The following is a 60,948-nucleotide window of genomic DNA, read 5'->3' as shown; positions in this document are numbered from 1 at the left end:
ACTCCATTAATCCTCCAGACCTTCGTCTTTCTCGGACTCGACAGACTTCCCAGGTTGGCTCGGCTCGTGCTGGATCCACACCTTGCCAGCCGCCGAGCGCCCCCGGCCGTGCACGATCTTTGCTTCGCCCAGGGAGGTCGATCGGCACGAAAACGCCGAGAAATCGAAGCTCTGAAGAACGAACAGCAACGAATTCGTTCCACGGCCCCGGATTGAGCATCGCAATCAGACCAAGCGCGCACGGAAACGAAACAGCGAGAAGAAAATGGGATCGAGACGAACGAAAAATCCTTCGTCAACATCTGCTTCCGTCGAGGTGGCCAAATCATCATCCATCGGGGGGCCTGTAGTATAAGCATCCGAGCTCGACCTCCATCAACAGCGCCTACCACCTGCCAACGCTACTCGTGATATCATCCCCGCACAGAGGTGGGTGCGCTGCCGCTCCGCCGCTGCACAAAACTCGTTCATGGCCAAACCTCTCCCTCTCCTCCAGACCACGCCAAACCACCAAAATTTCCTCACCAAACCTTCACCAAAAAAATCGAACTCCCAAGCACAAATCATCTCGAGTCGCTCGAATCCCAGATCAAACCCAAACGCGCAGCTCAAATCATACACCATAGTCGCCCAAAAATTCGAAACCGAAGCTGCCAGGGCAGATCACCATCTGACCACGATGCCACCAGAATGCCACGCCCAGACTCGTGCCACCCATCACTCCTGCTCCGTCTCCATGGACGCGCACCGCCGCGGCCACCATCAGCGACCACAAAATCGAGACGGCAACCGCACGAGCCCGAGCCCGCTCCCACGACGAAGACGACGACTCCCATCTAACGACCCTCCCTATCCGATCCACTCCCCCGAATCGCACGAGGAAACCTCGGAAAAAACGCATCTCCCACACCACCGAGCCGCGCTCCCTTCCCTATTCCCCCTGGTACTTGGGAAGCCCATTAGAACACACAAAGAACAAGAACCGGAGCGCGGAGAAGAAGAGAGCAAAAAAAAAAAAATCCCCAAAATCCCAGGACGATTCCTCTTCGTCAGCATCTGGCCATCCCATCCAGGGTCGTTTGCGGTTCGCTTTCCGCCGCCTCCGCGAGGGATCGGGAGGGGAGAGGAGCTTCCCAATTCACCGAATTCGCGCGGCAGGCGGGTAGGGTTAGGGTTTGCCGAGGTGGTTCGGGCCCCCACGATTCGGGGGGGCGGTCTAGCGGCCTATCCGGCGGTCCGGGATGATTTTCAAGCGGAACCAGCGGTCGGAGATCCTCGCCCTGCGGCGCTGCAATGCCGCGGGCGGCGGAGGGGAGGACGAAGGGGGAGGCGACCCCCGCCCGAGGAAGAGGCGGAGGGGCGACGAGTTCTTCCCCGTCGAGCTGCTCGGCCACGTCCCGGCCTCCGGCATCCCGTACGCAGCATGTGGGTTCCGGTGGAGCGAGGAGCCCGAGGCACCGGCAGAAGCCGCGCAGCCGGCGGCCGCGGCGAGGCCGCCGGTGGTGCGCACGTCGCGAGGCCGCACCCAGGTATTGCCCTCCAGGTTCAATGACTCTGTTCTTATCGACCCCTGGAAGAAGGAGAAGCCGGCAAAGCCGCCGGCGCCTGTCAAGACAGAGCAGCTGGTGCGCAAAAACGGGGTGCTGCACGATAGAGGTGCAATCTCTTACAGGAGCTATGCATTGTTCGAGCTGGATGATGACGATGATGCTGAGGCCATTGTGGCTCCTTACCAAGCGCGCCGGAATTTCGGTGGCTCCAGGAAGTACTTAGCCTCCCGCAGCACGCTTACCTCGGTACACGATGAACCGTACAGCAATTACCACAGAAAGGAAGTAATGCTTAGGCATTACTACGAGGAAGATGATGAGGAAGATGAGGAGGATGAGGAAGAAGAGGATGAAGAGTATGAGGAAGAAGAGAAGGAAGAGATTTTTCACTGTACAGAAGGGTTTGTGTATGGGGACATTGTCTGGGCAAAGCTTGGCAAGCGGCAACCGATGTGGCCAGGAGTGGTGGTCGACCCAACTCAGGAGGTCGCTGCCGAGGCAATGCCACCACAGCCTCGTGGTGTCTCTGTGCTTTGTGTGATGCTATTTGGCTGGCGCACAGAGTTCAGTGATGATGAGAAGGTACAACTTTATAATGACTGCTGTATTCAAACTGGCTGACTTAACTGCTGCCGCTTTTCTCTTTGGGGATGTTTATTGCTTAATGATGCATTTACTGATATGGTGGATTGCAGAAGTATGTTTGGGTGAGGCAAGGGTTGATATTTCCATTTGTTGACTACATGGACCGGTGAGTAGTAATACAACTATAGAAATTAAATTTAATGACAACAGCTGTTAGAATGCTGCTAGACCCCTGCTCATGTATTTTTGACAATTATGGTTAGAATAATGCCAGCTTGCGTGTTAAGAACTAGCTGTATTGCCATTTCAGATTTCAAGGGCAGACAGAACTAAGCAGTTGCAAACCTGCTGATTTCCAGAGGGCGGTAGAAGAGGCCTTTTTGGCTGATCAGGGATTCGCTGAAGTTTTGATGGATTGCAGCACCAAGGGCCAGCCTGTGGTGTGTCACTCTTTTCCAGATGATTTACATGAAGTGACTGGCTCAAATGAGTTGGAGTACCAACCACAGATTAAGGCAAGTTAATGAATTTTATTTTTGTTGATGCACAGCTAAGGATATGCGTATATGTAACGACAAATCAATTTCGTATGCCTAATCTTCTCTGTTTTGTTTTATTGTGTCTGTTATGTTATTTCATGCGAAACTTTATGATGCCACATGACATTGCCTCAAATTTAAAGTTTAGGTGAAGTCAAAGGGCCATAGAAGAATTTAGTATGACAATGTTAAAATTATGAAAGAAATAAACTCTAGTTGATCGTTTACTAATTACTATGTATAAGCAGAAAAATATTATTCAGGATTTCTCTGTGTGGAACATCAAAGTTTTCCCCTAGCTGGTTCTAGGTTTATGATCTACTGGCTAATGGTAGTATCAGGTTACTTCAGCATAGATGGTACTGTTACATTTTAAGATCTTGTTGAAATTACTGCAGTTATATCATATGTTGCCTCAGTAGACTAATATTTGTTTGATCTTTCACACAGCAATACAGAAGAGCACTGCAGTGTGAGAGTTGTGGAAATTGCTTTCCAAATAAGGATTCAAACAAAATGGTGTATGTGATGGAGCAACTTGCTTGCAGACTTTGTGCCATGGTATGTTTTGGCATACCAACTTGACTACTTTATGGTTATTATGTTGGCAGAACTTGACCAAGTACATGTAGACCTTACTCCTAACACTATTTGTTGCATCTGCAGATCTTGAGATCAAAAAAGTACTGTGGAATTTGTTTGAAAAGTTCGCAACATAAATGTGGTGGAAGATGGGTAAGACAATCTGTACACGTTTGAGTATTATAAGTCTGTCTCATCATCTGCAGCTACAAATGCTCATGTCGATAAGCAATAACCAGGTTTGCTGTCATGGTTGTGAAAGTTGGGTTCATGCAGAATGCGATGAAAACTGCAGCGACCTCAAGGTTCGTGTTTATTTTCTCACAATAACCGAACTGATACATATGCAGTATTTTAGAAAATGGAATTTGTGATATGCTCACAATTAAATGTGATAGGCACTAGGAGACAACAGTTATCGCTGCGCTTACTGTAGAGTTAAACTGAATTCAACTCTCCCTGGGAAGAATACAAAATTTTCTGATCTCAAGTAAGCTAAAATCATTTGTTTTGTGGCACTCATATTTAAAGTGTGTGTTTCGTTGACAAGAACATGTATATATACTGTATAATCTTTTGTTAAGCAGAAAAGATAGTTGGGTGCAGAAAGGAAGCAAGCCTGACAAAGTTGCACTTGTCTGTTTTGACATGGAAGGAACGTACCTACCAGATCTCGAATTGTGAGCACTGCACTGTGTCAATTCTACGTGAAATCGGCAACAACATTTCCCTTTTCTGTCTGAAGCTCATAGTAAAATTTGCTTATGACTACTGGAAAATCTTTTTCTGCAGAATTTCTTGCCATTGTGGCCCTTGCAAGGGACAGAAATTTTTGTTCAATGAATGGGAGAGGCATGCTGGCTGCAGAAGTAAAAATTGGAGGTCCAGTATTAAGCTTAAGGGCTCATTGATGCCGTTTGGAAAATGGGTGTGTACAATGGCCACAGCATACTTTTATCTTTTGGCACTAAATAATACCCAATGAGAATATGTTATCATCCAAACAAGTTTGTATCTTTGTTTTCTGCGCTTTCTGTTTTTGTGTATTAAGATTGCCAAACATTTTGATTTACAGATAGATAAACATCAGCCAGGCGTGTGTCCCACAAATCCTTCAAAACGCTCATATCAGAAAATGAAGAAACAGAAGTTAATTGATTTACTAAATGGTATAAGAGCTTTGATTTTAATCTTAGTAGTTTAGTTATTTGAAGATACTTCCCCCAACAGATTTGAATTTGTGGAACTTGATTTTTTTCCCCATGCAGACCCATATGATCCTGTAAATGTAAAATGGACAACAGAAAGATGTGCGGTCTGTAGATGGGTTGAAGATTGGGATTACAACAAAATTGTGATTTGTAACAGGTAACTGAACTTGTATTATTTGCAAGGTTTTCCTCCAGTGTAAATTTGTTTTGAAATATGGTGCAAACCTCAAACTGCAACTAACAACACTCATGTTCAGATGTCAAATAGCAGTTCATCAAGAATGTTATGGTGTGAGTGGTAAGCAAGACTTTACCTCATGGGTTTGTCGGGCTTGTGAAAAACCGGAACAAAAGAGGGAATGCTGTCTTTGCCCTGTAAGAGGTAATCCTTGTGCATTTGATAACAATTCTGTAATTCTTTCCTTCAGTAACTGGGTCTGTTTATGCCCTTGAGAAATGAAAGTGATAGTACTGGAATGAGAACATTATTAGTACTGCTACAGACGTTCAACCCCAGGTCTGTTAAGCTAATAACTGTAGTGACATGCTTTTTACATGAAGACCTGTTTGAAATTTGCTCCCAATATATGGCTATAACAGTAGCTAAAATTGAACCACAATTGGGTAGAATGAGTTTACCAAATCTGGATTTGAATATTTGGGCCAGTTTTCTTCTTTTTTTAAATAAAGTATTTTGGTAATCATTAACCTGTCTCCTGGTGAACTTTTGTACTTATTGCAGGTGGTGCTTTGAAGCCAACAAATGTTGATAATTTGTGGGTCCATGTGACATGTGCATGGTTTCAGCCACAAGTTGCTTTTGCTAGTGATGAGCTCATGGAACCTGCTATTGGGATATTGAACATTCAACCTTTGCTTTTTATGAAGGTTGTTTATCTTTCATACTATTATTTAAGTTCGTTGATTGGATTGACCAAGTATTACAGTATTTCACATGCTGAACTGTGACAATCTAATTATGCTCCATTCTCATCTATTTCTCCAGATGTGTGTGATCTGTAGGCAAATACATGGTTCATGCACTCAGTGCTACAGGTGCTCTACGTACTACCATGCCATTTGTGCATCAAGGGCAGGCTATCAAATGGAGGTACATCAACACTGACTGATGGCAACAACCTTTATGCTGATTTAAATGTATCAATGATTATTTTTTGTGTCCCCCATTTGTATATAGGTCTAACTTTTAACATTAATTTTCATGTACGCAGCTGCACTGCTTGGAAAAAAATGGCAAACAGTCGACAAAGAAGATTTCTTACTGTGCTAATCATCGGTAAGGTTTCTTTTGACTGGAGGAAATAAAAAAAAAGATCGCAGCTAACGCATTACTACCATATAAGAGGTCTTTGTTCAGTTCAGTGGTTTATTTGGCCTTATTTGCTAGTGAGAGTTTAAAGACTTCTTGTTTCTAAATGCAGGAGCCCTAACCCTGATAATGTTTTAATAATTCAAACTCCTGCTGGAACTTTCTCATCAAAGAAGCTTGTTCAAAATAATGGCAAAGTTGCTGCATCGAGACTGATTAGGAAAGACGTCCCCATGGATTCACCATCGGAAGTTGAAATTTCAGATAACTTATCAGCTGCAAGATGTCGGGTTTATGTCAGGAAAGATTTAAAGGTATTATTATATTATATTCTTACGAGTTATGTCTATTTTCTTGGAGAACTAAGACAAAAGTAGGGAATGCAAATAACTACTAGAGAAGCTATATAATTGGCATTTAACATGGTAACATAAACAGTAATTTGCAATGAAGTTCAAGAAAGTTGGTTGTTGCATCATAGGATGCTAATGTTTTAATTTACAGAAACTGCTACTTAAGTATGCATGGTTCACTAGAAGATAGCAATAGCTATTAACTACTAAGCGTGCGAAGAGGCTACTACCGAATGATTGTTTTAATGGTGGTCTTGGATGCATGGTTTTTACTTAGCTTTGAAATTGGTCATACTATGCCAAAGCTTATAGAAGATGTTCCATATGTACCTGCACCCAACAAGATATGATGAATGCTCTTGCCAATAAGGTTGTTCTGGAACTGGTGACTTGCAGTCTGTGGTAATAGTATGGTTGCTTACAATACTACATACTTTACATGGAAACTTTGTATCTGAAGAAGTATAAGCAACTATTCCACAAAAAGTCAAAAGTCCTAGTAGTTGAAATCTTTTTCTATCTTTCAGAATGCTGCTTTCATCGCTTGTAGGTAACCTATACGCCAAAGAAAGTATGCATGGACCACAGAGATACATTTGATGTTTATAGTTCATGTTTGGGGCCAAGTAGATAGAAATAACTGTGGACTTGTAACCTATCCTCCCTTGGTCAATCATATGCTAGTGAGCCAGGTTCTAGCTTGCCAAAGGGCCTGCCGACCTCAACTCCAAATCCACAAGAATATTAATTATCCCTACATTGATGTTCAGCCATTGGTATGCCACCTATTTGGAAAGCATAACTGTGCTTTATTAACATGCAGCGATCTAGAGAGGGAGCAATTGCACATCGTGTGAGGGGACCTTGTCAACACCGTTGGGATGAAATTGATAATCTGAATCCACCAAGGGTAATTTTTCTGATTTACTGCACAAATTATTCTCTTATTAGTTTTTTTCATCTCTTGTATTTAAGTTCAGTTTCTTATAAAGGGAGCTTTGTATACTCTGCAGGAAGAGAGGGACCCAGAATCCTTTTCTACTTTTAAGGAGCGTCTGCGCTATTTACAGGTTAGTGTGTCTAGTGGTGAAGTTTCCATCGTCCTTTCTATACTAGTATGATATATTGATTTTTTTTCTTCAATATTTCAGAAAACAGAGCATAGTAGAGTATGCTTTGGTAGATCAGGAATTCATAGATGGGGACTTTTTGCTCGTAGAGACATTCAAGAAGGAGAAATGGTACTTTCCCTCCCTCACTATGTGTAGCACATGCCATGAATTTTTTTTCAGAATTGTGGCTATTAGGAACCTAGATTTGCTTCACTGTTATGGCAGTGCTCACTCTCTACTTTCATGTCGTTGTTTTGGCTACAATTTCATATATTCTGCAATAATTGGTGGTGTGCTAACCCTGGAGTAAATTATGAGTTTCTTTTCTGCGTCATTCCTCTCACTGAGCTTGAATCACTAGAGTTGATTTCTGATAAGTGCACTGCCTCCGCTTTGAACAAATTTGCTCACGCAAGCACTTTTTCACTATATCTTTGTAGGTCCTTGAGTATCGTGGTGAGCAGGTAAGACGAAGTGTTGCTGATTTACGGGAAGAAAAATATCGTGTGCAAGGCAAAGATTGCTATGTGAGTTATCTGACATGATTACACCATTATTGCTCCGATGAGCTCATTATGCTAACTTTCTCGTTATGGAAGCAAAGTATAGGGTACTGACTCTGAGTAGTGGTAGAGAAAGATCAAACAGTTTCATCTCTGATAACCCTTTTCTTCTACTTTTGATTTTTGGATGGTTATAGAAGACAAGTTGCATTTTTAATCATGTGGGGGTGTATTCGTACTTGATATTTAGTGATATCATTATTGACCATGTCTTTCGATAGTTTGTCTAGCAAAATGATAATTACATTCTATTGCTATATTTCTTGTGTGTGCACAGCTTTTCAAAATCAGTGAGGAAGTTGTTGTTGATGCCACAGACAAGGGAAATGTGGCACGCCTAATCAATCATTCTGTAAGGATCGCGTGCCCTAGTTTCAAATAAAAATACGCAGCTTTGAAATAGATGCCCATTTGATGTTTCTACTTTTCTATGCAGTGCACACCAAACTGTTATGCAAGGATTATGAGTGTTGGGCATGATGAAAGTCGTATTGTTCTAATAGCCAAGAGAAATGTTTGTGCCGGTGATGAGCTAACGTATGTTGGTTGACATGATTCTCTTTCTCGGTTGTTGAACATCTTAGATCTTAATCCTGAATAACCATGTCATTTGTAGGTATGACTACCTGTTTGATCCTGATGAGGCTGATGATCGCAAAGTGCCTTGCCTCTGCCAGACTACTAACTGCCGGAAATTCATGAATTAGTTTACTGTAGATGTCAACGAACCACTCACATAGTATTTTTTTTTATGTCTGCCCCCCGCCCCTACCTCATAGCTCATTTTTGGTACATGTTGATCTCCCCCCAATTTTTTTACATTAATTGTTAGAATAAGTTAGTTAGAGCTCAAAAGCCTGAGCTTCCATTCCTGTAAATAGCACAGATGTATTCACGGCCAGTTCATTTTTTTCTAATAAAAATTTTGCACCATGTTGAGCTCAAAATTGCATCAGCAGACTTCTGTACGTATTCCATGTTGGAACCTTGTTGGAATCATACGTTTGATGCCTTGCTGCACTCACAATATTATTGCAGTTGCCGCCTTGCCGGTGGTGAGAAGCCTTTTTTGACGTTCATACGATTGCTCCAACATTCCTATTATCCGCCGCAGCTCCCGTGGTCCAAGAGCATCATAACGCCAAGTTTCACACTCAGTGGAGACGGCACTGGTGCGACTCCAACGACAAGCTGGTGTGGCCTATCGATCGGAGTCTCTAGCTACCAGGTTCCATCCTACCACGCCGCCACGCGAGGCGGCCGACGTGCTTCCTGATCTGGCGGCGGGGGTCGTCGTGGCAGCGCGCGCTCGATCCGGCGCGGTTCCCGTGCCGTACTCCCAAGCGCCGCGGCAGCCGGTTCCCAAGCGGGCAGGTCTTCTCTGACATTATTCCGCACACGTTCTGTAAAAATGTCACGGCACGGGGCCCCGTGCGCGCTCGGTAACGCACTCACGCTCACGCCGAGGGGCGCAGCGCGGCGAGGCCGCCGTGGGCTAGAGGCGACGCCACGGCACTCCGCGACCGCACAGTTGCCTCGTGACCAGCAGGCGCTCGTGGGCGTGGCCTGTCGGCGGATTGCACAGGCCGCGTCGCCCGCCGAGGCGCTGCTGTCGCTCCTCTCCTCTACCGTTGTCTGCCGGGTATGCGTGCGGTGTGGTGGGTAACTGGAATATACGAGCCTCAGCCAACCAACCAACGCTATGTTTGAGCGGCCTGTATAGGCAAATTTGGGATCACAATTCACGATCACAGACCCCTCTCGGATTCCCCAAAGCCGTAGCATTTGCTTGAACACAGTATTTCTTCTATTCGACTCGATGATCAGAAGGCTAGCACTAATCTTGTGTTTGCATTCAACAATGAATCTACTCATTTTGTCGCTTTCGAATTCCAAAACCGTACCATTTACTTGCACATTATTTCTTCTATTCGACTCAAACATTGGCTAGCACCAATCTTGTGTTTGCATTCAACAATGAATATACTCTTTTTGTCGCACCTTTTTATTTTGGCAGCGATTATTATTCTCTAGCCTCATGAGCTGCCATAATATTCTGAAAGTTATTCAAGTCTAACCGTACTATTTTTTGGTCAGTAAAAATGTGAGAACCAGGAAATTACTGAAGTAAAATTCATAATTTCTGTCAAATTAATGCTACTTCAATTAAAAATTATATGATTAGCAATAGAATTAAAATGATTGCCGGCCAGAACAGGAAAATATCTCATAAAACTTGAAATTGAGCCACAATGCCCCAGGAGGTGAAGACATGAGTTACGCCCAAAATAGGACCATGAAAAACCAAAGAAATGGCCAATCCCACAAACAAATCAAACCAGAATTTAACCACATATATTTAGAACAAGTTCCGAATGGGCTGCCGTGCCGTTTGCGTTCTAAGGGGGTAATGAGGTATCTAAATGAGCTCACACATGGACGAAACACTAGTGCACTGTTTTGGAACCCTCTTTTTTCTTTTCCCTCTCAGAAAAATGTATCATGCAATGAGTGGCAGAGCTATAGGGGGACACCTAGCAAAAGCTGCAGTGAGACACTCATGCCTATTGGGGCACTAGCAAACAAGGAATGCAGCTGGATGGGCACGGGATGTTTGAGAGGTGCCACCACAGCATGTCCTGCATTCTACAGGCACATCCAAGTTCCCATAACCAGACCTAGTACACTGCGAACATTACACTAAAGGAGAACGCAGATGTAAAGAAAATAACGCAGCTCAAAAGGCTCAGCTGAGGGCACAAGACCCTCAGACAAAAAGGAATTAAAATGGAATAAAAAGGAGTTCAATGTGTACTTTCTGGGGAATTAGGTATCCGAGTTAAATTTACCCTACTTTCCACCAACAAAGCTCCAGAATCCCGATGATCGCTTGCAGCGACATCAAGCTTGGTGGCAAGGATAGAGCTCACCTCACCATCCCCAGGATTATCATCAATAACTTTATCAATCTCATCCTCAATAACTGTCTCCACATCTGTATGCGTGTTGGAGGGTCTCTCTTGACCATTAGGGGGGCTAGCAACAGCACGAGCAACCACCACCTTGCTTAGGCTCGGTTCTGTCACAGCAGGGGGTATAACCTCCACGTTATCACCTGATTCTCCAACAGCTGAAGGTGCAACATCCTCCAGGCCATCAGCAGCGGAATCTTTCGGTAAGTCAGCAACGTGTTCTAGAGGTGCCTGAGGTTCATCCTCCAGGCCATCAGCTGGTACTTCATTTGCTGAAGGTACCACATCCATCATTTCCTTATCAGGGGCTGTGGTAGCTGGTGGTGCCACCACCAACTCCATCTCTTCATCAGGTTGTGTGATTGCTGGAGATGCCTCAACACCGACAGATTCTGTAGTTGCTGCAGTAGCCACCCCTACCATATCGCCAAGTTCCTGTTTTGATGGTGACCCTTCCTCCATGGCATCAGTGTGATGTTGCAAAGCAGGGTTGCTCACCACTGATTCCTTCATGTTGCAGTCAAGCATTTCCATGTCATGACCATCTTCTCGTATGTCCATCTTCTCTTCCATTTTTACAGATGCAAAGGTTGGAATTAAACCCTTGCCAGTCTGGTTCTTGTGAAGGGCCAAAGCTCTCTGTATTGTGGAAAAGGAAAAGGGAGATATTTAACATTCCCATATCTATAAATTGATGGTTAAATTCATAATAGAGCTGATAAACAGATTTCAACTTTCAAATACAGAATCATAGAGAAGAATGGGAAAGCAAAATAAGAACTTGCCTGAAAGATAGTGCTGTTACTCTTAAGGTAAAGTGAACTGAAAGAATTTGTGATTCCACATTTTTTAGTTATCTTTCCAGCATTTCCATCATCCTGCTGCATAAAACATAGTAACAACATAAGAATAGCAAAACTGGATGACAAAACAGATACACAAATTTCAACGAATGTGAATACCTGAGTAAGTTCATTCCTAACAGGGGCTTTTGCTATGCCCAAGTCTCCCAACAAGGATATGCACCTTCTGTACAACTCAGACTCAACTAGATCATGTGACACACTAATTCTGGATAGATAGCTTTTACAAAAGACTGCACCATTCTTTGACAGCATAGAAGTCAGAAGTTGTGCTCCTTGAGGAGCTTCCAAACTTTTTGAAGCACTCCTAGAATCATCCTTTGCCTCAAAGTTTTCAGAACTCAGGTGTTCAATTTCCTTTTGCTCAACCTGAGGTTGAAGATTGTATCCGCTAGAAGACTCAGAAATAGCAGTGGCTGCAGAATCAGGCTCTTTCTTAGCAACTGGAAGTTCAGCATCAGGCATTTCATTTAGTCCCTTAGATGCATCACCAGTCAGCTCCCACCCCCTGCTGCCAGCATGAGGTCTATTCTGATCCCACTCTTGCCTACCGTACAGATATGGTTCCCCTGGAAACACACCACTGCCTCCAGTCCAAACTTGCATGTGAGGTGGGCATGATTCATCCAGAGGATTAGGCCACCCAAATGGGCGCATGTGGGTTGAAAACCTGTCAACAGCATCATGCATGGGATATGAAACTCCTGGTTGGTTCAACTTCATTTGAGGCCTAAGGTTAAACATAGGAGGGCCCGGAAACTGATGAACAGGTGGGTGAAATCCAGGAGCACCATGCTGCATGGGGACGAAACCATTTGACACTGGAGAAGGCCAGTTTGGCTGATTGTTCCAGGCATGTCCATGTCCACGTACAGAATTCATATCATTCCTCTTTTGATGGCCATGGAACCTCCGATCTCCGCTTTGAGGCCTACGGTCATCATCATGTGAACCCAAGAAGGGGTCATCATTTCTGTGCCTGGCAGAGGGTGGCAGAGGATGATTTGGTGAAGTGCCTGAAAAATGACCACCTCTACTTATGGATGAACCAGAAGGTGTTGGCTCTCTGAACGGAACTTTAGCTGGTGTTCTATCTTGATGATGTGATCGTTCTTGGGACAGATCGCCATCTCGATCTCTGTGTTTTGTAAGGTTGTTTCTTTCTCCTTTAGTATCAAGACTACGCCCACCACTAAGGCGACCTGAAAACCTTTGGTCACCTGAAGATGGAGATTTTTCAGATAACTGTTTTGGTGAACTGTGCTTATCTTTCCTAGGTGTGCGATCATACTGGGATGATGTAGAAATTTCCAATGGTACATCACGAGGTTGGTGATCCTCCTTCTGTTTGAGCCTTTCAGAAGACCAGTTTTCTGCATCCCTTTCACGAAGTCTAGAAGCAGGTGTCCTTTCTCTCGTAGAAGATGTTCTCTGACGACTATTCCTCTCATCATGCTGTAATTCTCTCTTTCCATGATCTATCACTTTAGATCCATGCCTGGACATCAATCAATTAACCATTCCAGACATTAGAATAAAGCAAGCATTCAGGAGAATTGCAGATAACTTAAACAATCAAAATCTGTTAATTGGTTGAGAGAAATTATAATATTTGCCATCTAAAACTTGTTTAAAGCAGATATCATGAAGTTCAAGTTTATAAACACCTTCCTTGGTCAACTACCTCTGTAAAAAATAAAATAAGGCAGGTGTATCGGGCTAGGTACGATAAACCTCCATAAGTCAATCCACTGAAACGATATATTCCTTTTCAATATGAGGCCTAGAAACAAAATCAACCTCACAAGGACCTGAACTATTTTAGATGGACTAAATATTAAGCCTCCACCTCATAGATGAACTTACCAATCAACTAGTCTATTCCAGACCATACTAACATCATATAAACTTTTGAGGGTGACAAAGAAAACCAACCACAAGGAGCCACCAACCAAACTATATTTGATAAATAAATTTAACCCTGTACCTCAGAGGAACTTTCCAACCTACAGATCTATTCCAGACCATGATAGATATTGTCTTCACATAATTTCTCACCCAAAATGACTAATTTTAGTCAGCAAACATTACTATAGACGGCCATTCATGAAAGCTATTTTCATGCGGCGCCCTCAGAAACTTAATTCATTATCCTGCAATGCTAGGAGTTATTCACCTCGAAAATTACCCGTTAATAAAAATACAATTCAACTTGAAACGGTTATAAAATTTCTATCAATCTTTCTCTGCCACAGAGAGGAAGCTATTATACACAGAAGTATCACAACAATTTAGAGCACAAACTATGCACCTAAAACATGTGCTTAGTTAGGATGAAACGAATATTCTCATGATAAACATATAACAAACAGTGTGCTGCAAAACTAGGACAAGATACAGCTACAATGCGGCAGCCTTATAGGAGATGAATGCAAAGAGAAAAGTTACCTGCTTTGATCTTTGTCATGATAAGAACTTGGGCTAGGTGAACTTCTTGAATGGATTTTACTTGGACTAGAACTACGATCAGGTCTTGCTCTCTCAATCAGAGAATCCAAGCGCCCACTGCCTGAAGATTTTTCCAAATTTACACGTTGATCACGTGTGCTTGGAGGCTTTAAATCATATTGGTCTTCGTTGTCCTCAGGAGGTCGTTTTTTCCCTCTACTTTCCTTGTACCTGTTGCCATAATCCTCATAATGATCACCATCTTGAACTGCATCCTTTCTATAATGGCTCTCTGAGCTTCTGTGCCCATCTTTAGCACTCTTATAATCACCTCTATCACCTTCATGACGAGTCACACGCTCATCAAGAAACTTGTCATCTTGTTGTCTTTTATCCCTTCCATAATCATCCTTGTACTTTTCCTTAAACTTGTCATCATCAAACCTTTGTTCCTTAGAACTCCGAGATTTACCATGTTCATATCTGGACACCTTTCTGTCATCACTGTCTCTATTATCGGCAGGCCACTTATCTGTATCTTCAGGGTCATCTTTTCTTCGGCTATGTTTATCAGGCTGCATCTCAGGATTATTGTACTTCTCTTTTGCTGAAATTTCTGCTTCCAAAAGAACTAGTTTAGTAAACAATACGCAGCAAAAGAAAAGGAAAAAAACAAAAACATACATGAAGGAACTCAAATGAACAGCAGTCAAGCAAAACAAGTAAATAAGCATACACCATTTGGCACCCAATAAAAAATTCTTATACCATCCAGCAACTTCACTGATACACCATACGATTTCAGATAATGAAAAAAAAAAGACAGTTCAATCACATCAATGTTAACACTACTATCAGTTCTCTCAGGTATAATCCTCATTAAATAAATCTCCAATTAGAAGGCATACTATAATTTCTATGATTGATCAATTGCACACAATAGGCGAGAGGACACACCAATGTACCAAAGGAAAAATGGACATTACATTGTTCCAGTATAGCAGAAAAGAATACAATAGCAAACTGTTAACTCCACAGGTCACAATCACTTTCGCTAAGGCTAGTAAGATAAACTAGGAACTATTAAAACAATGGTACCAACATGCAAACCAAGTCCAAATACAATCTGCATAAGAAAATGTTACACTAAGATTGTATATCCCTATGACCAAACCGTAGTAGCAAGAATATGGCATATGATTGCGCATACAGCAGGAATGCTATCAGCATTGTAGAACATATAGAAAAAGGGTTAATTACCATTGACCTCGGTGTCTCTCCTATATGAGTAGGCCTCCTCTTCTGCCCTACTTGTCTTCGAGCCACTCTTCCTGCTACCCCCATCCTCATACCTCTCATGTTTGGAATCATAGTCTTTCCTGTCCCGCTCCCGCTCCTTCTGCCTCTCCCGTTCCCTGTCCCGTTCACGATCCCTATCTTTCTCCCGCTCCCGTTCTCTCTCCCTCTCCTTCTCCCTCTCTCTTTCCTTCTCGCGCTCTCTGTCTCTACTCCGTTCCCTGTCCCGCTCCTTCTGCCGCTCCCATTCTTTCTCCCTCTCCCTCTCCCTATCCCTCTCCCTATCCCTGTCATCCTTATAATGCCCAGTACTCTCCCTCCTTCCCAAATCCTTCTCCTTCTCTGACCGCCTCTTCCCGGAGTCGCTCTTCGACGCAACCTCCTCAGCTCTATCATCCACAACCACCACCCGTCTGCTTGACCTCTTGGACTCATCCCCTGATCCCCTGGACTTGTCGGGCAGTTTCTCCGTATCAGCATGTCCAAAAGTCTCGCTCTTAGACCTCTTGTCCACCAGGTGATCGTCGCAGACGCCGCTGTTCCACCTGTCGCTGACCACATCCACCACGGCCTCCTCAACCCTCTCCTTCCTCTTCTTCCCGTGCTCCGCGTACCCGTTCCCCGATCTCACGGCCTCCTTCCCCGAGGACGAGCGGCGCCTCTCGGGCTCGGGATCTCGGGAAACCCTAGCCGCCGCCGAGGCCTCCTCCCGCGCGCCGGAGGCCGGCGCCGACTCCTCGCCCTCGGACTCCGACCGGTCCGCGGAGCCTCCCCGCCTGTGGGACCGGTGCGACCTGTGGCGCGAGCTCCGAGGCATGGCGGCCAAACCGAGCGCGAACACCACCACCGAGTCAGATGTGGGCGCGGGCGACGCGGGGCCCTGAAGCCCTAGGGCGCGCGCGGGATCCGGGGGGATCTAGGCGGCCGTGGCGGTGGGGGGGGGAGGGAGCGGGCGGGCGCTGGGGAACGGCGGCTAGGGTTTTGGTGGGGTGGGAGAACGGCGGGAGGGGTGGAAGGGGGTGGAGGCGGCGGCGGGGGATGGGAGACGACGAGTTCGTGGGTGGAGAAAATGGGGAAGAGAAAAGGTTGGTTGTTTTTCCGGCTTTGGATTTGGGGGGACGGGGTTTGTTTGAGATTTGGCCCGGCTGGTGGTTGCTGTGTGCGGTGCGGTGCGGTGCGGTGCGGTGAGTCGAGGCGCGTCGCGCGGAGGTCCTTTGGGCTTGTGCTGTGCACGGTCTGGGGGCGTGTTTGGTTGCTCTGGAGGGATATTATGCTAAAACTTAGAAGCATAGTGTTTACGTGGCTGTTCAGTTTGTGGATGCACTTTCATCGTATCGTATTTGTATAGTTATTATTATAGTTTTTAATTGTAGCAGATCAAAGAGTTGTGACACTTCGGCGACTCACCCACTTAGATAATTATTTAGTTTTGTGGATGTGCTTTCGACGCGTCGTTTTTCATAGTCTTTATCTTTTTAAAATTTTGACAGATAAAGTATCAAAAAATTTGGCACTACACTCGTTTTAAGCCGTTATTTGGTTTGTGATTGTACTTACGGTGTGTCATATAAGCATGATCTTTATCTTCTTCAAAAATTCAAAATTTTGACGAACAAGGGCTCCACCGATAATGCGGCATGCTGAATTGATGATACGAACCAAACACGTTCCGGGATAAAGAGTTGGTCTCTTGGGTGACCACCATTTCACTCCATAGTTTAGGGTAAAAATTTTTTGGCAAAATTTACTTCCACAATTCACATGTTATTTATGGAGTTCAACTTCTCTTAATATGTGCACATATTTAATTACACGCATAAAACAAATCGAATATTTAATAGTTGATGAGAGTAAGTGTTAAATGCATGTGCTACATTTTGAGCCTTGTGTCAATGTGAAGCCTATTTTGGTTGAACACTAGCTTATATTATAATTTCATCTTGTTTGGTCCTCGTAGAATTTGAATTATTGTTCGCCACCTGTTCAAACACATCTTAGATGATGAAGTGGCACTATCATTATTAGTACCTAGGATAAAGATCCCTCAAATAATCTAATGGTGAATATAGACTTCAGTCTAAAGATGAAGATAGACTTTGTGAAATATAAAGTTGAAGTCTAAAAATGAAGATGGATTTTGTGAAATGTAAAGTACTACTCTACACTTAAATATGAAGGAGCTTTTTAACAAAACACATTAAGATCTCATACATATACGGGCATACCCTACCTCTACAAGTATCTTTGAAGATTGGCGCAGTAGATGTTGAGATTGGTAACTAAATATTTATGGACATGCTTTGTCTACTACTGAAAGAATTTACCACTAAAAAATGTATGGTTATTTTCTAAAATAGATCTGGAAAATGCAACCCACACCAATCATAGGAGTTTAAAAGTATTATTCAATACTTACAATCCAATAATCCTTATATGATTATATCACAATGTTTCACAATATGATATACCAAAAGCAAATTTTCTTTATTGAAAGTACAAATTTTTCTTAAGAGAGAACTAGACCTGTGTCATCATTTTGCAAACTTTAATATATTTAGCAAAAATAATTTTACAATACCTGAACTAGATTTGTTCCAGTAAATTTATATCAATATGCAGTAAGATTAAAGCTTGGCAAGGCATTATGTATCTATCAAGTTTCTTTTAATTTAATCAGTTTTGTTTGCATTTAATTATCATAATATGATATCGCTCATTTTCATGAGTTACAATGTTCATAATGATACACCTAATAGAAATTTGCATGGCACTGAATGTAAGATTTGGTTCAAAAGAATGCTTATACCTAATTAAGATGTAGAACTTGTGTGAAGCACTTCTTGTGGGTGATTACACCCAACAAATTGCTTTATGTATTCATAGTTATACTACAACAAAAATGATTACATTCAAAATATGCCTAGAAACGCTATAGTCAAACTGAGTTTCAGGATTTCCGCTAGGATTTGGTACGATATTGATTAGCGTGGCTAAATAAATTCAGAGTCCCTACGTCATTTACCGTACTTTTTATGAGCTACAGGGCTCACAGCTCCATATAGAATAGAAAAGTTAAGTATGATAAGACCACTAAACTTGATGCATAGCATATTGTTAATTGTTATTACTAAAAGTATGTTCCTGTTAGATTCTTCTTGTTTGGGTTCCTCCCAATAGCTGGAAACAGATAAAAACGTACGCAAATCATTCCGGTCAAGGTAGAAATACCGTTTTCATACTCGATTGCTACGCTCAACTGCACAGCGCGACAGTAGCTGCCTAGCTGGACAGTAGACACAGCCCGGTGGACCACTCGACTTCGTCGCTCCACCTCACTGCCCAGACGGCGGAAACGGACAGCTCCGGCTCACGTCCGAGCTGGTGCACCGGGCCTCTAAAAAAATCGTGCCCCCCGCACGGCCGCGCGGTCGCTGGCGCGGCGCGGGGTGAGGCGGACGCGCGCCGGGCTCATGGCAGCTACCGCCCCGCCGCTTCCCTGCACGCAACCGCCTCGCGCCCCGCCTCTTCTTAAGTCAAGCCCCCGCGCCTCCCTCCGCTGCGCCGCGGCGATCTCCTCCCTCTCGCAGTCGCAGACCAACGGCGACGGTACTAGGTACAGTACTAACAAGCGCCGGCCCCACATGCCTCTCGCGGCGGCCGCCGCCGTCGCAGCCTGCCCCTCCCCGGTCGGCCTCGGCCGCCCCTTGTGCCGTGTCTACGCGCATCCGCGCCGCCGGCGGGGGTTCCGGTTGGAGGCTAGCTCATCGGCGTCCGCGCCCGCGCCGGCCGCGGCGGATGCGGGGGCTGGAGCGGGGCCGTGTCCCGTGGTCAAGTTCGACATGGACGACTTCGCCATCGCTGACCGCGTCAGCGTCGGGCTCCACGGACGGGTGGGTGCTGATCGGGATCCGCTGATTCGCTCTCCAGCTCGCTAATTTTGTCGCGCTTCTCCTACCTTTTTGCTAACGGTTTGCGATTTGTTTTGGGTCCGTGATGTAGTCGGATGAGATGATCTTCGAGGCCACGGTGCGCGATCCGAGCAGGTCAGTGTCGTAGGACACTCTAGAGAGTACGAATTCGTTGCATTTGTGGCGATTGTTTCTGATTTTGGTGTTCAGCGAGCTGTATGGGTCAACGGTGGTGCTGCGGCAGCTGAAGAGCTCGCAGGCGAAGCGCAGGGGCCGGCGCGCGCTTGAGGTGGGTTTCCTCTCTGATGAGCTGTTGATTTAATGCGTTGGAGTACGTGTGGAACTCGGTGGTTCAGCTCGAGTTGGCTGTGTGATTTCAGGTACTGAAGAAGCTGGCTCGCCGCCAGATGATGTACCACTCGTACGCACTGCAGGTCCATGGTTACATCGCTCCGGGCAATGCCGTGGAGCAGGAAGATGTCCCTTTCGTATTGGTGCATGGGGTTAGTGCTTTTCTCCTACTTGCTCAAGCTGATCTTAAATGCGTTATGTCACTTTCATGTTTCAATTTTGGGCCTAATTGCAGTTTGCAGTCATTTTCATGTCAGCTCGTGGATTTCAGGGTGTATATAGGTGTACTTAAAACATTAATTTGCATATTCTCCCATCAGAATGTTGGAACTCTAACAGAGTTATTTTTGTGTATATTAACTTAACTCTTCAATAAGGGCTAGGTTTCGCTTCCTTCTGGATCGAGCAATGCACTGGTTGAGGCACTGCTTTTGTTGATTCATCATTTCAGGGTTTATTTATTTTTATGCAGTATCATGGGAGTTATTCCCTGCGTCACTGGTTGCAGCTCTCGGATTGGCTCCCAACCTTAGAAGCAACATTAGCATTGGATGAAGAACAAGTTAGGAGGGTAGGAGATGACTCTGTTGGAGGACCAGCTGTAACTCGACAGCTACGTTTAATTAGGATTTTGATGAGAGACCTTTTGATTGGTGTAAGCTGCAAACACTAGATTTCTTGAAATGCACTCATTACTTGTTCATCTGGAACTGAAGACATATTATTGATGCAGGTAAATTATCTACATAGCCATGGGCTGGCACATACTGAGCTTAGATTAGAGAATGTTCATGTGAGCCCAATAGACAAGCATGTTAAGGTGAGCAGCCTTTCTTTTTGTTTATGTTTATGTAAATGGTTGTCATCTGTCGTAGCAATCATGCTTCATGGTTTATTGTGTACATTAAATTACATTTTAGTGTAATGTAGTCCAACAACTGAAAATTACATTTCTCATTCCACATGATTTTGCATCAACATGTGGTCAGCATTTGCATTGTGCTTGGCTGTGATTTAACAGTTTACTTGTATAAATTATTTACCTTGCAATTTTTAAGCATGTTTTGCAAGTTATGTTATCCTATTCACCGTTTTCTGCTGAATCATACTTATAGAACCTGTTAAAATGCCAAAATCAACAGTTGTCTCTACCTTTTGTATGCCAATAACAAACCCATTTATGTTTGACTCTTTTTCAGTTGAGGAATTAGGCACCATGATATCATAGGCTCTCAAATGTTAACTGTTGTTAATCATGACAGTTATAACTTGGCACACCGATGAGCAACTGAATGATTGTCATGTGGGCTACACATTTCTCTTTGCTCTTCTGGAGCTTTAATTCTTGATAAATGCACAACTAGAAAAAAGATTGAGGTCATTCTCTCTTCTGGCAATAAACTTGCTGCTGAAACAATGAGAGCTACTTGGAAAATTCAACTTCTAACTGGAAAAATATGCCGTAGCAGATATTGATTAGTCTAAGCTATCAGTGTTGTTGAAATGTGATACCAGTATACATCAACAATCTTACATTCTGATCACCGCAATATTTTCTGTGCTTTGCAGATACTGTGTTTCTATTTTTTAAAAAGAATTCTTAATGAGTTGTTAATCCTCTTTTTTGGGGCGGACAACCTTTTCAGATTCATACTGTGGCGAAGAATCCAAATATCACCAACTTGATTTGGTTTATGAAAAGTTCATAGATTTGTGTAAAATCTTCTATTAGGAAGACCTGTGACTATCTCTTGAATGGAAATATTAAGTGCAGTATTGATAGCAATAAACGCCTAGACCCAGATTCTACTGTTTCTTGAATGATATTATGTGAACCAGGCCAGCAAGAATAGCTATTTCTCTTCTTTTGTAATTGAATATGACATTTGAACTGCTATGATCCTTAGCAATCTTAGGTCGTAGCTAATCCTGTCTCTAAGGAAACTAACCCCTAATCATTGCTTGGTGCCAACATGCCATGAGCCCGTTTGGCCCAGCTATGCCCTTGACCCACACCCATGAAAACACTGATCACAGAATGCACTTATACGAATTGCTTATACACAAACGCATGACATTAATCTACGGAATATATAAATTGAACCAAACCATCGAGTTATGTTCAAGGCTCTAGTCCATTCCGTAAACTTTTTTTGATTTTTTTCAACTGTACCTAACTTAACTAGCTTCTTTGATGATTTATTTATTTAGGTTGGTATTCTTGGAAATGCTGCTGATTTTCATGACAATGATCCTAGCAGTAGCACAGTAGCAAGTAACAATGAAAGGCGGAAAATGATGATAGCATTTGACATGAGGTAAGGTTTATATGAAATAAAGAAGCTCTTGTAGGCTTGTAGACATCTGTCTAATTGCTTCTAAACAGTAGGTAGCATGAAGCACGAACCCTTATATGCTTTAATTTAAGGGTCTTTTTGTCTTTGGTCTCTAGATGTGTTGGCTTCATCATGGCAAAGATGGTTTTGAGAGAGCTAATGGATTCTTCAACTTTCTTTAAATTCAAATCATTCCTGACAAAGGTTTGTTTTATGCGCTTCCCTGGAGTTATATCCTATATGTCAGTTTATGGTTCAAGCCTTTCCTCACTAAGATAAGTGGTAGCCATAGTAGCATACAACCTAGCACTTATCTCAGAAGGCCCAATGCTATTTTTATGAGCTTTGCACGGAAGTAAGAATTATGGAAGTGGCATCCTGAGCCAATGAATGGCCTGCCTAATGAAAACATATGCTCCAGAGTTCTCAGCCACATCGTGGTTTTGTTTTATTGCAGGATATTAGATGTTCTTCTGACCTGCATTATTAGACTTTGTTTTGTCTTACTGAAACTACCTGGTTTTAATTTTTAATACCACATGCTGGTGCAGGTGAGTCCAATATTTGATAAATACTAGTACTAGAACTGACTAAACTATCATTTCCTTTCTTGGTTTGCTCTATTTCAGGGAAATGACCCATCCTGTTTGCGTGAGTTCCTTCTACCAATTCTGTGCCAAAATTCTCCATCTGGGAATATTGGTTTGCAGGCATGTATTTATTTCCAGTAATCTATTGGGATATCATTTCTTCAAGCAATCTGATAGCGTTTTTTCTTATTGTTTCTTAGATGCTAGATAGGCAATGGGGTGCTGGTTGGAATCTTTTGGCCTTATTGCTGGCAACAAAACCTGAGAAAAGGATAAAGTAAAATTATTATTCTGTCAACATTCCTAGTGAATCCACAAGCTAAACACTAGAAATTTAAAGATAGGATGTTTTCCGGCATTATAGTTGTAGATTCTTGTTTTGTTGTGCCAAATCTGCAGTTGCCTTGATGCGTTGCGGCACCCCTTCCTCTGTGGACCAAAATGGCGTATAAATCCATCAACTAGTACCATTCGATGGGGCTTGGGATCGACTGCTGTCCGCATGGCTGAAGATTATATCTATGGAAATCATCAGGTACTAATTTCTTCACATGGGTGGATCATGTCTTAAGCTGCATCTCATTCCTAGTCTTGCCAAAAGGCTTGATCTTGCACCTAACTTGCCAAAAGCTGCATCTCATATGAAGGATACATGTTATCCATCCCAACTTTATATCATCAAACAATTCTTGTTTGAAAGAAACTTATAGACTTCTTTTTGCATATTTACAGCGTAGGCGGTTAGCGTATTTCGTTCAATTGATGGAGGTCCTGAACCCTAATTTAAGAACAGAGGTAATGTTTTACTTCTTCAAGCCCTGATAATAATGAACTATGTTACATAAACATTTTCCTGATATAGTTATGCTGGTAGCAACGTTTCACTTTGGAGATTAGTCATTGTTTCTTGCATACAATAATTGCTCAGGTGTATATGCTATGAATTGTTCATACTCTATCATCATGATGAAGAAGGGGATAAATATTTGTTTTCTTTTTTTGGTATTTCCTTCTATTTTATCTATTTATTTATTGTTGCAAGATGGATAGTCTGGTTAAATTTTGGTTTCAGTTTTTTTATTCCTCTCCTTTTTTCCCTTTCATTTCTTATTCTCTGTTTGACGCTATTGTTTTATCTCATTATGCTTTTATTTATTTAGAACTGGCTTCAGCTCCTACATGGTCGTTGGCGTCTCTTGTACTGCACTGGAAGACACATTGGCCTCACGCTTCGTCAGCCTTCCCCTAGAATCCTCATCAGTGATGTGTTCCTCACAGTTAGTTCAGAGTCCGCTGATCCAGTCTTCTCTCTGAGGTCAGATATTGGTTTCAGAATTATGCCAGAATCTAATTGGCCTCATGACAAATCTGGCACTGAAGGAGTTTTGTCTGTCACAACATCAGCAAGGATAACTGCTGGGAGGATTTATATTAATGAACAGGACAGTAAAGAGAGTAGGGCCGCATCTTCCAGATCTTCTAGGAGATATATTCGTGGTAAATGGAGAACAGCTTCAAAGATGAAGGAGCTGCCAGCTAGTCTCCCCAGTGTAAACATTGCCATGGATGAAGTCGACGTATCGATGAGCTGCAATTCGACTTTGAATGTCAACTCTGCACAAAAAGTGCTGCAAGAGATCCGCATGCAGACCCCACCGGAAATGTTCGATTTGTCAAAGATTGTCTGCGGGACATACATCGATGCGAGGTTGATGGTTCTTCGTGGTGTCAACGGGTCGGCTCTGCTTTTCATTAGATCAAATCCAATGACCGATTCCTGAGGAGAATCCGTTCGCCATTCTGTATTCCTAGCTGCGCATTCATTTGTAACAAGTGTAGATAAGATGCTGTAGGCCATAGTTAGACTGTTAGACTGTTATATATTCCTTTGAATGATCCTTTTTAATTTGGTCATGCGCTCAGCCCAGGGCTGAGGCGCTGGCATCGTGAGTCTAAATTTGCCCCCTGTGTAGAACCGCAAGACCTTTCGCCTTTGATAGCTAAACGATGGTCATTTTCTTGGTCATCCACTCAGATTTTGGTGCAGTGACTGTCATGACTGTTTCACAATATTTTCTTTTACTGGATCGTGTTGAATATACCGAGAATCTTCCGCTGCATCTTTTTTCGTCGCTACTATTGGCCCAATTTTCCGCTGCCCATTGGGTTTACCTATTTCTTAAGCCCAGTTAGACGCGAAAGGCCTTATTCAACTTCAAGCCTTGAAGGCCCGCATGGAGTCCAGATCCTCTCTGACGCTCGTTATCGACCTCCCCTAACTCCGTGATTTGCGCTCCCGTTTTCTAATTCTCCCCCACCACATTGATCTTATCGACGGTTCCACCCGCTGCGGCGCCGGCTCAGCCTACACCCGACGAACAGATGGACGAAACCGAGTACCACCAGCTGCCGGCGGCGGCGGCGGACTCCGTCGGTCGCGCTCCTGAAAAGAAGGAAGACAGCTGCCTGGCCATTATTACTGCGGCGCTCCCGTGGCTCGTTGTGCTCTGCGGCATAGCCGCGAACGTGTACTTGTTCATGGTGGGTATGGACACCACCCCAGACCCCCGGCTGTACGTCCGGCTTGTCGCGGTCGAGGGGCTCGGCGCCGCCGACCCGTGCGAGCCCCCGCTGTTCGAGCTGGCCGTGGACGTCGACAGGATGACCCGAGGAGGCCTTTCACCGAGGGCCCCTCCATGCCGGGAGGCGGGGACGCGATGCTGCGGGTGTCGTACCGAGGCGTGATCCTGGCCTGGGGCGGCGTGCCGCGGTTCACCATCGACGTCAGGCCGGCTGGGACGGAGCGCGGCGGGGGTGGCGACCGTGGTGGCCAGGGCGGAAGGATCCGTGGTGCGGCAGGAAATGTGAAACAGAGCAGCGGACTTTTGGAAGGGTAAAGTTTGACGTCGACGGGGAGCTTCCGAGTCTGGGCGGCTACCTCCGCTGCAAGACCTATCTGTTTCGAGGTCAGCCCAGGGAGGCGCTCCCTCCATGCTGATGCTGGGTTCAGAAAAGGTGAAGTATTAGTATGCTTTTCAGCTTGTTGTGATAAGGCAAAAATGCAAAATCAGAACTGTCACCTCGAGAGTGCCCATCAGGAATGCTATAGTGTTCCTCCACAAGCTTATCTCCATTTTGATAGTGGTTCAACTAGATGCTAATCTTCATGCAATACAAGTCATTTTGGAATTCGTGTTGGACCCTCTAAACAGCTCACAATCTCAAGTTTTGAGAACTATGTAAAAAAAATTGCACTCTAGCAGACTTTTTACTGGACCCCAGGCATCCCCATTTAATATTTAGAGGATCTAAGGCTTATTGCTGGAGTTGATCTTACTGAATACCTTTATTTTGATCTACAACGCATGAATGGTTCTTTTGGAAGGAATAGACATAGTATTAGAGGTGTGAGTTTATATAGGGAATTTATATGGGAATCAAAGATGAGAGTTTAAAGGATAATCTCATTATCCGGTAGTTGTCCTTCTTTTGTTTATGGGTTTGTAAGTGAAAAAAATTATATCACAAATTACTAACTAACGGGCTATGATATGATCGTCCACTTGAATCATAGTTTCCATTCAATTATCACCCCTTCCCCTATAAATGATTTTGGACTCATGATCTCTCATCCTCCGTCCTACTAAAACTCTCATTTTCTTCCAACAAACAAGAAACTTATTTGTCCTTATTTCCTTTCACTAATTGCCCCCGCCGAAGAAACCAAATGAACTAGAAACATAATATAAACTAATTAACCAACGTGGGCAAAGGATAAACGCTGAACTACTTTATCTCGAGGGAAAAGACGTGCATCTTGGACGTGCGCGTCGTAGCACCGGACTCAGTTGGACAATGGCACGACATCGGACTAGTTTAGACGTTTAGTTGCCTTGGCCGTAATAAAAATATATTAGGATCCACCAACTAATAATGGGTAAGTAGCTAATTTGAGCTAGGATTGATCCAAACGGAACTAGCTAATAGGCAGCTAAAATTTTTCTAACTAGCCAAATAATAATTATCTAATTAGCTGGTTTAACCTAGCTAATTCCAAATAATCAATAGCTAGATGGATCCAAATATAATCTGAGAAAAAACTAACAAAATCTCGGCATGCATGCAATGCAGATTAGGATCTAGATCTTTTCTACGTACGGGAGTCATCAGTAAGGGCACCCGCAACAGTTATAACAGTTATAGAGAGCAGCTCTCTATAACTTTATCCACGTCAACTATAGATAATCTTATAGACCTATGCCCCAACAGGTTTGCTATGTCATATAAGGCGTGTTTGGTTTGGCGCCTACGGCGCCACACCGTGCCGCACTTTCCACGCCACAGGTGTGGCGGCCGAATCGGCCGCCGCACCTTAGGCACGTCGCGGCGCCGTGGGCGCCAAACCAAACAGGCCCATATTTCTAAATTTCGTGGATCCTACGTATTAGATTTTTTTAATCAATATTCATCTTCACTCTCCTAGCTTTCTTCTTCCTAATCTATTTGCTGAGCGCCTCCTTCCTGGCCCGCCACGCGCGGCCGGAGGCCGTTCCACCCTCCTTCCCTCGCCGCGCGCCGCAGCCGCCTCCCCGTCGCGCACCGGTGGCCGCACCCTGCCCTCCTCTTCTTGCTGCATCGCGCCGGCCTCGCCGGCTGCGGCTACCTCCCCACGGCTGCTTCCACCCTCTCCAGCCGGCCTGGCCGCCGCCTTCCACCCTTGCCACGACTCCGCCCGCACCGGCCCGGCGGTTGCGTCCGGCCGTGCCCGCACTACTCCCCGCGCGGGCGTTGGCGGCCGCCGTTCCTCCCCGCGCGGGCGCCGATGGCCTCGCCCTCCCTTCCCGCGGGCGGCGGTGGATTTTGGCGCCGGCGGCGAAGCAAGGCTCCATGGCGGAGCTCGCGTGGCTCGATGGGTGGTCCGACGCTGGAGCCGCCTTCCCCTGCGCTCAGATCCGCCGGCGGCCAGTGGCGGAGCTCGTACGGCCCGGCGGGTCGGCCAAGGGCTGCGGGCAGCACTTGCTGCCCGATGGCCGTGCCGCCCCGCAGCGTGGGAGCAATGGAGGGTGCAGGAGATGGCCACGCTGCTGCGCTGCGTGGGAGGAAGGGAACGTGGAGGAGGGCGGCGCTGCTGTGTGGGAGGAAGGGAGGGCGGCGAGCGGTGCTTCTCGCCTGCTGCGTGGGAGAACTCTTGAGGGCGGAGATGGGAGAGAGATACGATTCATATGGTAGAGCCCACCTTTGCGCTAAAAGTTGCGTAGCGGCTCTCGCCAGCCGTAGCGACTGTTTCACTCTCTTCATATTTTTTTTATTCCCGAAAGCTGAGGTGGCTCTGTTATAGAGAGCCCGTAGCGACGCGTTGTAGTGCCCTAACACTAATAGCGGTCAGGCATGATGGCTAGTGGGGTGGTGGCAACTTTAATGTATAATAGCGTGGGCAGGTATTCAGCCTTCCGGAATCCCTCAAAATTTAGAAGGGATTTTGTTCTTTTGAGAAATTTGGACTAAAATTTTAAAACTGAACGGATTTTGTCCAAATAAAAACCAAAATTAGCTGTATGAGCATTTATCGGTGGTGACTGGTATGAAATTCGGCGAGGACGGATTTTGGAGAGGGGCAGTAAAGTTAGGTGAGGAGAGAGGGCACGTAGAAGAAAATTGTCATGAGGAAGAAGACGTGATCTCCAAGCTGTAAAGTCTTTGATCTGGTGACCATGGTTGCTTATTGCAACATCTTTCTTTCTTTCTTTTCTACAAAAAGATTACACATGCACTTTAAAGAATGCTCAACGCTTTGAAATTGATTTCCGCGATCTAAGAGAATCTCCAGCAGTCTCCTTTTCTCTAATAACCTAATAATATTGGGAAGAAAATGTACTCGAACAGTTCTCTAAATTCTCTCCCTTTCCCAATAATTATTGGGTTGTTTCAATATTTTATCGCAACTTCCCTAAATGAAGGGAGAATTTTGGCTCTTGATGAGGTTATTGGGGAACTATGAAAGCATCTTTTCCAACAATCTATAAAAATGGTATTGGAACATTCTAATACTATCTTATTATAAGATATTTATTGAGAAACTGCCGAAGATGCTCTAAGTACGAACTTAATTTGGAGAGATGTACAAGTTTGCCTGCAGAAATAAATTGTTTCATGTGAAACTGAACTGGAATCAATCAATCCGTAGAAGTAGAATGTACTAGTGCAGGCACGGCATGCATGCGTAGGACGGTAGCAGCCAGCTGACTTTGTCCTTCCTTGAGCCAATCCCAGTCTTTTCCAGCTGACTTACGTGACCCCTGCACAAAGAGGCCGGCCGGGAAACGCGCGTGCGTTCTCTTATCTTTTCGGGAACCGGCCGTCAACTAAACTCTCCGCATATAGTATTGGCATAGATAGTAGTAGGATCGATCTAATCTACTCCTAATAATAAGCATATAGCAGTCCCATCTTTGCGTTTATTTTCTTCTCTTCGCCGTAATTAACCTAGCGATGTGCCTCCTTGTGCCACAGACCACACGTACGATCCGAGCGCGGATGGATGGAGCTGCCGAGTACCGCCCGCTGGCGGCGCAGGCCGCGGGAGCGGGAGCGGGAGCCTCCCACAGCTCAGCCGAGCTAACCATCATGGAGCATTTCTGCTGCATCCTTCTCTGATTTGCCACGGTATTCATCACCCAAGCCCTCTTCATGGCGGCTGCACGCTCCGACGACCCAGAGCCCCGGCTGTTCATCCGGCTGGTCGAGGCCCAGGGGCTGGATCCACCAGGCGTCGCGCTCGCGGACGTGCGTTCCCCGATCTTCGAGCTGGCCGTGGAGGCCGATCGGATCCCGGAGGGCAAGCGGGGGCCCTGTGCCGGAGGCGGGGACGCCATGCTGCGGGTCTCGTACCCCATGGCGTCATCCTGGCCTGGGGTAGCGTTCCGCAGTTCTGCATCGACAGCGGGAGCGTGGCGAGCGTGGTGGCCACGGCGGAGGGGTCCGTTTTGCGGAAGGAACTGCGGAACCTGGTACGGGGCTGAGCTGCAGGCTTTCGGCAGGGCAGATTTTGATGCGGACGGAGAGATTCCGGGTTTGGGCGGCCACCTCTACTGCAAAACCTACTTGTTTGAGTTTGAAGACGAGCCCACAGATGTGCCACCTCCATGCTGGGTTCAGAAAAGAACAAAGTAGAATAGTTGGTAATTTTTTTTATCGTGGTTCACACCTATATTTTACATGTCTTGAACTTAAATTACAGCTTAATGTAAACAACCTGAATAGTCATTGCGTTTTATTTTCTTTGGTAAATGTAATAAATTAAAAAAATACCAATTGATCCGTGCTTTTTCTTCGATGCCGCCTGTTTGCCTTTCTATTGAATTGCAGCTTCGTTCGTAGAATGTAGTGAAGATGCAGTGGTTGATTTATAAAAATACGCAGTTACGTAGTGTTTGGTTCGTTACAACATATATATTTCCATGCTTGTTTTTCAAACCCTATATGAGGCGTGGAAAATAATTTATAGGCAACTTTTTCCAAAAAACACACACAGCAACTCCAGCCCCGTTTGGAACCTTGAAATTGAATTCCATTCTAATAATCATAATTTAGACATAAAATCTATTAAGCTAATATGATTATATATAAAATATATTTGTATACTATTGTTGGTCATATAAGAAAGATACTTATGCGCTATATTTCTAATATATAAGAATGAGCCAAAGAGCGTGCTATAAGTTACGGAATAGAAACATAGCTTAGTGGTGTATAAAATCAATTTCCATTTTTCATCCTATGAATTTAGGATAGACTTGTATATTCTAAGCCAAATAGCCTAGTTTATTAAGTAGATTTCAATTCCTCTAAAATGGGATGATCTAAACAACCTCTAATAGATTTATGTTTAAATTATGATTATTAGATGGAATTTAATTTTAAGGTTCCAAACGGGGCCAAAGAGAAGATCTGTGATGAAACTATGCAAAAGAGGGCCACTATAACCTTTAAAGCTCGAGCCATGTTGAACTACATCACCACCGAATTTTCACCATTAGATTGTACTGGTTCATTTTCACCTAGCCATTCTTAGCTTCATCTTCCATTGGCTCCAGTTCCTACTTCCTAATTGAAGCAACAGCTGAACAATGTGTACCAGCCTTCAGCGGCTCCTTTGGCTCTGCCTCCCCAAGAGCCTGTTGCTATACAATCATTATAAGTACAAATAAGCTATATCGAATTTGCTCTAAAAGGCAAAACCTAGATGGCTAAATTGTGGATTTCTTTACGACGAGATTGAATTGCAACTTTAACGTACTTTTTTTTTGAAATAGAGCAACTTTCTTTAAGAAAGGAAACGGAACAACTTTGACGTACTAGTGTACAAGGTAAATTGCTTCTCCCAGTTTCGCTTTCTACTTAAGGGTGTGTCTGGTTGGAGAGTGAATCGGAATGGAGCCGCTCCGCTCCTTTTTCTGCGTGTTTGTTTGTAATCGAGAAAGAGAGGAGTGGCTCCGGGAGGCGAAAGATGCGAATATTCCCCTAATATGCGGAACCAGACTGCTGTTCAAACCGACCGGACGCGAGCGCTTCCGTTCCACGCGCGTGATAGGGCATTCCCCTCACACCCTAATGAAGCGTCCCCCATCAGGGAAGACTTAAAAGTGATGTTTTATCAGTCCCAAGAGGCTGATAACACTTTTATTACATCAGATGGTACATCACCGTACAGCTCTGCGCGGTAATGGGCAATGAAGCGCCACTATCGCGAGGATTACAACTAAAACCCACACTACTACACTAGCTACGAAAAGAGGGTCATCAGAGTCTTGCGCCATGCGGAACTTCAACGGTGGCCCGGACCACAGGCAAGACTGGGTGCAGGACGGTACCCTACTCGACGTCTTCGGGGATGTAGTCTGGATCTTCAACTGTAAAGGTAAGAATGGGGTGAGTACAAACGTACTCAGCAAGTCCAATCACACCCACGGAGGGGGTTATAACAGAAATCAATGCACAGGACAGTCCAAGGGTAAGGTTAGGGTTTATTTGCGGAAAACTCGCTTATATGCAAAGGTTCGTTTTTAAAAAATTTCAAAACAAGTTTTCGAGTACCAAGGAGCACGCGATGTTGATCCACACAGGGTCCAAGTATTAAACTGCTACCGGACTTCCCGTCCACCGTAGCACACGGCACGACTGCCGGATATTTTCCAAACAACTCACACCAGCCCAACCATTCCCAGAGAGAAACACTAGTTATGTGACCACACCGTAACTTGCCCAATACCGTGGGCACGGCTATTCGAATAGATTTTTATCTCTGCAGAGGTGTGCAACTTTACCCACAGGTGGGGTACCACAGCACGAACACCTTAGTGCCGGTGCAGATCCCATCAAAGCCCTTACCCATCATAGCTAGGCCTAGCTAGCCACCACGGGATCTATCAAGGGGTCATTCGACCTATTACCGAGGTTTAACCGGGGCATAAGTCACACAGAGCTTATCCCGTCTCCTTGATCACCCGTTGCTCCCAGCTCTCCTGATGGCTATCAGACTAACTAGTGGGGTTAGGCTAAGCCGTTACCCATACAACGGTCAAGTGGTTTGCACGACAGGAAGCTAGGTGAGACGACACATCAACTCGGTCCTTAGGGGTGACAAGATGGATATCTCCCTTCCTCGCTCAACCACACAGGTACGAGCACACCAACGGCAATTCACACAGAAATGCCATCCATCCCGTCTAACTTGTCTTTCAAAACCACATTTTATCCCTTCCCACACGCACACACACTTTCTTTGCAAAACCAGGTGGTCAAGGTATGGTTATCACAAGTAAGGGTGGCTATCCTACCATGTTTTCAGCACGCAAAACTATGCAATTTTATAAAACAGGCCACGGGGTTGTGTTTATAAAAACTAGGACAAAAATATGCATCAAAGGGCGGGATTGAACTTGCCATCGTCAAGTCCTTGCGGGAGGTCCTGATCGAAGCACTGTCCCTCGGGTTCGGGGTCGCAGAACTGGTCCTCGGTTGCTTGGTCGCAGTCGGGAACTTCTTCGTTCACTCCGTGTCCTACGACGCAAACAAACAGGTATACAATCAAGCGAGAGAACTAAAAGCTTTTATTGTTGGGCTCGAATCGGAAATAACTTAGTTACGGAGGTAGGGGTAATATTTTTAGGTGGTTTCTTAATGGTATAGCTAGAACTATACTAGAAAGGGCGTGGTAAAGTTTCGGGTCGATCGGAGATTGTTTGGCGCATAAAATGATAGGTTCTGTAAAAGTCTAGGGGTTAATCAAGGAGTCAGGGACCTGTTCGTAAATGTTTTAGAGGTAGCGGTGCTTGGTTATAACTCCTGGGGGTACTTGGGGTATACTAGAAAGGTGTAGGGACCTAATTAAAATTAAGTTTATGAGACGGGGTTTTAGTTTTTCCTGAATAGTTAAAAACAGGAGGGCCTGCAGTGAAATGTGGCACAAGGGGGTTTCTTTTGGGAACAAGGGGGAGGCCAGGGGGTTTTGTGGTAAATGACCACCTTCTTCCTCCTCCCCCCCCCACGGGAAACAGAGGAGAGGGGATGGGGCGCCGGCGGTGGGAATCCTGGCCGGCCCGGGGCCTGGCGGCAGTCGGGGCGGGGGAGAAAAGAGGAGGGAGGCGAGGGGGTCGTGTTCCCCTACTCACCTCGGCTTGGGACGCAGCGAGGAGGCGGGACCGCGGTGGGGGGGCGGCGGCCGGTGATGGCGTTCGTGGTGGCGGTGGTGGGGGCAAGGAGGTGAGAGGCTAAACGGCGCTGCGGTTTGTGGGGGTGCCGGTGGTGCTCCTCGGCCCCTTTTATAGGTGGCCGAGGCGGTGGGCGGTGGTGGCCGGTGAGGAGGCCGACGAGCGGTGCGGAGCGCCTTAATGGCGCCCGTGTCGCGGAGCGGCGGCGCAGGCGGCAAGGCCGGAGCGACGCGACGGTTCGGCACGCGTGCGGGCGCTGTGCTGCGCGAACGGCGAGAGCGGGCGTCAGCGGCAGGAGGCACAGCGGGCGCGCGCAGGGGGGAGGGGTCGGGGCGGCGCACGCCTCGGCGCGTGCACGTGGGGCAGCAGCTAGGTGCCAGCGGCGGGCGGCGCGACGTCGCGGCCGTCCTGTCGACGAGCGGCGGCGGCAGTTGACGCGGCACGCGGGGCGAGCGCGTGCGCGCGGCCACGGCAAGCGCGCGGCCGAGTGGCAGAGGGAGGAGGGGGAAACAGGGAGGAGGATGAAGGAGGAAAAGAAAAGAAGAGGAGGAGAAAAAGAAAAGGGGAGAGGGGAAATAGGAAAAAGGAAAAAAAAGAATGGAAAGGAAAAGAAAATAGGAAAAGAGAAGAAAGGAAAAGAACGACGCGTGCCAGCGGGATTCGCGGCGTCGACCGTGTCCGGTCGGCCACGAGCGCGACAATTGCACAATGTGCGAGGGGAAAAGGGGCCGCGTCGGCGTTGCTCGCAGGATGGCAGTCGCGCGTGGTCACCAAACCGCCAAGCGGTGCGGGACGGGACAACGGTCAAGTCCGGTGTCGGTCAGAGAGGGTTAGGGCTAGGATTTTGACGACGAATGGCTTTTAAACGAGGCACTCTAGTGCGTGATTTAATTTGGTAAATTTTCAGGGCGTCACACCTAAGCTGGCTCTCCAACCAAACACTGAATAGAATGGTTCTACTCTAGCGCACTCTTCAACCAAATAAAAAATAGAGTGGCTCCGTTGTAGGATCAAGGACACCGGCTAGAGGGGGGTGAATAGACGGTTTTAACTAAAAAACAAAGCACTTAGGGGGAATTTAGTTAAAACAACAATAGAATTAAATTTCTAGTCTAAGTTGAGCTAAGTTGGGTTTGCAATCTAGGATGATCAAGCAAAGCTAGATCTAGGAATGTAAACTTGCACAAGAGTAGATGCGGCAAAGAATTGCAAGGTAAGAAACAATACTCAGGACACAACAATTTATCCCGTGGTGTCGATGACTTGCCGGTCACCTCTAATCCACGTTGAGGTGGATTCAATGAACTCGATTGCTCCTCTACCAAGTCTTCACTTAGTCTTTGAGCCAATCGATCAAAGAACCTCTCCAAATCTCGATTCCACTAAGATGCTCTTCACCGCTCCGGCGAGGCGAGCTCAACCTCTCACAAACTTGGCCACGGCACCTTCACAATCTCCTTTTAATTGTTCGGTGGCCCACACGATCTCCAAGCCGTCTAAGAGGCGGCAACCTCCAAAAGTAACAAGCTAAGGACGCGTGCTTGGAATCCCACTAGTGCCTCAATGATCCACCTCTTTGATGCAATGCACTAAACACTCTCCAACTCACAAGAATACAATCACTAAGCAATGGTGAGTGAGAGATGAGTGAATGAGAGCTCAAAGATGTTCTAGTGTCTTTCTCAAGTGCCAAGAGAGCTCTCGTGCAGCCAAGGGGTGAGTATATATAGCCTACCAACACAAACTAGCCGTTTGGAGGAGTTGGTGGATTTTTTTGCGACATTTGCGGACAGTCCGCCAGCTCCCCCAACAGTCAACTGTTGCAAAAACGGCGTGGTCAGAACTAGCCGTTACAGCCTAACCGGACAGTCCACCATACAGGACTGAACAGTCCGGTTGGACGAAACTTTCTGTCTCAGATGCTAGAGACAAACCGGACTGTCCACTGTAAGCAACCTCGTTATGTATGCCTCTTTTCTCTCATGTGCCATGTTTCTCAAGGTATGCAATGCAAAGACTCGATCATAAACCACTTAGCAAATTTTCGAGCAAACGAACATCGACCCCTCTTAATAGTACGGCTATCTAGCCTAAAAAATCCGGTCGAGTTCTTCTCTACTCTTCTTTGGACCGGCAAAAATAAAATCCCTATGTTATAACTTTGCCTTGAGCTGTTTTTGAGTCTCTTCTTACATCGTTGCGCCATTTGCTCCTTTTCAACTATTCATTCATAGACCATCCTACTCTCATGAATCTCAATGAAGCAGTTAGTCCACTTACGGTTGTCATTAATTAACAAAACACAATTTAGTAGTCTAGATGCTTTCATCCGTTCTGCTTATCAAACGTAGAACGGAGCACTTCCATTCTTAGAAATTGGAATGGAGTCATTTCATTTAAGTTGACTTCCCTGCCAAACACAATCTAAAATTCTCCCGGTTGGTTGCTCAAACAGAAGAGCTCACGACAGCAATGTTTCCCTACCACAAAAATCGCAGCATTCCCATGCGGATGGACGTGTCACGGAACGAGTGACCTCGTTGGCTTGACACGGAAGAAAGTCCAGATCGCTGGTCCAACGCCTAGGTCACCCAACCACACCCACCCGATGCTCCGTTGGCCCATGGCAGGTGGGGCCAGCGTCGCCGCCGTCCTCGAATTCTCCTCCACTCCCAGCGGCCTTTCCTTTTTAACCCCCCGGCTGTGCTGGCGTCTCGCAATTCAATCCCTCCCCCACCCCCCACTCGCTGCGACTGCGAACGAAGTCCAAGGCAGACGCTGCCGCGAATTCACGAGCGGCGGCGAGGAGAGGAGAACAGGAGATGCAGAACGTGGTGGAGGTCGAGCCGGGGCGCCCGGCCGCCGATGGCCGCCCCTCCGTGGGGCCCACCTACCGGAGCGCCTTCGCCCGTGACGGGTTCCCGCCCCCCGTCCCCGGGCTGGACAGCTGCTACGACATCTTCCGGTGAGCTCTCTCTCGCGCGTGCTGCGAGCAGGGTTTATGGAGCTTGCTGTTCCGCTAGCGAGCCATGAGGCGAGAGGTGGCGGGAGATTGCTTGCTTGGATTTTTCTTCTTCTTTTAGCTTCGTGTGGTAGATGTGTGTGTGCTGCTCGTGCTCTTGCATAGGAAGATTCGGAAGCTGTGACGAATGCCCCTTTCTGTTATTTGCTTCTGTTCCCTTTTAGGAGGACTGGGATTTCGACATGATCAATTTTCTCGGTTAGTTGCTTGTTTATGCCAGCATGGGGATTAGTCTGATTTTTTGAAAACCCCCGAATTAAATAGAGCAGTGGATTAGTTGATTTTTATCTGCTGCCTTTGCTTTTCAACCCCCCGAAAAAACAAAGTAATCCAATTCTGTATGAGATTTATTACCGTGCTCACCTACTATACTACCTTTTGTTGTGAACGCTTTGAGATCCTAGTTAGTTATAGTTCAGATTCGCTTGGCCGTTGTCGGAGCAATCACTCTCTTAGGCTTTCAGTTGTTCGGATCCGGTCCTACTTTGTTCCATAGTAGGATAACGAATCATGGACGCTTCATTTTTCTGCCCGTTTTTACTGCCAGATTTGCCACTTTGGCCTGGTTGCAACGTTTTACTGATCTTCACAGCTGTTCCTGATGGGTAAGATCTCCTAGATGTTGATCGGTAGGCATCGCTATTGTTTCGTTCAGTCTCGTGATCTCATCTATCGTCCTGCAAAAATGTTAATCAAGTTTGGAAATATATCCGAACAAACTTCTCTGAATCAGGAGAACTGGCGGACAATACAATCATGTCATACACTTTGACGAAGCAATTTTAAGTGTAATACGAATCTGTATTTTCATGTAGCGTCGCTAAACATTCGGGTAGTAATGTTGATGTCAGATGGGTGATGGGTCAGTGCATCAAATGGTCTCTTGTTTGGTTTGTGCTGTACTGTTGGCCTTTATATTCTAGCCTGCGGACTTGCTTCTGACAGCTATTACAAATAATAAATTAGCCCAGGGAATTGACAGGATAGGTCAGCCCTTTGCATATTAGGCTTCTGACTTCCTTCCGTACAACTCTTAAATTTGGTGGTGAATTTTTCTTTATTCCAATGAATCCAGTGGTCTCTTTGTCTCCAAATACTAAATTTCTTCAATCTGTGGGTCTCACACTGTCTCTCCTTACATAGAATGGCAGTGGAAAAGTATCCAGACAACAGAATGCTTGGCCACCGTGAGATTGCTGATGGAAAGGTAACTGCATTACTCTGTGAACAACTTCTGTTGCCCTTGAAGACTCCAGCAATATGGTGCTGGCTCAAAGATGGTTTGTCTCGTATAATAGGCTGGCGCATACGTCTGGAAGACATACAGGGAGGTTTTTGACATTGCAAGCAAAATTGGTAACTCTATTAGGAGCTGTGGACTTGCAAAGGTTTGGTCACTGTTCTTAGTGTTCTGCTAGTTTATTCACTAAAATACTAATTTACCTGAGAATTAGATGTTGATTTTTTACCTCACCTTGCAAAACCAGTAGAATTAAACACTGGGAACTTTTGGTCATCTAAGGCACTTCAATTTGATGCACTGTTGATTAAAGAATCATGCCATCTTTTGCTGACTAAAAATTTCGATTTGGTGATTTTGCAGGGTAGTCGTTGCGGTATCTATGGTGTTAATTGTCCTGAGTGGATTATCACGATGGAGGTAAAATATTTTCTGTTGGCAGCTTTTGATTCAGTGCATTCTCATCTTTTGGTTATAACCGGGAAAAGTTGGATCCACTAAGTTTGTATTTTGAACTTCCAAAATGCTGTGTTTGTAAGTTTCCCTTGTCAACTTATTCACCTTAAAATCTTTATCGTTTGCAGGCTTGCAATGCCCATGGAATCTACTGTGTCCCATTATATGACACACTCGGTATATATTCTGCAATTTTCATAGCTTCAGCATTGGCTATTCATGAATGAGGCCACCATGCTCTGTTTGTAATACATCTTGCTAGGCATTTTTGTTGTGCATCGGTGGACCATATTCTTCTTTCCTTTCTTTTTGAGAACAAGCATTGATATACTTATGTGTGTATATTCTTATTTCTTTATAAAGAACTAAGCCTTGCAACACCTCCGGAATATTTTTTAACAAGTTTTTTGGTGTCCTTGTTAGTTTATATGTGAAACAATAATGTATGGAATTAACTAGGAAAGTGAATAGTATCATATAAATACTAATATGTCCCCCTTACCACCACTTGTGCATCTACTAGCATTAGAGAACATATGAGCATACAGCTAGTCTTCTATTAAACACAATCTTTTTGTAGGAGCTGGTGCTGTAGAGTTTATTCTATGCCATGCAGAAGTCGAGATTGCTTTTGCTGAGGAAAAGAAAATTGAGCTGGTATGGTTCTTTACCTTTCATGCAGAATTAATATGCTTGCAATGTCTCATGTTATCTGTGTCCTGTCATGGAATTTCTCGTAATTTGGTATTCTTGTCTTTGATGGGTGATGAATACATGAAGTTGGCCCCAATTTGTTAGTGTCTCTGTAAACATATTTAGATAAGTTCATTAGTCTACAAGAGCTATATCAGTTGTCTTTATCCCTGAGGAAGGTCTATTGTCATTTATCTCTCAATAGTTCTGTCACTTGTCTGGATCAATAGAATCAAAATCATCTATACACAGTGAAAAAAAATTGCCCAAAAAATTCTTATCTGATGAGTTTTCTATAGCCTAGCTATTATCTTGGTGGCATTGTGGAAGTGGATGAGCTTATGGAGAGGAGGGGGAACTAGGCTTAGAGTTTCCATGGCTCTTGATACAATGTTAGATTGTTAGGAATGTTCCTTATCCAATCCACGAGTCAAGATTTATGCATGTACAAGGTAAAGCAAAATGGCAGAAAAGCCCCTAGCTAACCATACCTATAATACATATAAGAGTAACAGACTCAACCTATTCAACGTGACCTTTTTATTGTTACATTATGGGACAAGATTTTGAGATAAGTGTTTCAGATATGATTATGTGTCTTATATTTCGATACATATGTTTAATGTCTCTAATGGCATGCTGAATATTTTCAATTTGGGCAGCTCTTAAAGACCTTACCCAAGTCAAATGAGTTCTTGAAAAGTAAGTTCAATATATCCTAGATAGATCCCATCATCAAGAACTAAAATGTTTCTACCATGGAACTAAATATATAATTTTATTGCAGCGATTGTGAGTTTTGGCAAGGTAACTCAAGAACAAAAGGAAGAAGCTTCCAAATATGGGCTGTCAATCTACTCATGGGATGAATTTCTGTCCCTGGTAAGATGCTCCAGCTCTTTGTGAGATTCATTTTAATATTATTGATCTACAGCTTTGCTAATATTTGTATTTCCACACATGCGAGTGAATAACTGCATAAGCAAATACATATAGTCATTCATGGAACATCAAAATGAAGACTTTGATCATTGCAAATTAGTTTAATCTGCTTTTGTTGTGCATGATCATATAATACTCCATTAAATTTTTGTATGGTGCACGAGCATTCCGAGATTTAAAGTTTTTGTAAGGTGCACGAGCATTCCGAGATTTAAAGTTTTTAATCCTTGACCGAAGTTTATCTTTGGTGACCACATTGGTCAAACCATGCCCTACATTTGAAATGGAGGGAGTACATTATTGCTGACAAAATATCTGAAGTTAAATGTTGCTCTTACTGTTTAGTTGATATGACCTTGCACTGACCTATCTGTGGCAGACACAAAAGTGTTAACTGTACAATTCATATAAAATATTTAACTAGGCTGATCTTTCTATTGTTGCCATTAATTACTATTCACTTTTATGTGTGGTGCTCTATCTGCAGGCGGCTGACCAAGAATTTGATCTTCCAGACAAGGAGAAGACAGATATATGCACTATAATGTATACTAGTGGAACTACTGGTGACCCAAAAGGAGTATTGATATCCAATGAAAGCATTATTTGTCTCATCGCAGGTGTGGATCGGCTACTTAACTGTGTAAACGAGGAGGTGAGATACTCTGGAAGCTCTTGCATTATGTAACCTTACCTCACACACTGGCTAACCTTTAAGATCTTCAACAAATATTTGAATTTCAGCTGGCAGAAAGCGATGTTTACATGTCTTACCTTCCTCTTGCGCACATCTTTGATCGTGTTGTGGAGGAGCTGTTTATTTTCCATGGTGCCTCTATTGGATTCTGGCGTGGGGTAAGCATCACAGTGTGTTCACCTGGATACCTTTTTGTCATTTTACTTTTGGGCCTGTACTGACTGTTAACTTCTTTGTCACAGGATGTTAAGCTGCTAGTTGAAGATATTGGTGTGCTGAAACCAACAATCTTGTGTGCTGTCCCACGTGTTCTTGATCGGATATTTTCTGGTAAGGAGCTACTTGAAACATATGTATCTCAGTCTCATAAATAATTTTCGTGGATGTGATATCTAATTTGGTTATGAGCAGTAGAATAGTACATATGTATCACATAATTATAATCAGATCATTTGGGCATTGATTATGATAGGTCAATTTTTTCACTACCACAAATCCACTATAATGTTCCTTTGCTATAGTACCCGTTCTGTGCTAATGTTCTTATTAATAGATGCTTATGGTGTAATTTTCACCTTTTTTTTGTTAGAATATTTTTTCAACTTTATCTGCCCCATCAATAATCTTGAGATTTGGCCAGATGGCCTGACCTACTATTCACCTCAGTAGATTGTATGTCTATCACTCGATTAAGGTTTGCCCCATCAGTCTGTTCCATTTATGCATGTGCATTTTTCATTTCTGCTCTTACTTATGAAGAATTGATAGGTGAGGTTGTTTTAGTCTTTGATATAAGCTCACGTGTGAATCTGTGTGAATCCGGTGTATAGTTCATGGTCAATCTATTGGAGCAGTTTGCTTTCACTGTTGAAAAGGCTTTGAAACTGCCACTATGTGTGCAAGTTTGAGTGTTCATGGGTATAATCTTCTCACATTTTCCTGATTTTTCAGGACTACAAGCTAAAATTTCCTCTGGCGGTTTTATAAAGAGTACACTATTCAATCTTGCTTACAAATTGTAAGTTTACTATCCTAAATGTTCCAAAATCAATGTTTCTTCTGAGTGTGCTATATGATGGATTTTTTTTTTCTTTAATTACTAAGTGCCTGTAGCTGCAGTTAACCTTACCTTTTACAAGTTCAAGCGTTAAGTGAACATTGTATTTTGCAGCAAGCAGTTTAGAATGATGAGAGGAGCTAAGCACGATGAAGCTGCCGCCATATGTGACAAAGTAGTTTTTAGTAAGGTAGTTAAAATTTGGCAGCCAATGATTCTTGACTGAATTATTTTGCCATTTTGAATTTAACTTATTGATCTTCAGGTGAAAGAGGGTCTCGGTGGCAATGTTAGAGTTATTTTATCTGGAGCTGCTCCACTTGCTACCCATGTTGAAGAATACTTGCGAGTGGTGACGTGCGCACACGTCATACAAGGATACGGTACATTTCTTTTGTGATGTGAAAACAAGAAATTCCTACTCTTGTGATGGGTTCAAGTTGCATCCTCGCTCCTGACATTTTTCTGATGTAGTTCATCTGGTTCTATAGTGTAGTAGTGCCAGTTAGATCTAGCATTAAAGCATGGAAATTGGTGTAACTGTGTAAATTAAGTTACTATAATTCATAGTTGGCTGCTTAGTTAGCTTCTTGGTAGAATGCCCTGGTTTCTGTTCATAGCATCTCTAATGCTTCAGGCTTGTATTATCTGTGTAGTTGATAACCCCCAATAAATAAGAATCTGCCACGTTTTCCCCCCCTTTTTTTGCATGACATGCACTTAGTTTTGAATGGGTTTTCAACATAAATAGAGAAAAATGGGCTTTCACCACAAACAGGGAAAATTGAGGGTCTAATGTGTCTTTTAGCCTGTTAGGTCATATATGTGCAAGCTGATGCTTTATTGAGGGTGTGAACAGAATTTTGACTTTTCAACCTATGTCTGTACTGGAATATCTTGACTCATCTTCTTTCCTTTTAGGTCTCACGGAAACTTGTGCTGGATCTTTTGTCTCGTTGCCAAATCAGATGTCCATGATAGGAACTGTTGGTCCCCCGGTGCCAAATATTGATGTTCGTCTGGAGTCTGTCCCAGAAATGGATTATGATGCACTTGCGAGCACAGCTCGTGGAGAAATCTGCATCAAGGGTAAAACATTATTCGCAGGATACTACAAGCGTGAAGACCTTACAAAGGAGGTCTTGGTTGATGGGTGGTTCCATACTGGTGCGTTTTGCTCATTAATTGCCCATACTGTTGCCGTGTAAAGTTTTGACATAGTGATCACAATTTTTAAGGTGTGCATTTCTAGTTCAATTTCCACGTAAAATTCACTCAGGGTTCCAGACTTCCAGTGATGTAGCAGATCCAAAATGTTTCTATTTTGTAATTCAATGAAGCTGAGATCTGACACGTTTACCTATTATGCTTGCAGGTGACATTGGTGAGTGGCAACCTGATGGAAGTATGAAAATCATAGATCGCAAAAAGAATATATTCAAACTCTCACAGGGAGAATACGTGGCAGTTGAAAATTTGGAGAATATTTATGGCCTTGTTTCTGCTATAGACTCGGTATGTAGTGCTCAACCTTTTAATTTCTATGGTCTTTGAATTTTTTCTGTGACATTGTTCTGCATATGAAAATGTAACGAGAACTGGATTGGTTTGAACAACTTTTCAGATATGGATATATGGGAACAGCTTTGAATCCTTCCTTGTTGCTGTGGTCAATCCCAACAAGGAGGCTCTTGAGAGTTGGGCTGCAGCAAATGGAATAAGTGGTGATTTTGAGTCCTTGTGCCAGAATCCAAAAGCAAAAGAATACATTTTAGGAGAACTGTCAAGAATAGGAAAAGAGAAGAAGGTGAGGATATGGTTGTTCTCTTGTTTTGCTCTTTCTAGCAATTCTTGTCTGCTCGATCCTGGTGCTCATGCCATAACTCTACTTGTTTCCACAGCTCAAAGGTTTTGAATTCATCAAAGATGTACACCTCGAACCAGTGCCCTTTGATATGGATCGCGACTTGATCACTCCAACATACAAAAAGAAACGGCCGCAGCTGCTCAAGTACTACCAGGTACTGCTCATTGAAATATTGTCAGAATACCTCCAGTTTATTTTGTTTACTTGCATCCGTATGACTTTGTGTCATTTGTGGAACTGTCCTTGAATTAGTTTAAGCTGTATGAACAAGATAGCGCCAATCTTTATGCCTGCAAGCATTATAGTAGATGCTTGGATCCTCCTTGATGCTATTGCTGTTCCATTCTATCAGAATTCTTTTGCTTGTTTATGGGTTGCGATGTCTTGGACTCAAACAAGGCACAGCTTTTCTGAGTTAGTACCCTTCAATTTTTGCAGGGCGTGATTGACAACATGTACAAAAGTGCCAAGTGAGCTCAACATGTCGTATAGAACAACATCCGGAGATGAAGACTCCCAACGCTGAAGGAGCTGATAGAAGTACCAAACGGAGAAATAAATGTTCTCTTTTGATGTGTATATGTTGGTAGGTTGGATGCCAGAATCATGCATCAGCTTTCAGGAATTATAATTTGCCATATATACAGCAAGCGGGCAATGTCACCATCACCAGCATGCAGTGCTACAGACCGTTTCAAAATCGCTTGGACTCTGAAAGCGCCACTTTAGCCAAAATAGTTACATGTCGGGGCGAACTTTCAAGTATTGTATTCTTGAATCGCACCCTTGACTTGTGCCGCCTCTAGAATCTCGACTTCTGTTGAGATCCAGGAATACGTTTTCCGTTTTGAGTGTGACCTGTAAGAATCTTGACATGCCTCTTGTCCTCCGTTAATATATCTGCCGGTCTCTGTTGCAATCAATGAACCGAGTGGTGTCCATGCCTGTTGTAGTGTTCTTTATAAGAAGTGAGGGGTTTGGATCCAGAGATTTAATTTTTAGTTCGGGTTATATTATTTTTAGTTCGGGTTACATTGGATATTTGGATGCTAATTAGAGGTACTAAATATGATGTAAAACTAATTGTATAAACGAAGATTAATACACTAGACAAATCTATTAAGCCTAGTTAATCCAGTACATGTTTGTTGTGGTATAACATCATGGGCTAATTAGGTTTAATTAGGTTTAATGGATTCGTTTTACGAATTAGTCTCCATTTATGTAATGAATTTTGTAATTAGATTATATTTAATATTTTTAATTGGTGTCCAAATATGGATAGTGATGGGAGCGAAGTCTAGTCCTGAGTAATTAAGGCTAATTGCGATGAGGGTTTCATGGCGAGTTTTATGGCATTAATTATCATGATATATCAGTATTTTTGATGATGTGGCACTGATTTAATGAGAGAAGAGAAGAAACCAGTTTCATCCTCATGACACTGCTAACTCGTTTCCAAGATGTTGGAAATGGCGTGAAACGACCACTGTGATCGCCGTTGTTTCATGGGGGATCCCGTGCGCGAATAGATCAACTAGCATTTAATTACACTGGTTAGCTTTGGAAACAGTGAAATAAAACTCTCCATTTAGGCATAGTATTTTATTCATCCTTTAAGCTGATGTAGCGTTTTTAGAAATAGGGATACGAAATCCCCACTGTCATTAGTCTAAAGATGCTTGCTTGCACTGTGCTGTAGTAATGAAACTTGTGGGTGGTGGCCCACCACAGCAACCTCGCTGCTGGTGGTTCGTTTCCGGTTCCGGAGCAGTTGTTCGATGTACCAATATATAGGATTAAATATTCGTTTGACGCTTTATGACAGTACAGTGTAAAACGACATAAACCACGGTCACCAGCTTCCAAATGTACCGACCTCGTTGGCGGTCTTTCAGACCGGGACCGCAGCTCAGTACGGCAGATTAGGCTTAACAGGATGTACTATGAAAAGGCGCAGTTTTTTTTTTGCGAAGGTCAGAAAAGCGCACGTTATGGTCTCGGTTGGGCTGGCAAAGCAGCCGCGGAAGCCGAAAACAGAGGCGGCAGTATAGATGGCAACAGGAACGTGCCCGTTCGGTATACTGCTTGTCCGTACCTTTATCTGCTAGGATAAAATATACCCGCTAAGAAATTCATACCCGCTACCGAGTACAGATTATGTCCCAAACCTGTACCCGCACGGGTGGCGGGTACCCGCGGGCTGCCCGTGCCCGACAATCTGTTAAGTACTCAACCACTTAGATGTATCAGCCAATAGATAATACATAAAACTGAGATAATAATACATGATAAACATCAACCATAAAACTGATAGAGTGTTTCACAAATCATAACACCATTGATCACATCAGACATCACAAGTTTACAGCTAGATGAATATCCAGTTACTGTCCACCATCCCTAGCATGGTACCACTAGTTCACTACATTAGACATCAAAGTTCCAAAACAAAGTTATTGAGCCATAATAAAATATGTATATGATCTGCATTCTTTATATTATGTCGGGTTTAAAAAATCCATGGGTTTGCGGGTTCGGGTGCTACGATCCCATACCCGTGCCCGCATACCCGCTGGGTATAGATTATCACCCATTAAGAAACCCACGGGTATAAATATTAGACCGTACCCGTACACTAATAGAGTAAAAACCCATCAGGTTTTGGATATCGGGTACCCATTGCCATCTCTAGGCGGCAGCTCGTAGTTAAGTCTTCAGCTAATGTCAAAATTTGGGTCGATAACTTTCTCCTCTCACCACGTTCGTTCATTTTAGTGACCCAAATTGGCTAAACACTGAACCGCTAATTTGATGGAAAGCCAAAATTTGTCAGCAAATCTCGCCGGCAGAGACCTCGAAGTGAAGCCAGACGGACGACGGGCGTGCGCGTACGGAAATCCGATTTCGCGGCGCGAAATGCAACGTGCTCGGCGTGAGGGCGACCGGTCCTTTCTCCTTTCGACGGCACAATGCTTCTTCCTTGCCAATCAGACAGAAGACGGCTGCACGTCTGCGCGTGCCACGGCCCGGTCCGTACTGCAAGGCCCGGCCCACCCTGATACAGGCCCGACCTGTCTAATCGCCCGGCGGCGGACGGACGTTCCCGCGTGGACGCGGCTGGTCGAGAGCCCGCCGACCCGCCTTCCATTCTTCTTCTTCCACAAGAATTTTTTCCACAAGAATTTTTTTTTTATCTCGGCTCGCGCGCGCCGGCGGCGTCCGGCGCGTCTCCTCCCTGTGCCAGTGTGTGTGGCCGGTGGCCCTCGTTCAAGCAAGGCTCTCGTCCAAGGGAACCTCCTCCACGTCCGTGTAATGGCCATGCACGTCCTTGCGTGGATGCCTGATGCAACTTGCCCGCTACGCATTGTGTGGCTTAGGATTTGGCGCGATGGATGGCTTGTTCCCAGCAAATTTGACAAGGTCCAAAACACGTGGAACTGAGGCGACGAAGAGCGTATTTCAAGTGTGAAAGAGAGAATACACACTGATACAATCTAGCTTTTCTGTGATATAATCAATAGGTAAATGCACCTCCTTCAAAATAAACTGGAAGTGTTTCATCTTTTCTTTTTTAGATTCAACAGGTAGGGGAAGAGGAAGAGCTACCCCCACCTATTTTTTTTTCTAAAAGACATGATACACACCTTAGTTTTGTAAGCCAAAATGCCCTATATATATTACATTATATATATATATGTATGTACATTGGGTTTTTTCTATGAAATTGAAAATTAGAAAGAGAGTAGACTCGATCTTCTGCAGTACTGCAGAGGAACTATTTATGTAATAAACATGTGAACGGGGGCGGCAGGCGACAGCGTCCATAGCCTTTGCCTCTTTATACTTCGTGAGCTTTTCGATCCGGTGACTTGTGTCATGCTATCAAGATACTCCCTCCATCCATAAAAGAATGCAACTCTCGCATTCCAAGGAGTCAAAAAATTTTAAATTTAACCAAATTTATATAAACCACTACGAACATTTATGTCTTCAAATAGATTTAGTATAAAAATATATCACTACTACAAAAGGGTTTTTAGGGGCGGGGGAAGATGTATTTTTAGAGACGGGTGCGGTACCCGCCTCTAGTTTTCGCAGCTAAAAATACGATTTTTAGGGGCGGGTAACGCGCCCGCCCCTAAAAATAATTTGTCGGGGCGGGTCATGCCCTATAAATTAATTTTCAAAAAATGAAAAAAATTAAAAACAGCAAAATTAAAAATAAAGAAAATATTGCAGCCAATCAGCCACTACCACAAGTCCATGTACTATCGAGTTACAATTTTTTTTAAAAAAATATGCACACTTGCATCACCCTAGGTTCGAACCGAATATCTCAAGCCTCGCGTGTGCCTTCTCTCCACCACAGTACACAGTCACTTGTGACCCATACTACGGGGTACGCTATTCTTTTATATTAACTTTAAAATTAATTTGTAGGTGCGGATGATGCCATCACCTGCTCCTAGAAATCCATTTCTAGGGACGAGTGACGCCACCACCCGGCCCTAAATATATTTTTCAATTTTATTCCGAAAATTTATTTAAATCTTTCCGTATAGCAAAACAAATAAAAAAATAAAATTTCTACACTAGGTTATTGTGAACTATAAATACAAAGAAAAATATGCCAAGTATATTTCAGTTTATATAAAGGCTAAGATTGTTGAAATCTCAAAGTATGACTTAGGTTGTATGAGATACTATAGAGTCATAGCCATATGTAGGTTTATAATAATTTTTTAGACTACTAAATTACCTTAAATAAAAAAGTTATCAACTACAAAGTTTTAGATCTCGTCATTATCTATAATTTTGATATAAAGTTTGACTCCATCCGAAATCATATGAAAAAATTATAATTTTTTATATGGAACCATTTTTAAAGGCGGGTCATGTCATCACTCGCTCCTAGAAATATATTTTTAGGGATGTGTGACTCTTCACCTGCCTCTAGAAATGTCACCATTTCTAGGGACGGGTGATGCCATCACCCATTCCTGAAAATGATGCTCATTTGCAGGGGCAGGTGATGATGGCGTCATCTGCACTAAAAAAATACTTTTTTAGGAGCGGGTCGGATGCTATAGTAACCGCGCTCCATTTGTAGGAATGGGTTACCTTTTAGCCCGCCTCTAAAAATAGGACGTTCCTACAAATTATTTTTTGGTAGTGTATTACATGATTAATCCAATGTTACTTATTCTGTAATATAAATATTATTACTATTTTATATAAATTTGATTAAATTTAAAATTGTTTGGTTTCATTCTTTTTTGAACGAAGGAAGTATTAAAAAAAGAAATCGGCCGGTGGGAGCTAGAGACTAAAAAGCAGACGTGGATAGATCATGTCTTGTACCCTTGTTGAACCTTTGTCCTGCATGGACGGTCGGACAAAACCATTGATAGTTCGGGCCTGCTACTGTCGCTGTGCACGGCCGCTTGCACCGTCACCTGCGCGTGTCTGCGCGCGAGACTCCGTGTAGGCTCCCTCGTGCTGCCCCCACATGTACTTGGGCCTGCGTCGATCTTCGCCGTTGGTAGTTCGTGAAGGATGATGCTACTCCCTCCGTTCGAAAAAAATATAATTCTAATTTTTTAAGAAGTTAAATAAATTTAAGTTTGATTAAATTTATATAAACAATTACTAATATTTATATCACCAAATAGATTTAGTATAAAAATATATTATATAATTAAGCTAATAATATTTATTTTATAATATAAATGTTAATAGTATTTTGTATAAATTTAGTTAAATTTGAAACTATTTGATTCCTCAGAAAGTGGGAGTTGTATTTTTTAGGGAAGGAGGAAGTAGCTGGCATGCAAATTGCCTACGCTGTGAGCCAGCTAGTGTATCTGATCTTTCAAAAAAAAAGTCAGCAAGTGTCTGTCAGTATGTGTACCAGCAGTACTGCATGTACTTTGATCCACCCAGTGAGGACGACCGAAAAGGAAGCTTTTTTTTTTTTGTTGTTCCTTGCAGTGCTATACGAAATGAATATGGAAACGGCAATGGCACCATGCAGCATCGCGTTCACTATACCATCACGTTTCAGAAATAAAGGAATCCTTTTTAATCTTTTTCTGGCCACACCGCCACGCGCCGGAGTGACTCGTCACCAAGGAATCACTTTTACAGTTTAACTAGACAGGCAACGCTCGCAGGAGTCAGGACAGCCACGCCACGTCTTGCTTCTCGGCACACCACAGGCTCTGATCGAGGCCCACACGATCGACTGGCAACCGCGCGGGGCCGGTGACACCTTTGCTGCCTTTACATGTCGGAATCTCTTGGGCGTGTATACGGCTAATCATCGGTAGTTAGCACATAATCTACGTGCGCCGCCTCTACATCGTACCTATTAGTGCCTATACTACGGTCCCTGTCTGGCCAAAAGGAGGAGACGAAAGACACATCACGACCGGTTTGTCAAGTCAAGGGTCAAGCTACTACCTATATTTTTCGTGGACCTTCTGGATCGGATCGTCTGACCATGCATGCTGCAGGCGGCCGGCAGGCCTTGTGTCGATGGTGTTTTGGACTGCGCGGTTAATTGGCGTGCACAGGCGCCACGGAGTCAGGTACGCGTACGCGTACAGTACGTGGAGTGAGGAGCACAGCCAGTATACGCGGACACGTATATGCAAGGAGTGAAGCAAACATGCACAACAGGCAAAAGTATCTTTTCATGCGTAGCGCTACTAGTGTGTCTATAGGCGATGCAGAGACCTTATTAGCTGGCATTATACTATGAGAGCATTTCTTGCTGTAGTAGAATTCTCTAACGTTTAAATGCCCCCACACGCATGTGAAAGCAGCGGATATTTATATTTATATTATTCCGCATGGTACGGTACCCACCATCTCTGTCGAACTGATATGACACTCTCTTACTGGAATTACTTATATATATATATAAATAAAAGTTGAGGTGCATTCCTATTTGGTCAGGTAGGCTATATTATAGTATTATTCAGAATGTTAAGGATCGGAGTAATAAACACATAGACACTTTTATGTGGTGGGTGTGCATAATGTTCGCAAGGGTAGGATTGCGTGCGCGTATTTTATAAGAATAAGTGTGCGAATGTTTGTGAGCGTCTACGTCTGTACTTGCATTTCGAAAAAGATACATAGATACTTTCATGTGGTGTGCTTGAGCACATGCTAGGATGCCACGTGGGCTAGTGTACTGCATGCGCAAGATGGTGATTGTCCGATTCATGATGCTTCTTGCTAAAATGGGAGTATACATGCAATTAGTAAAAAGTGTTGCTTACTACTTCCTCCATCCTAAATTATTAGTAATTTTAGCTAAAAATTTGTAGATTTTCTATGCATATAGACATAATATATACGTAGATGCATAGAAAAATTATGTATGGCAAAACGATTAATAATTTAGGACGGATGGAGTACTTCTTAGGGTCTGTTTGGTTCTGCTTTTGCAGCCTGCTTCTGCTGTGAAAAAGCAGAAGCCAAACCAAACAACCTGCTTTCGCGCTCAACTTCTCCCACCGCAACCTATTTCCGCAGATGGAAATCACGAAGCAGGCGGCGAGCTGCTTCTGCTGCGTTGGAGGCGATCCAAAGTCGGTAAAATTACCCACTGCCACTCGTTACGCATACCGATTCGTTTCTTTTTCCTCCTCCGTTCGTTCTTTTCCCTTCTCCAACCCGACGCCGCCACTGCCCATGCTGCCCTCCCCCCTGCCGCCTCCCTCCCCCCCGGCGCGGCCCCCCGGCTCCCCCCCACGGCGCCGCCCTCCCTCCCGGCGCCGCCCCGCCCCCGGCGCGGCCCCGCCCCCACGCGGTCCCCCCCCGGCGCGGCCCCCTCCGGCGCGGCCCCGCCCCCGCGCGGCTCCCCCCCGGCGCCGCCCTCCCTCCCGGCGCCGCCCCGCCCCCGCGCGGCCCCCCCCCGGCGCGGCCCCGCCCCCGCGCGGCTCCACCCCCGGCGCGGCCCCGCCCCCGCGCGGCTCCCCTCCCGGCGCCGCCCCGCCCCCGCGCGGCCCCCCCCGGCGCGGCTCCCCCCCGGCGCGCCCTCCCGCCCGGCGCGGCCCCCCCCCCGGCGCGGCCCCGCCCCCGCGCGGCCCCCCCCGGCGCCGCCCCGCCCCCGCGCGGCCCCTCCCCGGCGCGGCCCCGCCCCCGCGCGGCTCCCCCCCGGCGCCGCCCTCCCTCCCGGCGCGGCCCCCCCCCGGCGCGGCCCCCGCCCCCGACGCGCCCCCCCCCCAAGGCGGCGCCCTCTCCCCCGCGCCCCCCCCGGCGCGTTCCCCGCCCCCGGCGCCGCCACTGCCCCTGCTGCCCTCCCCCGGCAAGGTATATGTTTTTATGAATTATTCTTTTGATCTTGGTACTTGTCAAGAGAAATTGGTGATCCTTGATATATGAGATGAGATCTTTGTCTGCTGGGTACCCGTTTTGCCAATTCCCATAGAAAATCGTAGCCTGGAGTGCATGTGTTTTAGATGTGAAATTGGTGATCATCGAATGCATGTGTTTTAGATGTGAACTCTTCAGTAGAAGTGCAGCCAATTCATAATTGCACTACGTTGCAATGAAGGAATTCAGTAATCTGATTTGTGGAGGCTGTCCTCTGTGTTAGATCATTGTAGTAGATGATTTTCCTTTATCTGTTCGTGAACGATGAGTAGTTGCACTGGTCATTTTGACATCCCACTTTGGGCTCTGTCCTCCATTAGATTCCCATAGTTCTCCATGCCTCGAGCGGCACATGCAGCAGCAGCAGCAGCACAACAAGGTGACGAGGTAGAGGGGCATAACGAGGTTACCATGAACAGTATCCGTGAGATGATAGCTGATGGTTTGGTTAGTCAATAGTAGCATAGAGATATGTCTTATATTTTAGTTATTTTATTTGAACTTTAAATTAGTCACTGACAAGTCATGTAAACCGAACAATCTATGTACTGCGATTATTTTGAGTATAAATTTGTATATCAGGGTTTCAGAGCTATTACAGCAGCTTTCTCAAAGCAGGGCGAACCAAACGACTTTCAGCTTTTTCACAGCTATCAGCTCACAGCAGCTTTTATACAGCAGAAAGTTCACAGCAGCTTTTTCACAGCTCACAGCTAAACCAAACACACCCTTACACGGATATAATTCTCTAGCTAGCTGTCCACGTCATCGTCTGAGTTCAGACCGATCCTCTTCGCGTCTGGGAAGAAAGAAAGAAGCTTTTGCAAAACTGGGTTTGTTTGTACTTCAATAAAAGAGGTCATGTGTACTTCATGCCGTTTTTGTTGGTGTTGGCATTGTAGATTTATTAATCATGTTAATTACCATTGCAATATCATGTTGGACATATCCTACAAGTTTATAACGACGAAAATCGAGGTAGGACATCCTATTAGCAATCGGAGCAGCATTGCACTACTACTTTTGGAGCCACTCTGAAGAAATCTAGCATCAACAGTGCTCGCAGTACATTTGGCGCTCTCCGACGATGCCACGACCAAACACCCCTTAACCCCATCTCTACAGATCAGATCGACCTCGTAGACCGTGCACGGCACCCCAGTTCCTTCCACCGCTTCCTTCGCATCCTTCCGCTCCACCGCTTAATCCACGACGGAAACACATCATCGCTCGAGCTCAACAACCTTCCAAAACGCACCTGTCGCTACAGCCGCCGAGCCCCGGAACCAGCTAGCCCTGCTCGCTCCCTCAACGGCGCTACGCGACAGAGCGTCCCTCCCTCGGCCGGCGTAGCGTACGCCACTCCAGCTGGAGCCTTCGAAGCGTCAAGCGGCAGGGCTGCCGCCGCGACACTGTACGCGTACGAGGACCGACGCGTCCGTCCGCGCCGATCACCGAAACCAGCGGAACTGGAGGCGGGGGTCCCCCCGGTTTGTGGACTTCCCGGCCGGCGGCGCCACACGTGGCGAGCGGCGCAGCGGGCCTGCGGGCGTGCGACGGCGTGGCCCGTCCGCCGTCGTACCCGCACCGAGGGCGACAGGACGGAGGAGAGAGAGGGGGAGAAAAGCCCGGGGCACGCGCCCGTTACAACTGCCGGGGTTCTCCACGTCGCGCGCCGCCCGCAGACCACAGGGCGGCGTGGGGCCCGGAGCACAGGAGTGCGGCCGGGCCCTCCTGGGAGCCGGAGCCGGAGCCGGAGAGAGAGAGCGGCTGCGAGCGAGACGTGGGGCGGGGGGCGCAGGCCGCGCGCTGCACCTGGACCCCGGAATGGCCCCCGCGTCCTCTGCCGTCGACACGCCTCCCGCTCGCCAGGCTCCAAAGCAGCGCAGGCCGCCTGCTATTTCTCCGCTCCACCCAGGCAACCGTCCACGGCCATGCGCCCTGCTTCCGTGGCCGCTGCGGCGCCTGCGCTCCTCGTGCAGCGTGCGTGCCCGGTGGCCGCGCAGGCGTTTGGCTAAACACCTAAACCCAACGTTAACGTTTCCAATCCCCGGTCAACGTGAAGTTGTGACCTGTGACGTATATCCTGGTTTAAATTGACGTCTGGTTGACCGCGCAACATCTTTTAGTGTACAAATGCTCATGTCGCAGCTTTGTGATGGCGCTTTCACGAAGAGTTAACCCCAACCGTTGCCCAAAATAGCATAGATCGACAACCATTCTCTTGATCAAGTGCTCTGCTATCACCATCATACATTTGTAATATGAGTGACCCATACTAGGTCAAAATATTATATAAAATGCGTGTAAGCTACTCACACTATTGTTAAAGTTAAAAGAAAGAAATTTATTCCTAACAATTTCTTTTTACCCATTGCACTTTAAAATGCGCGATAGTTTCGCATATAACAAGTATCGTTGCATATAACAATTTCTCTTTTTCGATATCATTGCATATGTAGCTACAACATAGATAAAATGTATCGTGGGTTTCACAACTCCTATTTCATATTAAAGAATAGTATATATTCCTATGATAGCGGTGTTCCTCCTACCTTCTGTATATGGCAAACATTCCATCTCTAAAGAGAAAAGAGATTGACAACATGCCATTCAAAAGTCGGTCGGGGCATGGCATGGGTCAAGTAGGCATATAACAAGTTTAATCGAAGTTTATGATTAAAGTAAACTTGGGCTCCTTAAGAGTTTCTTTCACGAGCCTACAAACCTATAGCTTATTGCTAAGAAGGGAGGTGCTGGAAAGATGACGGAGAGAGAGGAAAATTTGGTCCGGAATATCTAGTTCCAATTGTGACCGTTGTGGATTGATTCTAGCCTAGCCCTTACCGGGGTATACTCTATGGTATCTGTCGTCAACCTTACCAAGGTATACTCTGTGGTATCTGTCGTCAACCTTTTTATGTGTTTGTCTCCATATGTCTCCTAACGTCCTTATACGACATACTTTCCACCTTGAAATAGAGAAAGCCCTAATGATATGTCGATATATCAATCTAACATGGGTACAGGCCTTTGCAGGCATATGATATTTTCCGACATAGGCCTGTGATTACTTTCTTCTTAAGAGAATGTGACCCTTAGCAACATTTTTGGAATCCTGAGGCACAAATTTTCCGACTATAGGAAATATTACTTGCGGAGCAACTCAAGCTATTTGTGTGTAAATATAAAAAAGAAATTTATCCTCTAATAGTTCATTTTCTACTAGTTGTTCCACTGGCACAATATTTTCTTTCAACTTTGCCAAAATAGTTTGTTGCACTTAGAAACAACATTAATTGACTAATTGACTATAGCTTGTTAGGATACCTAACTCCTGGCGGATGAACTTGCTCTTGGTTCATTCTTCTCCAATACATCCAAGGAGATAGAGATGATTTGAGTATATTTGGTTCTAGTTGCGATGGTAATGGGTTAATAACAAGGTGTGTCTTGTTCATGTCGACTCATCACACCATTGACAATGCACATGAAAAATCTATGGCTCAGTTTTTTCCATGAATAAAACTTTGTTTGAGATGCATTGAAATTATCTATACTCATCAAAACACTAGCATGTCAACATTAGAGATTATTATGTTTTATCACTATAATATCGTGCCTGCTATGTCCATATATGGTAGACGTTCCACCTAGAAAAGGAAAAACTGCTAAACGACGTATCGACATATCGTTCTATCTATACAATTGGGGTGTGGGCCACGTGGGCCGTGCGTGCCTATATGATAGCCTTCGGTAGGAGTTCGTGACTCGCTCTCTCTGAAGAGACATAAAAGCTCTTAAAAACTTCTTTTAAATCTTCAGGCCCATCTTTTCCCGCTTGTCATAGAGTTTTTGAATATCAAGGCCCAAATCTTTCCCGCTCGATCCAAATTTTTGGAATCTCAAAGCCCAATTCTTCCATGCTCAATATGGATCCTTATTGTATGTTAACGTAGAAGATTGCAATCTCATGAATGAGGTAGAGCGTGGTTCGTAATCGTTAATGAGCGTTTTAAACCATGTTTGAACTTTTCATTGGTTGAAACTCACCCTAGCTACATTGGGATTTTTTTTTGGGGGGGGGGGATCCATTAAACTTTACGTAAGATTTCAACCTAAAATCTACTCGAAACCTATGTAGGCATCAAAAGAATATCATTTTGGAAGCCATTATGCTATGCCTAGCAACACTTTAAAGAAATTAATGAAATGCTTAGCTGCTCATTTAATATGCACTGATTTTACCGCAAAAAGTTTTGAGAGACATAACTGAGTGCCTAATTTGAGCATAGACTGTCGAATTCTCAGGCGCAGGCTGTGCTGCGCACTCAACAGCTGGCATCCAAAGGCACCTGAATCTTTTGCACATTGGCAGCCGGAGACGGCGTGCCCCTACCAATTCACTCCTACCAGTCAACACCGCACGACATGCCCCAAGCGGTCGTCTTCTCTCTCTCCTCCATGTAAACCCCTCTGCCCTTGTCGCCGGGGTCCCACGCGTAGTAGCCCGAAAGGAGCCAGACGGTGCCGGGCCGCCGGCTGCGCCTTCTCCGCGCAGGCACGCACGCCCTCGCCGACGGACAGCTGGGCCCACCGCCTCGCTTCCTGATCCCGCCTCGACCGGTCCACGTGAGCCGCGCGCACCACCGGCTTCCTCGGCACACGAGATCGAAAGCCGCCCATCGCGAGCGCCACGCGACGGGGCGCCGGCTGATCGCCGCCGTCCACGTCCAGCCCCCGCGAGATCCACGTCAGGATACCCATCCCGCCGGGCCGTCCTCCTGTCGCGCATCCGCGCCATGCAGCGCCGATCCGACGGCTGCCCGCCGCGGCCGGGGGCTATTTAAAGCGGACCCGACCCCACCCGTTCCTCACTTGTCTTGCGCTCCTTCCGCTACCGGTAGTATAGAAGAGGAGGATGAGAAGCAGTGAGGCCAGCGCGCAGGATCATGGCGTGCGCGTGCCCGTGCCACAGCCAGCGGTTCTCCTTCCGCTAGTACTACTAGTAGTAGATAAGAAGGAGATGAGTAGCAGTGAGACGAGCGCGCAAGATCATGGCGTGCCCGTGGCCGAGCCTCAGGCTCCCGCGGCCGAGGCCGAGGCCAAGAGGATGACCGCCCCGGCGGTGCGCCGGCGGCAGGAGATTTTCCTGATGAACCGCATGGCGTCCTCGGACGACGGGGAGAACGTGTGGGCCAAGAGCGCGCGCCCGGCGTCCGGCACCTCCTCGGGCTCGTCCGGGGGGTCGGCCAAGGTGGCGCCGGAGCCGCAGCAAGGGCCCGCGGCGGCGGCGGCGTGGCCGAAGAGCCTGTCGCATGGCGTGCACTCCGTGATCGGGCGGCGGCGGCGCATGGAGGACGCGGTGGCCATCGCGGCGCCGCTGGTGGCGGCGGCCGCGGCGGGGGAGGAGAAGAGCGGAGAGGGGGAGGAGAAGAGCGGGAAGGAGGAGGGGGACGGCGGCTGGGCGCCGGAGTTCTTCGCGGTGTACGACGGGCACGGCGCGGCCTGGGTGGCGGAGGCGTGCCTGGAGCGTCTGCACGTGGTGCTCGCCGAGGAGCTGGCGCGCCTGCGCCTGGCGAGCGGCGGCGGCGACGATGCCAGCGCGCGGTGGAGGGAGGCCATGCTGGCCGCCTTCGCCCGCGTGGACGACGAGGTCGCCGTCGTCCAGATCGCGACCAAGGACAGCACCACCGTGGAACCGCACGGCTCCACGGCCTTGGTGGTGGTGGTGGAGCCCCGCCGCATCGTGGTCGCCAACTGCGGCGACTCCCGCGCCGTGCTCTGCCGCGGCGGCGCCGCCGTGCCGCTCTCCACCGACCACAAGGTAACTCACTACAACCAGTGCCCAGCTCACGCAGTCACGCCACGCGCTACATTACCCCGCCCCACCAAAACAAGCTCAGGTGGGGCGGCGGCGAGCTGGTAGCTCGCCAAGTGCCCCCCACAGATCCGCATTAGTTTTAGACCCGGCTGCGAATTAGGGAGCGCATCGCCCCTGACGCACGCGTCGACGTCGCCGTCATGACGCCATTGCCTGCCGTCCCGTGCCCCCGGGATCTTTTTTTTCCTTCTTCCGGCCGGGGATCACACACGCAGGTGGCGCCCGGCCGGTCGCAAAGCCAGGAGGCTTTTATTCTGGCGTGCGGGCCGTGTCGAAGCGTGGGCGCTCGCCTGACCTCGCCCCTGCCGCAGGTTGGTTTCGCCAGCCAGCAGCCAGTCGCGCACCCGTTTCTCGCTTTGGGCAAGGGCGCCCCTGCACGGCTAGCCCGGGTCCCTTGTAGCGCTGCGCCAAACTGGAAGGCGAGGGGTTTGTTACGGTAGACGCCAAGCGGCGGGCGGGGTGGCCTACACCTGGCTGGGGCCCCGGTCACGCGGCGGAGCTGGCGACACGTCGGGCGCGGGGTGGAGTTCCCCATCGGGCCAAGGCACGGTGCCCCGAGGGGGCGGCCGGGCGGGCGTGCCCGGCCGCGGTTACCGATCGGGGTCGGTGTAAAGCGAGCTCCACTGCATCTGGCGTGCATGCTGTGCCTGGTTATCTGTGATGGGCTCGGCTCCTTTTGCACCGGGAAGGATGCTCGCTCAGGCCATTTCAGTTTACCAAACCGGGAAGAGATGGATCCCCCTTGTCTCTTGTACAGATGCCTGAAACGATTTAGGATCCGCTAACAGAATGATCTGGGCTCAGTATTTGCTTCCAGCTCACGCGGCGCTGAATGTTGCTGCCCTCTCACTAGCGAGCAGAGTTAGTGCTGTACTACTTTTAACCGGGGCCATTACTGGTTACTAATTTTAAGTGGTCGCTGCAGACAGAGCTCGACTTCGTTGAGCCTAAGGTTCTGACAATCTGACTAGTAGAGTATGACTAACATATATGCTCGAGTGCAGACTGCTCTCTTGCGGAATGAAACCGCAAAGGTTCCATTGTAGTAACCGGATCGTGATATCAGTTCAGTGGGGTGGTACCTGTGTCTGTGTGTGCACTGCAGCAAGAGAGAGAGAGAAGAATTTTTTTTTGTTTTCTTTAGGTAGTTAGCTTGGTTCAGTATCCTTGTGATTAGTACCGACATCTGCTCCTGTAGTTTCTTTGAAAGCTTCAGATGGGAGCAGCTTTGTGTTTTAGTTCCCTGAATTACCATTTGGTTGTGTGAAATAGTCTACTACTATTTCAAGTTCTTTAGTTTACCTATGTCGTCATATCCCTTGGTAAAGTTGGGTGCTTTTGCGGCTCTCTGCAAAGCATTTCTTCGATTGTTATGTACAGTTAGTCAGTACTAATTTTGCTTCAAACATGCCACATAGGATGCTTCCATTCAAACTGACACCTTCTAGGTGAGTTATTTTGGCTTTTATTAATTTCCTCAAATACTAGGTCGATCAATCTGAAAAAAAAATAGAGTAGAGTTTGATGCAGAAGGCTTGTACAACAAATGTTTACGGTAGGCTTTAAAAATAGGCAGAATGTAATATGTAATAAATGGTGCTCTAAGTTCTGCAATGTCTACTCATTGTCTGAGCCCAGATTTGGAGTTAGTTAAAGCGATGTGTATTTTGTCCGCCGATGCAGTGCACTGTTGAATTACTCTATCGTGGTTCACTTCGAGATTTCCTTTCCTATTACTACCGTACTTGTCTTACAGTTTCAGCTTTGTCTAACACGTATTGTTTGTCACAGGTAATGCTAATGAGACTTTGTTTTACATGTACAGCCAGATCGCCCGGATGAGCTGGAGAGGATAGAATCAGCAGGTGGCCAGATCATCTACTGGCAGGGCCCCCGTGTCCTGGGGGTGCTTGCAATGTCAAGGTCAATTGGTACGATGATGTCTCCTTAATTTTGTTCTATATATTGTCCATGTGAGTGAAGATTACAATCCATGTCTCGGTGAACCCGAAATGCCCAATTCATATATATACTCCCATGTGACAAGACATTACCGTACAGATTTTACTCGACCTATTTGGATCGATCACAGCTGCATTTCTTCTTCTGCCTGCCATTTCATCAGGAGACTATTTCATGAAGCCATCCATGTCAGCCGAGCCGGAGGTGACGGTGACGGACCGCACGGACACGGACGAGTTCATCATCCTGGCGAGCGACGGGCTGTGGGACGTCATGTCCAACGAGTTCGCCTGCAAGGTCGCGCGGTACTGCCTGAGCGGGCGCGCGGCGGCCAAGTGCCCCGCGACGGTCGGCGGGAGCTCGGCCAGAGACGCCGCCGCGCTGCTGGTGGAGATGGCGGCGGCGCGGGGCAGCGACGACAACATCAGCGTCGTGGTCGTCGAGCTCAGGCGCCTGGCGTGGAGGAAGAAGCAGGCTGCTAGTAGCCAGCGTAACGGCAGGATGTAGCCTGAAGGCGTCCCCTCCGGCTAGCTCGTCGCGATATATAAAGCATGCATGGCGACGGAGCGAGGGAAGAGAGGAAAATTCGCAGTATGACGGGACGAAAGTGTGAACAAAAAAGATGGGCTTTGAGAGCTATCTGCTCCTATATGCTGTAGTAGCTAATACTCATAGCCCGTTCCGTTGTATTATGCAATAGATGGTTCTTTGACATGGATGTGGCATTCCGGCCGATGGAAAGCATAATTGTGCATGGGATGCTTTTTAACTAGTTCTGATCGTCTCTTGTTCATGTCGGATTACTACCCTGCTGTTTTAGCTGATGAAGCAGAGATGTTAGCGTATCGATCTGATTCCGATCCGCTGCTGTATTTTCTCTTTTCACCACTCTCGTAGCGAAAACAGGCAAGAGTTCAAGCGGCCGTGCTACTGCAAACGTGGATGCATGGCTACTACGTACGTCGGTAGGAGTTCGCGCTGCGGTAGTCCGCCTCGCTGCTGTATTTTCTTTCCCCGATAGACACTCGCGTTAGGCGTATACCGCCTCCGTTCCAAATAGTAGTTCGTTTTGGCAAGATATATAAATTTTACTATGTAGACTATATATATAGATGCATAGTAAAATTTATATATCTAAAAGTTGTAATAAAAGAAAAAATATTTATAAATAAACAAAAAGTGGCCTGAGAGGGATATAGGCTTCCAAATTTTTTCTACAATGATATGTTCTGCAGGAGTATAATTCTGCTATTTAGAAGCTAGATCCATGCATGTTTTTTCTGCAAGCGTGTAGGTACTCAGGGGAGAATCTCTGCTTATGGCCTTATGGGGAAGAAAGGGTATGTTCCGTGCTCACATTTAAAATAGGGCTGTGCATAATGCTCAAGTGAGGAAAAAAATAAAATCTGAATTATTCCAATAGAAAAGGGATCAGGAAT

The 60,948-nt window shown here is 45.7% G+C and overlaps 5 protein-coding genes across 8 annotated transcripts; 4 read left to right on the top strand and 1 right to left on the bottom strand.

The window, feature by feature from the left end:
* Positions 1 to 371: 371 nt before the first annotated feature.
* LOC112893417 (histone-lysine N-methyltransferase ATX4) lies at positions 372 to 8,772 on the top strand. The gene is made up of 23 exons (XM_025960728.1): positions 372 to 2,132; positions 2,246 to 2,301; positions 2,446 to 2,650; positions 3,125 to 3,235; positions 3,341 to 3,409; positions 3,496 to 3,561; positions 3,655 to 3,746; positions 3,844 to 3,936; positions 4,049 to 4,184; positions 4,332 to 4,425; positions 4,525 to 4,624; positions 4,725 to 4,849; positions 5,210 to 5,355; positions 5,474 to 5,578; positions 5,700 to 5,764; positions 5,910 to 6,111; positions 6,974 to 7,060; positions 7,164 to 7,220; positions 7,302 to 7,391; positions 7,703 to 7,789; positions 8,103 to 8,177; positions 8,262 to 8,362; positions 8,442 to 8,772. Exons 1-23 carry the CDS (start codon positions 1,242 to 1,244, stop codon positions 8,530 to 8,532), a joined length of 3,144 nt encoding a protein of 1,047 aa, XP_025816513.1. The 5' UTR covers positions 372 to 1,241; the 3' UTR covers positions 8,533 to 8,772.
* Positions 8,773 to 10,158: 1,386 nt separating this feature from the next.
* On the bottom strand, positions 10,159 to 16,472 carry LOC112892182 (stress response protein nst1). Of its 2 annotated transcripts, none has more exons than XM_025959299.1 (5): positions 15,369 to 16,472; positions 14,109 to 14,724; positions 11,760 to 13,158; positions 11,583 to 11,675; positions 10,159 to 11,436 (listed from the first exon to the last, which is right to left on the bottom strand). In XM_025959299.1, the coding sequence occupies exons 1-5, from the start codon at positions 16,219 to 16,221 to the stop codon at positions 10,630 to 10,632; spliced, it is 3,768 nt and encodes a 1,255-aa protein (XP_025815084.1). In that variant the 5' UTR covers positions 16,222 to 16,472; the 3' UTR covers positions 10,159 to 10,629. The 2 variants fall into 2 exon arrangements, with proteins under 2 accessions (XP_025815084.1, XP_025815083.1); XM_025959298.1 differs by having other exon boundaries at positions 11,583 to 11,678; positions 15,369 to 16,469.
* Positions 16,473 to 18,848: 2,376 nt separating this feature from the next.
* Positions 18,849 to 24,623, top strand: LOC112893018 (probable plastid-lipid-associated protein 14, chloroplastic). Of its 3 annotated transcripts, XM_025960155.1 has the most exons (14): positions 18,849 to 19,294; positions 19,404 to 19,447; positions 19,523 to 19,601; positions 19,693 to 19,815; positions 20,136 to 20,318; positions 20,397 to 20,483; positions 21,875 to 21,981; positions 22,116 to 22,203; positions 22,629 to 22,709; positions 22,790 to 22,866; positions 22,989 to 23,124; positions 23,322 to 23,384; positions 23,750 to 23,904; positions 23,994 to 24,178. In XM_025960155.1, the coding sequence occupies exons 1-14, from the start codon at positions 18,875 to 18,877 to the stop codon at positions 24,022 to 24,024; spliced, it is 1,674 nt and encodes a 557-aa protein (XP_025815940.1). In that variant the 5' UTR covers positions 18,849 to 18,874; the 3' UTR covers positions 24,025 to 24,178. The 3 variants fall into 3 exon arrangements, with proteins under 3 accessions (XP_025815940.1, XP_025815938.1, XP_025815937.1); XM_025960153.1 differs by having other exon boundaries at positions 20,172 to 20,318; positions 23,750 to 24,623; XM_025960152.1 differs by having other exon boundaries at positions 23,750 to 24,623.
* Positions 24,624 to 29,276: 4,653 nt separating this feature from the next.
* LOC112892447 (long chain acyl-CoA synthetase 4-like) lies at positions 29,277 to 44,195 on the top strand. Its single transcript, XM_025959608.1, has 20 exons — positions 29,277 to 29,501; positions 36,025 to 36,263; positions 37,464 to 37,527; positions 37,619 to 37,708; positions 37,924 to 37,980; positions 38,145 to 38,193; positions 38,597 to 38,673; positions 39,372 to 39,411; positions 39,497 to 39,591; positions 40,139 to 40,306; positions 40,396 to 40,506; positions 40,591 to 40,678; positions 41,300 to 41,366; positions 41,520 to 41,595; positions 41,671 to 41,788; positions 42,327 to 42,572; positions 42,781 to 42,920; positions 43,030 to 43,212; positions 43,307 to 43,426; positions 43,711 to 44,195. Exons 1-20 carry the CDS (start codon positions 29,277 to 29,279, stop codon positions 43,744 to 43,746), a joined length of 2,289 nt encoding a protein of 762 aa, XP_025815393.1. The 3' UTR covers positions 43,747 to 44,195.
* Positions 44,196 to 56,565: 12,370 nt separating this feature from the next.
* LOC112894642 (probable protein phosphatase 2C 8) lies at positions 56,566 to 60,256 on the top strand. The gene is made up of 3 exons (XM_025962413.1): positions 56,566 to 57,490; positions 59,373 to 59,478; positions 59,673 to 60,256. Exons 1-3 carry the CDS (start codon positions 56,585 to 56,587, stop codon positions 60,014 to 60,016), a joined length of 1,356 nt encoding a protein of 451 aa, XP_025818198.1. The 5' UTR covers positions 56,566 to 56,584; the 3' UTR covers positions 60,017 to 60,256.
* The last annotated feature ends 692 nt before the right edge of the window (positions 60,257 to 60,948 follow it).

Source organism: Panicum hallii, chromosome 5 (assembly GCF_002211085.1).
Source record: "Panicum hallii strain FIL2 chromosome 5, PHallii_v3.1, whole genome shotgun sequence".
NCBI classification, from domain to species: Eukaryota; Viridiplantae; Streptophyta; class Magnoliopsida; order Poales; family Poaceae; genus Panicum; species Panicum hallii.
Note: the sequence above shows the minus strand (reverse complement) of the source record. Positions and strands in the feature narration are given on the sequence as shown.

What these genes read in the sequence shown, in the direction of transcription:
- LOC112894642 (XM_025962413.1), top strand. Translation starts at nt 56,585, where the DNA reads ATGAGAAGCAGTGAGGCCAGCGCGCAGGATCATGGCGTGCGCGTGCCC. An exon ending in CGCTCTCCACCGACCACAAG is followed by an intron (nt 57,491 to 59,372) that starts GTAACTCACTAC and finishes TTACATGTACAG; the next exon opens with CCAGATCGCCCGGATGAGCT. An exon ending in TGCAATGTCAAGGTCAATTG is followed by an intron (nt 59,479 to 59,672) that starts GTACGATGATGT and finishes CCATTTCATCAG; the next exon opens with GAGACTATTTCATGAAGCCA.
- LOC112893417 (XM_025960728.1), top strand. Translation starts at nt 1,242, where the DNA reads ATGATTTTCAAGCGGAACCAGCGGTCGGAGATCCTCGCCCTGCGGCGC. An exon ending in CTGTCTTTGCCCTGTAAGAG is followed by an intron (nt 4,850 to 5,209) that starts GTAATCCTTGTG and finishes TACTTATTGCAG; the next exon opens with GTGGTGCTTTGAAGCCAACA. An exon ending in TGCAAGGCAAAGATTGCTAT is followed by an intron (nt 7,790 to 8,102) that starts GTGAGTTATCTG and finishes GTGTGTGCACAG; the next exon opens with CTTTTCAAAATCAGTGAGGA.
- LOC112893018 (XM_025960152.1), top strand. Translation starts at nt 18,875, where the DNA reads ATGGCAGCTACCGCCCCGCCGCTTCCCTGCACGCAACCGCCTCGCGCC. An exon ending in CAATAGACAAGCATGTTAAG is followed by an intron (nt 20,484 to 21,874) that starts GTGAGCAGCCTT and finishes TTATTTATTTAG; the next exon opens with GTTGGTATTCTTGGAAATGC. An exon ending in ACCCTAATTTAAGAACAGAG is followed by an intron (nt 23,385 to 23,749) that starts GTAATGTTTTAC and finishes TTATTTATTTAG; the next exon opens with AACTGGCTTCAGCTCCTACA.
- LOC112892447 (XM_025959608.1), top strand. Translation starts at nt 29,277, where the DNA reads ATGGCGGCTGCACGCTCCGACGACCCAGAGCCCCGGCTGTTCATCCGG. An exon ending in GTCAAATGAGTTCTTGAAAA is followed by an intron (nt 39,412 to 39,496) that starts GTAAGTTCAATA and finishes ATTTTATTGCAG; the next exon opens with CGATTGTGAGTTTTGGCAAG. An exon ending in ACAAAGTAGTTTTTAGTAAG is followed by an intron (nt 41,596 to 41,670) that starts GTAGTTAAAATT and finishes ATTGATCTTCAG; the next exon opens with GTGAAAGAGGGTCTCGGTGG.
- LOC112892182 (XM_025959298.1), bottom strand. Translation starts at nt 16,221, where the DNA reads ATGCCTCGGAGCTCGCGCCACAGGTCGCACCGGTCCCACAGGCGGGGA. An exon ending in TTAGGAATGAACTTACTCAG is followed by an intron (nt 11,679 to 11,759) that starts GTATTCACATTC and finishes TGTTTTATGCAG; the next exon opens with CAGGATGATGGAAATGCTGG. An exon ending in GTAACAGCACTATCTTTCAG is followed by an intron (nt 11,437 to 11,582) that starts GCAAGTTCTTAT and finishes TCCACAATACAG; the next exon opens with AGAGCTTTGGCCCTTCACAA.